We start from the raw sequence: 70,977 nt of genomic DNA, 5'->3' as shown, positions 1-70,977 counted from the left end.
TACTATATATATTCACAAAGCAGGATGAAGAAAATGAAAGGATTGAGTTACTTACAGCTTCGATCTGGAGGGACAAAAGTCAAGATTGAACGAGCGCCAGCAGGAACACAATCTTTGCAGGTGTTTTGAGTGTGAAAATGGAAGCTCAGAGGCACGAAGAGAAGGGGAAGATGAATAGTGGAATGTTTGATTTGGAAGAATAGGATTTTTTGTATAAAGCGTGAATTTGGACGGGACTGTTCAAATTTTGCGAGGTACGAAGGCGGCTATGGCAGCTGTATTCAACCAATGAGGGCTCGTCACATGTCCAAGAGAATCGTAAGCGATTCAGATGTGCAGCGACTGAAAAGACGTTTTTTGACCGGACAAATTGGTAGCCCGATAACGATTTAGCTCGGTTGAATGCTAACTTTAAGCTCGGCAGGTAACAAAAAATCCCAAATCATGTTGCGCAAATGGGATTAAGGGGCAATTGAGAAGGTAATTTATAAATAAATTGGGCCGAGCTAAAGGCTTCTTTGGAAACTGGGCCGCACATTGGACCGAGATATGAGCTGCTGTAGCTCGGTCTAAACACTAACGAGGCTTGGCCAGGAGTAGTTTGGGCCGAGCTATGGGCCGAGGTGTTTGGGCTTCACAAATTGGATCTCACCCTTGTTAGCTTGGTCGAGGCTGCTGCGGTTAGCTCGATCCAAACAGCCAAATCGAAGTATAAGGGAGTAGGGACCGAGCTAGGCGTTGTATATGAAAGCACCAGATTGAGTATGTTAAAGGGCCTAGTGTTAGCTCAGTCATACTGTTATTCAACCATGGTAAAACCATCTCACTTGGTTTAAGCAGTGAGGAGGGTGTTGAAGGATAAGTATTATCTTTCAGGAGTGTGATTCCTAAGAAGACTCTACATTGAGGAATAAAAGCCCTACTAGGATTGTGCCGGGCAAAAATTATAAAAGCTCACAACAGAACCTATGTACAGGTATCACAACTTTGATTCTCGAACACACAGAGCTTTTGTCTATTTGTCTATTTTGCTAACTTAGGCATCGAAGAGGTATTCGGCACACACCCGCCAGCTAGCTCACGTTTGTGTTTTCAGGGAGTAAAGCGACGACGTTTGGAGGAGCGCAAACTCGATCAACAGAATTATACGAAAAGATTATTTCATGCTCGTACAAGTATAAAAACTAAACATTAAATAAATACAATAAAAAAAATTATATTTAAATTTCTATTATGTTGTGAAGTCATATTTTAAAACATAATTTTTAACTTGAAGTCATGTCAGATGGATTAATTTTTAACTTGAAGTCGTGTTAGATGGATTCATTTTCCCCTTTCTTCTCACACAATAATATGTGATCAATTTCTATGTGTGATTATATATAATTTGTGTATGTGACCCACACACCACCCAACCTTCCCTCCCTTCCAACCACTGCCCTTCCTCTTGTGTGTGTGTGAGCCAACAACCTGCGTGAGGATCCTCTAGAGTGCCTTCTCTAGAGTGATCTCCTAGAGTGAACAATCGAAGGGCTGAGATTCTTCCTCTCCAAAACGACGTCATTTTGGCGTGTAATTTGTAAAAAAAAAAAAATTCAGATTTGTCTCTGTTCTCTTCTTTTTCTTTCCCCACTGAACTACTCACGGATTGAGTTCTTGGAGTTCGCGATGATCAACACAACGTTCCAAACTCTCTAATTGATCTCTTTGGAATTCTCTACAGCAACGTGGTGTTGTTCTATCTACATTCTGTCCCTCACTTTCTCTTCAATTTTCTGGAAAACCAATCACGAGTTGCTCATAGAATTTAGCTATAAAATCTCTAGGATCAATACCCTAAAAAACCCAAGAAGAAAGTGTAGCAGTGAACCTTTAGAAGCCTTAATTCATGGGTGGTTCAAAGGTCTCAGCAATGTTCTTCATATATTTGATTTTCATGTTAATGGAACATCGGCAGACATGGAGATCGGCGAAGGAGATTGTTCAGCTCGTCGACGGATCGAAGACGAAGGCAACGTCAGCAGACATGGAGATCGGCGAAGGAGATTGTTCAGATTGTTCAGCTCCTCTCATTTCCTCTCAGCCCTTCTCTCTCTCTTTCTCTTCTCTCAGCCCTTCTCTGTTTTGAAATCTGAGTTTTTTTTTTTTTTTTTTTTTCAAATTACACGCCAAAACGACGTCGTTTTGGAGAGAAAGAATCTCAGCCCTTCGATTGTTCACTCTAGGAGATCACTCTAGAGGGAAGGCACTCTAGAGGATCCTCACGCCAACAACCTTCCCTCTCCTTCCCTACCTAAAGACAGGTGTTGGTACGTGTTAATTTTATTATTTATATATATATTCGTTTGCAATTAACATAATTATTTTTAGAGAAGTGGCATTGCATTTTATTTTTATTTTCTAATATTTTAGCCTTTTAAATTGCCAATTTTGTTAGTTTGTTTTAAGGGGAAAAAAATAGCCAAATTCTACATCATCATCATCATCCAAAACAAAAGTAACAAGCTAGTTCCATAATCAAATTTGCAAGTTCTTGAAACCATTCTAAATTCAACAAACCTAACTAAAAAAACAGGTTATCTTGTCAACATATTTGCACTCCAAATATCCAAAGACCCTTTTTCTCTGCTCCGGTTGATTCAGCTTTCGTTGCTTCCTTGTCTTCCTCAATTTCCTTTGCATTCTTGCCACCCCCAATATTTTCCCACAGACGAAGTCCCAACGCCTCTTCCTCAGAACCCTCCTCATCCTCACGATGATCGATGATATCCTCAGCATTTTGGTCTGTATCCTCCACTTCACTAGCGTTGCTATCCACCCGATCATCGAAGGCTACATGAATCATACAGAACGTCCGAATCTGATTTGATCCCTCCCTACACTCACACATAGAGAAAATAACAATGTCCTTTTCCTTTAGCTCATTTTCCTTCACAAACCGATTCCAACCCCTAGTGAAGACAAAACTTTGGCTGCTCTTCCAATAGCAGTAGCGAAATTTCCACGACCTCATTAACCGATCATAGAATACTAGCTGCACATCCTCCACCCCACCATCACTTGGATTTTCTTTCCCATCTTCATGAATACGAGGAAAATACCTCAGAGCGTATTTCTTTGGAATGACAAGCCGGTTAAGCTGGCCCACATCACTCGGTGTAAGCTCCTTTTGGAAAAGTTGTCTACACAAAAATCCTCCATTGCCATTCTTGGGCACCAACTTCTCTTTTTTTCCCTCCGGGAATTGCATCCTAAGAAAATCGTCAAACTTTGATGGGTATGAACCGTCCTTGATCATGTTCAGCACTGCTTCTGTACTGAAATGACTCTGGAAGTACGGCTCTTGAAATGTGACATTTGTCCATGGTAAGTTTCTGTGGGAGTCACCACTTCGAAGTTTGATGGCTGCACTATCATATGCCATTGCCGCTTCACTTTCTGATTTAAATGTCCCGAGCCAAATGCGCTGGTGATTGGCGTAAATTTGTGCACCCCAGTTCCCATTCTGTTGACTCACAACTCCTTTGAATCTTGAAGCAGAGACACCAATATTGTGTCTAGGACGCTTGTTGTGATGCAATGAAGGAGCACTACTATTCAAGTCCAAAGCTTCCTTAGTTAAGGTTGTCGCAGCATTTAAAGCCATACTAGTTTCCTCTTCCATTGCAAATCTGAAGGAAAACAAGTTGCATCAAAAGGCCAAGGAGAAATAAGCAAACTTAAGAAGTGCTATATATAAATTCCCAAGCGAACTACTAAAAATGTATATACCAAGCAGAATTGTACCCAAAAAAAAAAATAGAACACAAGTACAAGTTGAACTTTAAAGAAAGCAAAGTGACAAACTCGTTAACAGTCCCTAAATTTCTTCATTCAGCATTGCGAAAGTGCAATCAGTTCATTTGTGATAAATAGAGAACATCTGGACTTCATTTCAAGGATAATTGCTAAGAAATTACTTTTTTTATTTTGAAGTAAAAACTCATCAGAGAAATAATCAATAAGCAAATTCACAATATTGACCATCAAGTATACTAACTATGTTGTTTCTTGCAAGTCCTCGTTTGCAAAGTCAGACTGATGTTAACTCCTTTAAGCAGATGAACACACACATCCAAAGTAGACAAACAATGAATCCGATATCAATCAATTTGCAACAAAAAATAAAAGTAAATAATAGACAACTTAATAAGAGCATCTCCACCCAAACTTCAAAATTTGATATTTCAAATCTTTTTTGAAGGCTTAGGTGGCATATGCTAACTTGACATGAAAGCTCTCCACCCGATATATCAAATCTATCATTATATTATTTTTAAAATTTACACTTTTATTTTACTAATTAAAATAAATTTATTTTTAAAATATTACCCAACTTCAAATTTATAGATAATAAAATAAAATTACTTTTTTTTTTTGTTTACAATGGTAATAAAGATTTTGTTAAAAAAAAGGGTAATAAAGACATACATGCTGCTTTTTTTATTAAAATAAAAAAAAAATATTACCATTTTCAAAGAATACTACTCTTGGTTTCAAAAAAAAGAAAAGTCATGACATGACGTCGGCTAATTGACAACCACAATCCGTCACAAATTGTGTCGTTGGATGCTTTAATTGAAGATGAAAGGAAAAAAAAAGACATCGAGGGGTCTTCATGTCAAAATTGACACGAGGGGGTGATGCCAAAAGTCGCATCAACTTTTGACTCACTAGGTGAAATTGATACTTGATGCGAAAATATGATTGTTGGAGTGCTATCAGATTTGAAGTATCGAGTGAAAGTGCTCTAACTACCCTTTAGTTCACACTGAAAATATATTAGCTATCCTGGCTTCATCAAACTGGACACAGATGGAAACCAAAGTGTATGCAATAGTGACCCTTGGCCCAATTAGGCAAATAAACATCGACTTGGTTGTCAAAAACCACAAGCTCCATCCTGATATTAATCCAACAAATAATAATAATCAATAAAGTTTTAAAACTCAAGCCTCAAAGCATGAACCTCAATTTGTAATTCTATGCCAACTATCAGTTACATCCACTCTTATTCTCTGCCCTCGATTGAGCTAATGGCTTGTCTCATGATCACTAAAATGAGATTATCGGGGCACTAATTGATGGTGACTCCACATGAACTCCAAGTAACGCATAACAAGACAGCAAACAACTATAGTTCTAACATCAAGGAGCAATTTATTGAGGTTTTCATATATAGTAGTATCCCAAGCTCTGGGTAACAACATGGAAGACAAAACTAAAAGAATATTCAACTGAAACATGTTAGGCCATTAGTAACAATTTGCTATTAAAAACCAACCAGGGCTAACCTAGTTGGTCAAAACTCTTGCGTTTCACTTGGAAGTTAAAGGTTGAAGTCTCGTAAAAAGTAATAATTTCCTCACCACCTATAGGTTATGGCCTCCCAGTGTTCACACACCAAAAAAAAAAAATGTTAACAGTAATATATTGAGTACATATACAAAGGTCCACTCAAAGCTACTTTTGTTACTAGCATACTAAATTGAATACCAATCTTCCAACTCGCATGGATTTTTCTTTTAATAAGTGGACATGGCTAAGCAGTTTCAATAGGCAAGTTTTCACTTAAATGTTAAAACCAACATAAAATATAATCAATAGTTAATTACTATCTGCGCAGAGAAGCTATATACAAATCTTGTGAAGGTCATAAAGGATGTAATATGATGCACCTACAAAACACCGACAATGCATATATTAATGAAATCTAAAAGTAGATAGCTATATAATTATGCACTAAACAACACAACTAGAAGCAAAAAAGTATGAACTTTTTTATTTTTTTTTTAATGCTGATACAGCTGCTTCATTATTTTTTGATAACTCAATCATATTCAAAATCCACAAATTAAATTAATCAAAAATCTGGAACCCTTTTAAACTGTCTGCGGAAAAAAATAAATGAAGCAACCAAAACATATAGAATAAAAAAACATAGGAAAAGCAGATACATGAGCAAACCATCATGATGATATGAAAGAAAATCGAGAATACCAGGACAATTAAGTGTATGCAAAAGAAGGGTTGTTTTGCTCCCCAACAGCACCGAGGCAACAATAACTGCTATGAAAAAGCAATCAATGAAAGCCCTTGGGGCTTGGCTAAGAAGAAAGAAAATTATTTAATGTAGAAATAGGCAATGCATACAACAAAATCGAAAAGAATATAGTAATTGAAGTAAGTTGATAACCTGTGATTAGGAAATTTTCTTCTTTGATCATGGCTCTGATTTGATAGGAATCTTGTACCCACAATTGGAAAAATCGAAATCTTTCCATAAGTGGTACCATTGAATTTGAAGGTTGTATATATTTCCAAATGGGTGTTTGATTACAAATTCAAAATTGCTTTTGATCACTCCTACTTACTTGGAGAAGAATAAATGAGAAAAGTGATTATTTTGAACTTTGTATTAATTCTTCAATCAAACAATGAAAAAGATGGATCCATTAATTAGAATCTTCCAAATGCAAGAAAATACTTATAGAAGTGAATTTGCTATCAATTTATTTATCAACAATGATTCATCCTCCCTTTTCCCCCCACCCCCTTTGACCCCCTCTCTCTCTCTCTCTCTCATTGGTTACATTTTCTTTTTCTTTTTCTTTTTTTTCCTGCTCCTCCAATCACCACCCGCCATGTGGCAAAGGGGGGGTGAGGGGGTGACCCCAAAAGGGGGTCCCAAGCATTATTCTTTATTTATAGAGATTTTTTTTTTTTTTGGGGGGTGGGGGGTGTGGAGATACGTATTAATTATTTTAAAATAAATAAATATGATGAAAAGTACGAGATATAATGCTAAAAAACCTTTTTAAATTAATTATTTCATGTTATTTCTTAAATTAAGATTAATAAATTTGAACAATTTCAACTATACAATTTTTTTTAATTTTTTACCTAATTTCAAAAAAAAATAATTTATTTTTGTACTTAAAAAAATAAAATCATATGAAAATAATGAATCCGAATGAATGATATTGATGATTTAAATTTATTTTTAAAATTAAAAGTTTCAAGGAATACAAACATAAGAAAAAAGAACGCTCCTTTAAAAGAAATTAAAAAATAAAAATAAAAATCAAAGATAGAATTAAAATTAAAATATCTTACACAAGATTGACTATATCGCAAGAAAAACTAAACAAATCAACAGTGCTAAAATGTCTCAGATTGATTTCTTTAAAAAAATAAAATCATATAAAAATAATGAATCCGAATGAATGATATTGATGATTTAAATTTATTTTTAAAATTAAAAGTTTCAAGGAATACAAACATAACAAAAAATAACCCTCCTTCAAAAGAAATAAAATAAATAAATAAAAATCAAAGATAGAATTAAAATTAAAAAAATCTTACACAACATCGCAAGAAAAACTAGGCTCCGTTTGGTAAATCTCTCAAATTATTGTTTCACCCATTGATTTGATTGTGGTGTTTGTTTTGAGCTTTCAAATCATAATTCTACACCAATTTCTCAAAACTCAATTCAAAACATAATCATTACTTTTCAAAACTCATAACCAAACACATAATTCAAAACTCTTTTCAAAACTCAATTCAAATCAATATTTTAATTTTTTAAATATTTAAATATTTTAAAAATATTTTAATTTTGTTAAGATTTTAAATATTTTGATATTTAAATATGTTACGATTTTTTTAATATTTTTAAATATTACGATTTTAATTTTTTAAATTTTAAAATGTTTTATAAAAATAAATTCAAACTCTATTTTATAAAAATATTTTTAAATATTTTAATTTTTTTGTTATGTATTTGGTTACGATTTAAGTGTAGAGTTGTGAAAGTAGTATGGAATTTCGAGTTATGTGTTTGGTTATGTGTTTTAAAAATAACTTCTTAATTGAGTTTTGTTTTATGTGTTTGATTACAATTTGAGTGTAGAGTTGTTTTTAAATTTAAAATATTAAATTATTAAATTATTTAAAATTTTTGAATATTTAAATTATTTAAATTTTTACGATTTAAATTTTTTGAATATTTATTTTAATTTTTCACTTATTAAATTTTTTAGATTATTTAAATTATTTAAATATTTATGATTTAAATTTTTTGAATATTTATTTTGAAAAAAAATTATTTCCTTTGTAGTATTTTCAATTAAAAATTTGATTAATATTATTTTCTGTTAATAACAAATTTTTTTAATTGAATTTTAAAAAGAGTATGGTTATGAGTGTTAATCAGAATTTTCAATAGTGTGAAAGTAGTGTGTTTTATTATGAGTTATAACAATTTAAATTAAGTTTTGAATTCCAAAACTTATAACCAAACAAATTTTCTTACTTCACATGTCAAATTAAACTTTCAAAACTTAATTTCAGACTAAATTCAACACTCTATTTAAAAATCATAACCAAACAAATTTTCTACACTCAAATCATAATTTCAAAATACACAATCTCAAAATACAAGTCATATTCTCAAATCATAATTGGAAAATCTTACCAAACGGAGACTAGATTTATCGCCTACAACTCTCAAAATAGTTGGGACTCCAAGCTGGAACATTAACCAAAACGATTCATCAAAAAAAATAAAAAAAATAACCACTCTCGAATGACCTGACTTAGCACATAATGAATGAAGACCCACCCCTGAATGAGTTGACTTGGCAAACAATAAATGAAGATCCACCCCCAAATGAGCTGCTTGACACATAATGAACGAAGATCCACGCTTTCTCTCCTCTGAGACTCCGCTCTCTCATACGCTCCTCTCTTCTCTCTCAAACCCTCCACTCCCTCTCTTGCCCTCGCCTCATACTGTCGATGCATGATCAATTGATCTTTCAATTCCAAACAACAACCAGTGAAAAATATTTTTTTATGTTTAGTGATGGTAGTGGTAGAACCAAAGTGAAAGTGGTGGCCTTGTACTGAGGTGACGATTGCGGTGATGGCAATGATAGAGGTGAGAGTGGTAGTGGTGATATTGATAAAATTTTAGTCTGCATAACATTTTTTCCCTTTTAAAAATAGAAAACATTTTTTACTTAAATAGGTTTGTTTTCTATCCAAATACCAGAAAATACGGAAAATATTTTTCAGAAAATATGTTTCGCCCGAACAAAATGGTGTAAAAGCATTCCACACCAATAACAAAAAACTGAAAGTCCATGAAGTGTACAACAGATTTGTAACTGTTTCCAATTCTTTGTTACAGAAAATACATAGGCTGCTCGTACAAATCAAGCATCTAGGTATTTCAGAGCAAAGTAACTCTAATTACAAATCAAGCAGCCATAGAAATCTCCGATGGGTTTAATTACAAATAAAGCAACTAAATCAAGAATGGATAGCAACAATGGAAATTGAAGAGCAACCCACTTTCTACAAGTTAAGCAAGAAATCTCAGATGGGTTTATGAGCAAGGGGTGAGTGAGTTCATATCAGAGCTTACCTGAGAGTCGTGCCGGAGAGTCACCGCTACAGAGGGAGAAATGCCGGAGAGGGCAAGAGGAGAGATGAAACAGAAGAGCGAGAGGAGAGGTGGTCGGTGCTGGTCGGTGGTTTGTTTGAAGAAAGTAGAGAGCCATTTGAGACAGAAGTTTTGGAAAGAATGGAGAGGGTGGGTTTAGGTTAGAGCGGGAAACAAATGCTAAACAAAGGTCAACTAGGATTTAGTTCCTGCCAAACAAAGCCGCGTCAGTCGCGTGCGCGGGGGGTGGGGTGGGGGAGATCTCGGTGGGAATGAATTTGTGTGGATGTAGCGGAATTGTAACATTAATATGTAAATGTTCATATTCGAAATTCATAAGTTTCCTAAGATTTTTGTACCATAGGGCATTGTTCTTCAAAATCCATTCCGCTGTGTCAAAAGTAATATATGTCTAGTTCATATCATTGTCTTCGAACATTAAAATTCACTTTTATATTGACTCCATCTACACAACTCATCCTCACTATCATAAGAATTCACAGGACTCTGAACTTGAGAAACTTCAGGCTCCATAGATTGTACTTCTCCTTCCTCTCCCTGCTCAGGTTTTGCTACTTCCTCCTCCTGTGCACCCTGCAATGACAAAATGAAATGACAAACAGGCCACAAAGAAAAAGTCTAAGAACACAAAAAACAATTATAGAACCGGACACAACAGAAGAGACATACGTTGATTTCGGGATTCGCCTCCTCCTCGTTGCCTGTCAAGCCAATTGAATCATCTCCATAGGAGTTTTGTTTTTCCTCAGCAGCAAGTTGTTGTAAGCGCTCAATCACCAGTTGATAATGGGAATGATCTGCAAGAAAGCTCAAATTATTCCACAATTTCCAAGTAGACAAACTCACCATATAAATAATTTAATATATATTCTGATTTAATTTGAGCATGAAATTTACTGCATGCATGCATTTTTTTACTAGTGTCAGCATCTTGGCCACATATGGCGAATCCAAAAAAGCCCTATCAAATTAGATGCATTTTTAACAAAATAAACTGGAACTAAAAATCTATCAGAAGACAGAATTTTTTTGGATGCAATATATATAACATTTGTTAATGGTTTATGCAGCCAGGCATCCAAATATAGGGATCTGACATGAAACTACAACGGCAATGACACCAACCACCATTGTAGAATTAAAATTAACTAAAAATAGAACTGAAGAATTTTTTTTTTTTAGGAGTGACCATTGGTTCAATAGTAAAACCTTGACCTAATAACCTTGAGATTATGGATTCAACTATCGGGGCAACCACTTTATACACTATACCAAGATTAGGTGTGTATCTAATCTTTTCCCTCCCAAACACACATTAATGTGTACTATTTGGGCGTTATTTCTTTTTTTTTTAATCTGGGGTATCAAGATGTGTGTGCACACACGCACATGTGTGTGCGCGTGTGAGAGAGAGAGAGAGAGAGAGAGAGAGAGAGAGAGAGAGAGGTAATATGGGTATCCTTTCATGGTTTTATTTCTTTCCCTTTATATTTACTTCCTCACAAAAAATAATAATAATAATAATTCATTTTGATACCCCTCAACCTTTAATTTTATTCAACAAATGTAGCAGACATGGAAGTGAGCTCCTATTATTAAAACAAGTAGTGACCAGGCACAAGAGGGTCAAACTTCATGGAGGTTATTGCAAAACTCCCAATTATAAATCATTAATTAAATAAACCTTTCCAGACTTCTGAAAGGATGCAAGAACAAAACAATCTTACAATGTGACAAAGACTCGTTCATACTTTTCAAAAGCAAAATACATTGTGATCAACAGATTCATAACACGATTAGTTAAAGGTTTGAGAGAGAGAGGACAGAACTCTACCTTCGGCACGATTAGTTAAAGCTTCTTGAAGCCTCAAGGGTTGCTGACGCTCTTCTTTCTTATATTTCAACTTAACTTGGTTACGTGTACGACCAGGAAAAAGTTGTTGAATCATTGATATATCTGTACCAAACTGCCGCACAGCCTAGAACACAAATTAAAATAGATAGCTTAAATACATCTTTTTTTTATCAGCAGCAGATAGCTAGAGACATCTTATAATCAAAAGGTGGTAACGGGAAAGCATGAGAGAGATAATTAAGCAAATGAATAATGAAAATCTGCTTTAAATGACACATTGATCAAGCGTTATCATGATAAGAAGTAAGATGATTTTTGCTAAAAAAAATTTCTCCTATAAACAGCTCGTGCTACAGTCTTGCCTGGTTTCGTGATACCTCATAAACAAAGTCTGAACTTTAACTTCAACTTCAGCTCTAGGATGCATGGATATACATAAGTTTTCATCTTTCCATATCAAATATCAAATTGAGATACAAAAAGAGGTTTCTCCAGTAATACTATAAATAAAATCTGAAATTACGGCAAGATCTACCTCATAGAACAATTCTGTGTCTTGTTTTGACCATCTTGACCTTGGTGTTTTCTTCATGTACGACTGATAATTAGGGTAATTAGAACTCTCTTGAACTACAGGATTTGCTGGATCATTACTGGAGCCTCCTCCTTGTTCAGACTCAAAGTTCTCATCTTCATTATAGTTGGTGAAAGGATTACCAAAACTGCACAGAAAAAATAATAACCAGAAATAGAAGTTAAAGAACATACATGCCTTCAGAAAATCAAAAACCAATTCCTAAGGGATTGTTTGATAATGTTGTTAGATAAAACAAGAAACCAAATAAAAACTTGTTTGGTGTAATTTGTTTTGAATACAAATGAAAACAAAAATAAAGAAACATGTTTGGTGATTTGCTGGTGGTGGCTGGGGGTGCGTTGGTCAAAGATGTGTACTGGAGTTGGTGGCCAGAGTGTTGCTGGAGGTTAAAAAAAGAAAAAGGAACACCAACTACTTATCTTGTTTGGACATTAAAATTAAAGGCCAAAAGGTAAGGAATGTTAGGGCTGATTTGAGCTTGGTGGTGCAGGGTTTAAGGAATAAAATGAGCATTGTTCAAGTGTTATGAGCAATTACTCCAGAACAGTAACTAAAACATGATTCCTTAAAGAATCAGACCAAAAATTTCTTGAGGATCACCCATCACACAATGCTGCAAAAGATTCTCACAACTTTCCAAATTTTAAAATACCTGTTTGGAGAACTTCCATACCTTTGATTGGTTGAAGGAGGTTCTGATGTTTTTCCCTCTTTGCTCTGAACAAGAGAACCAAACAGAACCAAGGCATTGAATTAGATATGCTAAAACAAACCAGACAAATTACACAGGTAGAGAAATGTGACACAACAAGAAAGAAAATGGTGATATTTCAATAACAAAGTATCAACAAAAACATAGATGCATAACATGTAATGATATCCACTCATCATGTCCATTAAAAGAAAGTAATCATAAATTAAAGCATAGTACATACCGACATCCGCTCCCGGTACTCTGCAAGCAAAATTATCTCTCTAATACTCAAACTTTGGAAGTCAATCTCTTCCTCTGGAGTTTCAAGCAAAACCTTGTCCACTATCAAAAAAGTAAAACCGAGTCAACACATGATTAAGAATATAGTTCGTGCCCATCATCAGTTACAATCCTGACACCCAAAAAGACCCAGTTACCTTGTCTTCTCTTTCGCCGAGTAGAGTGAGAAAACTTTTTGGGAGGCTCTCTAGTTGTCTGGTCTGGTACTTCCTTCACCTTCTTATGCTTCCGTACAGGTTTTTCTTTCTGAGATGCAGATTTATTGGACTTTCTTGGCACTCTTGTATTTCGCGTTTTTTTAGCATCTTGATTTATACCATCATCATTGTCATTTTCATCTATAAGAGAATCACTAGAACATTCATTGGTGTAGTTTTCATCATCACTAGCTTCATCCTCAGACTCATCAACAAGTCGACATGCATTTGTTCGCTTTCTCAGCTGCCGCATAGATCTACCAGCTTCATTCTCCTGACCAGATATGGAAGAGTTATGGTGCTCGAGAGAATCATCTAACACTGTAGGAGTTTTTTTTTTCCTACGATTCTGAGAAACCTAATTTACAAGTATAGAATCATAAATAAAAAATAAAAAATGCACCAGGCTAGGATCAGATTAACTCAATTAGATAGAATTATTTACTTGTGTCAAACAATAAATGTATGACATAGTAGAAGTAGGATGTGCTACGACCTTTTCTAGACTTCTAGGAACAACCTCTGGGTGCTTTCCAGGGATGAACTTATCCGGGTGAGAAGTCTTCGCATGATTTGTTGGTTCTTCATTCACTGGGAGTTCAGATGTAGAATCACCAAACCTCGATGATGAGAAATCAAGAATATCATTCGGTCGGAGTATGTATTCACCACTAGAAGGAATGGACGGAGCATCCTGAAAACAGGGAACGGACTCAACCCCATTTGCATGAGAGATGCTAGTGCCAGGTTTCTCTCTACCAATTTTAATCTTGGGCTTTGGTTGGAATTTGCAACTCCGCTGCTCTGAGGTCACAACATATTAAAGAACTATAACAGGAAAAATCAAAGAAAAAGAAATAGAGAAGATGCTGAATTTTGGAGATACCAGGCCGTGTGGTTAACTTATACAGATTATCCAAAGTTTCCAAGCAAGGAACAGCCTCTGCTTCCTGAAACTTACCAAAGCTCAAACCATATTAGACCCATTAACTACTATCAATGAGACAATCTCTTGGTTACAACTAAAAAGGAAAAAAGAAAAACTGTCTTCACCTCTATTTCCAACCTTCTATTATCCAAAATAAGAGCTCCCTTTTCGGCACTTCTAGTGTCAGAAACATGAACAGTGGGTATCTCTGGAGATGCAAGAGACCCTTCTGAATCATTATTACCAGGACATGCAATTATAAACTCATTCCGCAGTTGGATGCTCGGGTCTACGTTATCTGAAGGCCTACTTGCAGCACTCACTGCCAATATACACCAGTGCTCACCGCAATGAAGCAAGGAAAGCAAAATAACACAATCAGATAGACGGTTTTCATTACTCACCCGTTGCAGTTGTAGGTTGAGAATTAACATCATCAAAAGATTCCAATCCGAAAAAGATATCTGCACTCTGAAAATAGTAAAAATTACTGATGAGGAAAAAAAATTGTTCCAGTGACATGAAAGAGAATATTTACCTCCCCTGCTGATTTTCCAGTGGTAGAATTCCAATCTCCATTAATGTCAGGTATGGTAATGTCAGAATGCAAACCGACATTGTGGCCCAAAGTCTCTTCAATCACAAAATGTTCTAATGAGGGGCTCACTGACACAGATTTATCAGAGGAATGAACTCCAGAAACAGAATCTTCACTGTTTTCCAATGGCTTTTTGGTATTGACAGTCTCAGAACTAACTAAAGATGGACCAACCAGAGCAGTCAATTCATTCTCCGCAATATCAACAACCTGAACAGACTGTGTGGAAGGGATTGGTGCAGATGGTTCCTTTCTTGATGATGCTTTGGCCTTAGGTTGAAATTTGCCACCAGCCCTAGCTGCAAGAGAAAACAACAGCAAAAACATACAGCATGTTCACACAAAAATATAAATTTATAACAACAAATTAACAATGGTGAGGAAGCTTAACTAACCCTTATTTGCAATGCGCTCGGGAAAAATTTCATCCAAAGGGTCCAAATCAGTACCCATGGGGAGTGCCTACAACCAAAAAACAATTTGGGTAAGCAGAAGTGATATGGCATTTAGCAACACCAATACCACCTAAGAAATACATACACGGACATGGACAAACAACAAGGATACAATACAACATGAACACAGCCATGGCCACTGCAAAAACACAGGATACTCTACACGGGGACACAGAAAATATATTTTTACATATTATATATGTGAACATTTTATTCAAAGATAATTGAAAAGATACAACTTAGTGCTTGTTTGGCTTGTGCTAAAATAGCACATGCTATTTTAGCACATTGTCCTATTTGGGTCACAATCATCTTATTTGGGTCGTATCACCTCTCTACCACATCACTTCAAACCCAACCTATATTTCACATTTTTTTGTAAAAAGTTAAAAAATATACTATTCTAGCACTTCTCAAACAACCCCTTAAAACCAACTAATAAATAAAATTAAAAAAATCATATATTTCATCTACACCATCTATACTATATATTATGGAAAATTCTATTTACACCTTCAAACCTCTCAGTACCCACCATCTGGGAGCTTCTATTTACACATCCACCTTCCTCTCTTTGTACACACTTCATAAAAATTATTTTTATTATAATTTTTTTTTTCAAGTGAAATTACTATTATAGACATCAAATAAACACATTCGGAAGTTGAATGTCGAAAAAATAATAAAAATTCGGAAGTCTACTTCCGAACCAATTGTTTATTTTCGAAAAGCTACTTCCGAACCAATTACTTATTTTCAGAAATCTATTTCCGAACCAATTATTTATTGAAAAAGATGTGTAAAGAGGAGAATAGGTGTGTGTAAATAGAAGCTCCCCCACCATCTCCCTAATTTTTTTTTTAATTATAATTTTATCCTTTTAGTCAGTTACATTTTTAACCTTTACATAAATCAATCATCTCTCTCTCTCTCTCTCTCCCCTCTTCTTCTTCGCGTTTGTCTCTCTGCAACTTGACGCCGCAACTTGGGCCTTCGTTGTAGTGGAGGAGGGCTAGGTTGCGATGGAGGGAGTGGGGGAATGAATTGCAATGCAGGGTTGGTCACGACGGCGAGGTGGGGGATGAGGCCATTTGCGATGGCGAATGGGGAGCAGGGTTGTTCGCGGTGGTGGTGGAGTCACTGTGATCTGCAATGGTGGCTGGTGACAGCGGTTGGAGGTGGAGGTTGGCGGTGGTGAGGGAGGATGACAACGATGAGCAACGGGTTGGGAGAAGAGGGCGATGATGAAGAGCGGTGGTTGATGAAAGTGGCAAGAGAGGAAGGAGGCTGTGGAGGGGCAACAACCAGAGGCGAGGAGCTGCTACTACGGCGTCGGCGGCAGGTGGTGGTAGTGATTAGGGTTTGGGTTTGTTGAAGAAGAGGGTAGTTTGGTATTATTTAAAAAATAAGGGTGTGTAGTGAGATAAAATCAAACTTTTCAATTTAGGTGTGGTGTGAACTGAGCAAATAGGAGAATATGGCGTGAACTGCGAGGTTTAATGGTGTGTAAATAGAATGACCCATATATTATATAAAGCACACAACTTAGAACTTGAAGATTTGTCAGGTTTTAAGAATGTCAATAAAAACACTAGTACCTAACTGTTTGCTTTCCAAGAATGCCCAAAAAATTGCTAACTGCTAAAACTCCAGTAACTAACTGTTAAACGTTTTGCAAAATTTAATGTTTAGAGCATCCACATTGGGCTGACAAAGAAGCTGCCATTGCCAAATTTTGGCAACAGTTGGCAAAAACAGGTCTCCAGTGGCATGCTAGCTATATTGGCTGCCAAGTTATAGCAATGCCAATGCCAAATTTGATAGATCATCATCCCCAACTACTCTCCTTCCCTCATCCTTTCCCAGCAAAAACTCCCCCAAACAGAAAATAATATTTTTTTAACAAAATTCACCAAAAAAAAAAAAAAACAGACTAACAACAATAATCAAGCAATCTCAACTAATCTCAATCAATTTGAAGCAAATTTGAGGCAATTGTTCATCATAAGAAAGACGATTTCAGAAAAATAAATACCTGGATTTCAAGATGCGTGATGGATTTCCGCAATCTCAAGCTTTCGTCTTGTTCATCTGGTTGCTTCGTCTTAGGGTTTGTGTGTGGGGTCCAGGGGTTTCGGCTTCATCTGCTTCGTCTTAGGGTTTGTTTGCACTTGGTCTTCATCTTCGGAGTCGATTTCAAGGGTTTCGGGTTTCTCAGATGGATCGAAGATAGAGAGATCAAAGGGTTTAGGGTTTACAGAGATAGAGGATTTTTTTTTTTTTTTTGGGTGTCTTTTTTAGGACGATAACTGAAAGAGAAAGAGAGAGATCGAAAAGGAGGGAAGAGAGAGAGAGAGACAGATCTGAGGAGAGAACAACTGGCTATGGCCGTTACTCTATGACACAATCATGACACGGTGTAACCCACCGAATTAGGCTTCGCTACTTGCAATCTCTCCCTACCTACAGTGATAAAATATATTTTAAGATGATTCAACAGTTTAAATTAGACTATTTTAAAATTTGAGAGGGAGATTTATGATCTGGAATTGGGCCGAACGGGTTTGGGCCAAACAAGGGTTAGGCCGAGGTAATACGGTCCTGTCTTGAAGATCCTGCTCGGTTAATGCAAGGCGTGGTTCGACCGAGCTACATAGCTTCTTGGTATCGAAGCCTGTCAAATGGATTGTCCGGCGCCCGAAAAGATAAGGTTGGACCGAGCTACACGTGTTTGCTCGCCAGTAAGGCCCACGGCAACAAGCGTAGCTGTCCCGAGCTCGGCGATGCCGGGATATGCCGGAGCTCGATCGAAGTGGAGCGCGGCGAGCGGAGCGCTCTGGCCAACTATACAACACGGCCATCTACAGCCGAGATGATGCAGCCCGGCTGCCGAGCTCCCAGTAGAGTGGTCTGGCAGTCGGGTTAGGTGATGTTCAGTAAGATTTGTGTTGACAAATGGAATAGTAGCACCACGTGTTGAGAGACGAATGGGAGTGGATTTGGCACGCAGAAGGTATATAAGTAAGTCTGTGCCGCCCATGCTAAGGCAGATGAACATTTGGTGAGACATACACAAAACACAATTGAGTCATCTCTCTCTCTTTATCCTTGTGTGTGTACTTAACTTGATCGTCGGAGGGATTTTCCGGCCACATACCGCCGGGTAGCTCACCGCCGTTGTGCTCGCAGGTCGGTCGGACAGACAAGAGCTTGGAAGAAAAGAGTACGGGCTTGCCTGAATATTTGCTCCCCGCACAATTGGCGTCGCCTGTGGGAAATCGACAGACAAAATCTTGTCTTCCAGGCTTATCTGATCGCCATCCATGGCGAACATCGAGGAGATTCCACTGTCCGCCGTCGACGGAGTTACCCCAGAGTCGGGCAGACCGAGAAAAAGACATCCCACCATCATTCCTCCGATGGCGGACCTGGAGATTTCTCCAGGAGGACATTCGAGAGATGCGCGGGATAAGCGCAGAAGAAGTTATGGTCATTCACGAAGTCCAGACGGTCATCGGCGGCAAAGAGAATCACATACCAGACGTTTGGAACACAAGTTAAGGGACCAGGACACCGTCATCCGGCGAATGGCGGTTGAGATGGAGGAGCTAAAGCGGCACGTCAAAGGAAATAGTGTAGCTGGAGAGGAAGACCACAGTGCGCGCACCCAACCCCGCCGTTCAAGCAGTCAGAGCCAGCGGCATACACCGTCAATCTCAATCACCAGAAGTTACAAGGTTGGAGATTCCGACGTGCACGAAGAGAAATCCAGCGCGCAAGATAGTACCTACCGACCCTCATGTCCGGCGACGACGTCGAGGTATTCTTATTCTGCTCATTCAGAAGATTTGCGGGCAGTTTTGAAGAAACGGGCTCGCCGGCGGGAGGCTCAAAGGGTGCCAGCGTTCCAGCGGCTATCCTATGGGGTTCACGCCAGCGAGGAGGTCGGAATGCCTCTACCCCGTCCAGCCGCGCCTCTCCTTGTAGATACGGACTTGGCAAGGCTGAGTGCCACCCCATTCTCCGTGGATATTGAGACCGCACCGCTTCCGGCGGGCTTCCACCAGCCAAAGTTCGCACTCTATGACGGAAAAACCGACCCGTATATGCATGTAAGTCATTTCCGACAGGTCATGGTTGGACATAGGCGGAATGACGCTCTTATGTGCTTAATCTTCCCGTCGAGTTTGGGTGAGCTAGGTTTGAAATGGTTCGAGAGGTTACCGGAGAGGAGCATTGAAAGGTGGCAGCAGTTGGCCGGAACCTTTGTGACGCGCTTCAAAACCAATACCAAAACACCAAAGGAAGTTGATCACCTCCTCAGTGTCAAGATGGAACCGAGCGACACGTTGAAGGCATACAACTCCAGATATTGGGAGACCTTTAACGAGATTTTGGATTGCCCGACCAACCTTGCAATCACACAATACAAGCGAGGTCTCCCGGTCGGACATAGACTGCGGGACTCACTTACCATGCATCAGCCGACATCCATGGGCCAGCTAATGCAACGCATTAATGAGCACATCCGAGTGGAGGACGATGCGTCAGCATCTACCGTGAAGGCAACTCCGGTAGCAACAGACAAGCGGTCAGCTGGCAAAGTGCACGCGGTCGGGCAGGAGTCCGGCCGATCCAGCGACCGCGCTGAGGAATCGGACCGTGGCACTAATCGCAAAAACCGCTGTAGGGGACGTCGGAATGACCGGGATGACTATCCCCGGGATGACGTAGCCGATGCTAACAGAAGGTTGAAAGCAAGGACAGGCATCACCACGGTCTTTAAGATTCCAATCTATCACATACTTAGTGAAATCCGTGACGAGGAGTATGTCCGGTTTCCTACTAAGTTAGGCAACGGACAGAAGGGCTTCAATCCGCGGTACCGTTGCACGTTTCACCGGGAGCGAGGCCATCGGACAGAGGATTGTTTGCCTTTGAGGCAACACTTGGAAGAGTTAGTCGCAGCCGGGCACTTGGATCTTTACATTGATGGGGGCGTGAAAGCCAATCAAGCTCCGGTTGACCCGCGGGGACCGGATGACCGAGATGCGCCTCCACAAGGGGTGGTTAATGTCATCCACGACATAGTGGAACCGGCGCGTGTATGCGAGCTCCGAGGTATGATCAAGAAGGCAGAACACATGAGGGAAGCTTTGTCGGTTCAGCGTGCGATCAAAAGGGGGAAGACCGAAGAAAAAGACGTGATCAGTTTCTCCTCAAGAGACCTAGAGCGCATTCAGACACCGCACAACGATGCCCTAGTGGTAACACTCTGCGTCAAAGAATTCGATGTCAAACGGATCTTGATCGATCAGGGAAGCTCGGTCGAGATCATGTACTACGACGCTTTCAAACAGCTCAAGCTCCGGGATACAAATTTGGCCCCGGCAACTTCGCCACTGGTTGGCTTCAACTCACAACCGGAGTGGCCATTGGGAAAGATTATCCTGCCGATCAAAATGGAATCCGTTGTCAAACAAGTGGAGTTCTGGGTATTGCAAGTGTCATCCACTTATAATTTGATCCTTGGAAGAGGATGGTTTCACGCTATGCAAGCCGTAGCGTCGACCTATCACCAGGTGATGAGATTCCCCTCGGTTATGGGGGCAATCGAGGAGATTTGGGGCGATCAACTCATGTCGAAGCAGTGCTTCGTGGCGGTCAACGGGAGGCGAGCTGCCAAAGGCTTCGTTCAAATGATTGAGGGACCGGAAGACCAGGGAGTCCTCGACGATGTGGGCACCAAGGCCGAGGACAAAGCTGTCGAGGAATTTGTGGAAGTGCGCATTGATACCGAGCATCCAGACAAGTTCTTCTTGCTCGACTCAAGCCTTACAGCCCAAAAAAGAACCGACATGGTTGAGTTCTTGATGGCCAACATTGAAGTCTTCGCATGGACACCTTACGACATGCCAGGTGTCGATCCGAGCTTTATATGCCATCATCTCAATGTCTTCCCCGGGGCAAAGCCAGTCATTCAACGCACAAGGAGATCGGTGCTGCATCACGCCGAGGTAGTTGCAGAGGAAGTGAAGAACTTGCTTGAGGTGCGAGCAATTCAGGAAGTGCACTACCCGCGGTGGATTTCCAACACGGTCGTGGTGCCCAAGAAGAATGGGAAGTGGCGAGTTTGCGTTGACTACAAGACCGTCAACCGAGCTTGTCCCAAAGACAGCTTCCCCCTGCCCAGAATAGACCAGCTTGTAGACTTGATGGCTGGGCATAACAGGCTCAGTTTCTTGGACGCCTACCGCGGCTACTATCAGATTGCCATACATGGGCCCGACCGAGAGATCACCTCGTTTACTACACCAAGGGGACTCTTCTGCTACCGAGTCATGCCTTTTGGTTTGAAGAACGCCGGGGAAACTTTTCAAAGGATGGTGACCAAGATGTTCGCTCCGCTGTTAGGCCGGACAATGGAGGCTTATATTGATGATATGGTGGTTAAGAACCGGTATCAAGCAGATCATTTGTCTGATTTGGCAGAGATGTTCGCCATTTTCAAAAAACACAAGCTACGCTTGAATGCATCTAAGTGTGCCTTCGGCGTGGGATCCGAAAAATTTTTGGGTTTCTTAGTCACGAACCGAGGTATCGAAGTAGTCCCTACACAAATCCGAGCTGTGCAAGAGTTAGAACAGCCTAGCTTGGCTAAGGATGTGCAGCATCTGGCCGGAATGGCCGCCGCGCTTAACCGATTTATAAGCCGGTCATCAGATCGCTGCCGCCCTTTTTTTCAAGCCTTGAAGTCAAAGTTCTCATGGGATGAAGAGTGTGACCGGGCTTTGGCCGAGCTCAAGGACTATTTATCTTCCGCGCCGTTGTTGGTCACACCGAAACCAGGAGAAGAACTTTATCTTTATCTGGCCGTGTCGCAGCATGCAGTCAGTGCAGTGCTTGTCCGGTCGGAAGGAATCAAACATTTACCCATCTTTTACGTCAGCAAAACATTGCTACCGGCGGAGTCGAGGTACTTGCCGCTGGAAAAACCTGCGTTACCATTAATGATGGTTTCAAGGAAGTTGGCACACTATTTCCATGCCCATACCATCATCGTCTTGACCAAGTTCCCTCTCAAAGCTTTGTTTGAGCGGGCAGACTTCTCCAGTCGGATTCTTAAGTGGGCGGTCGAATTGGGACAGTTTAATATGAAGTTCCAGCCGCGCACAGCCATAAAAGCCTAGACTCTGGCCGATTTCATTGCTGAGTTCTCACCTGGAACTCATCCGGCGTGCCCGGTCGATATTGCCGTGGCAGATGAAGAAATGAATGCAAGCTCGATCGAAATACCACAGCTCGGCAGCATTGGCGACGCGGAGCTTGTGCGCCCGGTCGAAGCCCCTTCAGTTAATCCGGTACTACAACCCGGTGATACGATGGCCGAGTTGGCTGTCATCGACCACCCCGCTTTATCCGACACCACATCACCGAGGAGGATAGAAATGGCACCACTCAACATAGAGCCTGCGGCCAGCATAATATCGCAACCTGGCGATTCGCCTACGGACTTAAGCATTATAGAGCAACATGCCAAGTCTGGTGCCAAATCACCAAGGAGGGCTGAAGTGGAACCGCTCAGCACGGGACTGGAAGTCGAACAGCCGAGCAACTGTGATCCCATCAACCTTCAAGCTTCTCAGGACCCCTCAGAGTGTTGGAAGCTCTTTGTCGGCGAAATGTGGAAATTTTTTGTTGATGGCGCCTCGAACCATCACGATGCCGGGCTGGGTATAGTTCTGATTTCGCCAGACGGACTGACTATAGAACATTCTATCACCCTTGGCTTCCCAGCATCCAACAATGAGGCCGTGTACGAGGCGCTATTGGCCGGTCTCAAGAGCGTGCTTCAGATGCAAGCATCCGAACTAATGGTTTACAGTGACTCCCAGCTTGTGGTTAACCAAGTTTCTGGGGTTTACGAGGCAAAGGATGACAGAATGATGAAGTACCAAACTCTGGTCAGAGACCTCATCAAGCGATTTCAGGCGATCAGGGTCCAACAGATTGGCCGAGAAGACAACAGCCGAGCAGATGAGTTGGTCGGCCTTGCTTCTATGGTCGACAGCACATCTCCCAACCCTCTTCTGATTGAATTCCTTCCGAGGCCCAGCATTGAGCAAACCGAGCAGACAGATGTACTCTACGCCGAGCTAGGTCCTTCTTGGATAGATCCCATAATCCTCTTTCTCAGAGAACGGACCCTTCCAGCCGACAAGAATGAAGCACATAAAGTGCGGGTGAAGTCTGAGTGGTTTTGGCTCTCTCCATCCGGCGCTTTATACAAGAAGTCTTTCTCCGGTCCCTACCTGAAGTGTGTGCACCCGAGCAGTGTGGAAGCATTCCTTTACGAAATTCACGAAGGCATCTGTGGCAGTCATATAGGGGGCAGGTCCTTGGCCTACCGAACTATTTCGCAGGGTTATTGGTGGCCGTGCATGCAAGCCGACGCCTAGAAATATGTTCGCAAGTGTGAGAAATGCCAGAAGTTTGCCCACCAGATACACCAGCCGACCAGGGAACTTCTTCCCCTCACCAGCCCTTGGCCTTTCGCGATGTGGGGGCTAGATATAGTGGGGCCGCTACCAACCGCACCAGGCAACAGGAAGTTCTTCATCGCGGCCACGGACTACTTCACTAAATGGGTTGAAGCGGAGCCCTTGGCAACAATCAATGAGAAAGACGTGAAGCGGTTTGTCTGGCAGAATGTGGTCACGCGGTTTGGCGTCCCCAAAATTCTGATCTCTGATAACGGCACTCAATTTGACGGTCGCCTGTTTAGGGGCTTCTGTGAAGATCTAAAGATCGAATTCTACAACTCTACTCCGGCTTACCCACAGTCCAATGGACAAGCCGAGGCGTCGAACAAGATCATACTTGATGGGTTGAAGAAACGGCTGGAAAAAGCCAAGGGAAAGTGGGCTGAGGAGCTCCCCAGCGTCCTTTGGGTATATCGGACAACCCCGCGGCGATCTATCGGGGAAACTCTATTTGCTTTGGTTTATGGCATGGAAGCAGTCATACCTTTGGAAGTCGGCATGCCCACCCTCAAAGGTGAAGGTTTTGAACCCGAGCTGAACGCTGAAGCCATTGCTCTTGAACTAGATCTAGTGGAAGAGCGTCGGGAAAAGGCTTTCATCCATGTGGCTGCCTACCAACATGACCTCTCAAGAAAATACAATAAAATGATGCACCCCAGACCGTTTAAAGTAGGCGATTGGGTCTTGAGGAAGGTCATGGGCAATACCCTGGTGCCAGGTGAAAGCAAACTAGGGACAAATTGGGAAGGACCCTACAAGATCACCGGTCTGGCGGGCAAGGGGGCATATCACCTGGAGGACTTTGATGGTAGAAGAATACCCCGGCCGTGGAATGCAGCCAACCTCAAGCTGTATTATTTCTAGCTTTAGCTCTCTTTTTGTGAAAAGCTTTAGCTTTCTTTTTGAGCAAAGGAATTTTTTGCCTTACATGTAATATCCATTTGTGTCAAGTATATAGAACTCATCTTTATGTTAGCATTTTTTAATGTTGCTTTAAGTTTTGAGATTCTCAACCGAGATGGTTTACTTCGGTTGAAAGAGTTGATGGTTTGGTCAACTTAGTTATTCTCAACTGAGATGTTTATTCCGGTTGAAAGAGTTGTTGGTTTGTTCAACTCAGTTCTTCTCAACCAAGATGTTTACTCCGGTTGAAAGAGTTGATGGTCTGCTCAACTCAGTTATTCTCAACCGAGATGTTTACTCCGGTTGAAAGAGTTGATGGTTTGCTCAACTCCGTTATTCTCAACCGAGATGTTTATTCCGGTTGAAAGAGTTGATGGTTTGTTCAACTCAGTTCTTCTCAACCGAGATGTTTACTCCGGTTGAAAGAGTTGATGGTTTGCTCAACTCCGTTATTCTCAACAGAGATGTTTATTCCGGTTGAAAGAGTTGATGGTTTGTTCAACTCAGTTCTTCTCAACCGAAATGTTTACTCCGGTTGAAAGAGTTGATGGTTTGCTCAACTCCGTCATTCTCAACCGAGATGTTTATTCCGGTTGAAAGAGTTGATGGTTTGTTCAACTCAGTTCTTCTCAACCGAGATGTTTACTCCGGTTGAAAGAGTTGATGGTTTGCTCAACTCCGTTATTCTCAACCGAGATGTTTATTCCGGTTGAAAGAGTTGATGGTTTGTTCAACTCAGTTATTCTCAACCGAGATGTTTACTCCGGTTGAAAGAGTTGATGGTTTGCTCAACTCCGTTATTCTCAACCGAGATGTTTACTCCGGTTGAAAGTATTGATGGTTTGCTCAATTTAGTTATTCTCAACCGAGATATTTACTCCGGTTGAAAGAGTTGATGGTTTGTTCAACTCAGTTCTTCTCAACCGAGATGTTTACTCCGGTTGAAAGAGTTGATGGTCTGTTCAACTCAGTTCTTCTCAACCGAGACGTTTACTCCGGTTGAAAGAGTTGATGGTCTGCTCAACTCAGTTCTTCTCAACCGAGACGTTTACTCCGGTTGAAAGAGTTGATGGTCTGCTTAACTCAGTTCTTCTTAACCGAGATGTTTATTCCGGTTGAAAGAGTTGATGGTCTGCTCAACTCAGTTCTTCTCAACCGAGATGTTTATTTCGGTTAGATCAGTTAATTAAAGTGGTTTGCCCGCCGAGATATCTTGTTTGGCTGAAGTTATGAGGCTTAAAAACTGCACAAACACTTGATGAAATTAAAGTTTTTTCATTGATATAAAAACAGTACAAAAGGGAGGGCAGAGAGCCCGGTTACATTTGCAAAGCAAAAAATGAAATAAAACTACACAAGGGGGGAAAGACCGGAGAACTCGTCATCAGCTAGTTCCAAGTCGACCGTAGTTCGCTCTTGGACACCGGCCTCAGTTTCTCCGGGCTGCTCCTGGCAACTTCGCTCCTCGGCATTGACCTCGGTTTCTTTAGCAAGCTCTTCCTCGGCCTCAGCTTGCAACGCGCTGAAGATGTCGTTGGCATACGGCACGAGGTAGACCGGTAGAAAGGCAGCCGGGGGAGCAGCAAACACGTCAGTGTCGGGACCTTGACCGAGATGTTCGCAGGCTGACTTCCAGCCTGCTTTGAAATAAATATCTTAAGTTGCAAAGACCTGCTTCTTGTAGCTGTCCTCGGCTTCCTGGAAGCCGGCATTGTTGGCATCTTCGCAGTCCTTCTCCTTGGACGCCTTGAGTGCGTCCAGCTCGGCCTGGAGCTCCTCTCTCTTCTTCTCGGCCTCCTCGAGCTGGCCGAGCAACCTGTTGTTGTCAGCATTGGCCATTTGAAGTGAGGACTTTGCTCGGCCGAGCTCGGTCTGCAGACCCTGGACTTGGCCGGCAGTGTCATTCACCTTCTGCCGCAGCCGATGGATTCGCTCCATGACCAAGTGTTGCTTCTGGAAGGCTTGCAAAAAGAAAGTCTGATCAGGGGAGAGACCGTGCAAACACTTATAAAATTTCAGTAGAAGATTAAGATTCTTACCCTGGTCATGGACTTCACGGCTGATTTCACAAACCGGGTGTCGGGGACGTGGTCGCTGCCAACCACGTCGCTCGGCAACAGAAGGGCTTTTGAAAGATCGAAGGCGAGCAAGTGCTCCTTGTCACCCTTGACGGAAGCATTAGCCGGGATATCCTTGCCCCGGTGCTTCAGCTGCGGTCGCTACAAGGGTGTTGGGTCGACAGTGACAGTGGGTTGCTCGGTGGTTAGCTCGGCAACCAGCTTGGCGGATGGGTCTGCACGTGGCCTTTTGCCAGCCCAACGAGCTTCTGGTCTAGATTGCCCGGCACCTGGAGATGCCAAGGCGACCACGGGGCCGCTGGATTGTCCGGCAGCTTGGGAGTGTGTGGTGATGCTCGGTATCTCAGCTGAGGTGGCTGTTAGGAGGTTCTTGATACGGTTCCGTTTTGCCATCTCTTGTTCTTCGGTCAGTCGGATTAGTGGCCCGTCCGGTAAAGTTGGGTCTGGAGGAGGCGTTGGAGCACGGAGAAAGTCTGTAACTTTGCTCCGGCATGGAGCTAAGTATCTGTAGGTTGGTGTGTAGCCGAGCAACACGTTACAATCCCGGTGGCTGTAACGGAGCACGGTTCGGATGGCTTCAACGTTGGGATATTGGTAGTTGGATTGCAAGGCCTGAATTGCTGCAAAAAAAACAGGAAAAATTGTTAAGTACAGAATGTTGAAGGCAGGGTAGTAACCGAGCAAATTAGCATGGCTTACATGTGGAACCGAAGTTCTTGCTGATGAACCAGCCCGGTACGTCGGCTGTTTCACAATTGCCAGACACCCAGAAGAAGTCATCATCATGTAAGTCTTTGTCTGGGGTGCCGGTCACTATTTTCTCGTTGCCCGGTCTTATTTTTAAATAGTAGGCCAGGCCATCGCCGGTGTGCCCAAGTGTGTATTGTCTAAGTATCTCGGCTAAACCTAAGTTTGTTCCCAGCCGGTTGTTTAGCTCGTGCACGCAATTGATTATTCGGTAGGTATTGGTCGAAACCTGGGTGGGTGCTAGCCCGGTGCGGCGCAGAAATTCGGTCATCAGAGGGTTGACCGGGAAGCGGAGGCCTCCTTCAATTACTGACAGCACGGTGAAGGGGCATTGGTCAAGCCTGCCCCAAGGGGTTGTTTCCATCTCGGCGAGCTCTATGTGGACGTCTGCCGGGATGCCGTATTCTTCCATGAAGGCAGCCAAGGCAGTAGGCGTGTCCACAAGGAAGCGGAATTTCCTCATGTTTGACTAACTAATCTAGCTCGGCTGAGGTGGTTTGGCACAGGCTGGGAATTAATGGCTGCTCGGTCCTTGAGAGCCTCAGGATTGGTCTTTGGTCCCCTTGGACTCTTCAGGAAAACGGAGGGTAATTGTAAGTGGGAGCGCGGTTGCGCAAAACGAGCTGGACTTGAGCTCGGTCATGGATTGTGCCAAACCACCTCGGTCGTAAAAGCTAGCGAAGGAGCTCGGTCGCTCAAGCGAACCAGAGAATGGCCCGGTCGAACGGCCAAGTCCTTCTGCTACCCCGGTTTCTACGAAGGTTGAGGCAAACAAGCTATTTGTTCGGTCGGTGTGATTTTTCGGATCAAAAGAGGACCTAGAGCCCGGTCCGCCCCAGATCTTCAATGTTCATCAGAGAAAGTGAAGAACACCATGAACAGTTAAGGGTTTGGGACGATTTTGCGTACCTATGTCCTAAAAACTGCATGTTTAGTGCCCTAATGTGTGAAATTCTAAGTGAAACAACAGCAAAAGAGGAGTTAGGGGACATACCTTTGAAGGGTAGTGGCTGCTTCTTTGAGCACAAGCTGAGGAATGGCGAGGGAGGAATGGCACAAGCTCTGGGTCGTCGAAGAGAAATGAGAAGCAAGAGGAATGAAATGAAGGAAGCTGGGCAAGCAGATAAGGAACAAAAAATCGCCAAAAATTTGAATGCCAACAGACGGCTGGGTTAGCCGCTCGAGGACCAATGGGAGGTTGACACGTGTCCCCATTAATGGCAGCGTAAGAGTTGAACAGACAGGAAGGTCAGATGAGACGATGACCGAGCAAGTCAGTGTGTTGATGACAGGCATGTCAGCTAGCCCGGTCATCGACTGTTGAACCGAGGAGCGGGGAGAGGTAACCCCGGTCAGAACAGATAATCCCAGTCACGCTTGTGCGGACGGAATTAAGGGGCAATTGAGAGGGAGATTTATGATCTGGAATTGGGCCGAACGGGTTTGGACCGAACAAGGGTTGGGCCGAGGTAGTACGGTCTTGTCTTGAAAGATCCTGCTCGGTTAATGCAAGGCATGGTTCGACCGAGCTACATAGCTTCTTGGTATCGAAGCCTGTCAAATGGGTTGTCCAGCGCCCGAAAAGATAAGGTTGGACCGAGCTACACGTGTTTGCTCGGCAGTAAGGCCCACGGCAAACAAGCGTAGCTGTCCTGAGCTCGGCGATGCCGGGATATGCTGGAGCTCGGTCGAAACGGAGTGCGGCGAGCAGAGCGCTCTGGCCAGCTATACAACACGGCCATCTACAGCCGAGATAATGCAGCCTGGCTGCCGAGCTCCCAATAGAGTGGTCTGGCAGTCGGGTTAGGTGATGTTCAGCAAGATTTGTGCTGACAAATGGAATAGTAGCACCACGTGTCGAGAGACGAATGAGAGTGGATTTGGCGCGCAGAAGGTATATAAGTAAGTCTGCGCCCCCCATGCTAAGGCAGATTAACATTTGGTGAGACATACACTAAACACAATTGAGTCCTCTCTCTCTCTCTCTATCCTTGTGTGTGTATCTAACTTGATCGTCGGAGGGGTTTTCCGGCCACATACCGCCGGGTAGCTCACCGCTGTTGTGCTCGCAGGTCGGTCGGTCGGACAGACAGGAGCTTGGAGGAAAAGAGTGCGGACTTGCCTGAATATTTGCTCCCCGCACAAAATTAAAAATAATTATTTTTTGAAATAATCAGATCTAGACCGTTAGATCTTTCTAAAGTGCATTTCCACCATTGTAAATAGGAATACAAAAAGAGAGTGCAAGTAGAGGATCTGAACTCATAACCCGCCAATCAAAATTCAATAGTGATAAGATTAGTTGACATCTTTTCCTCTTTTTTTTTTTTTTTTTTGAGAGCTTGTAAAATAGATTATATCTACTCTCTACTATCTACTACTATTATAAAAGTGTGAAGAGTCTACCATATTTTTTACTTTTTTAAATCTCAATTTTACCTTCTCAAATTTTTTATATTTTTTAAAAGTCATGAAAAGTCCTATATAAATCAAACATCTCTTTATTTTTGAAGTTGAACACTAAAAAATGATATATCTGCTTCCAAGAGTCTTATATAAATATAAATAAACTATCTCCCTTCTTATCGTCTACTACTATTATATTATTATAATTATAATATAAATTATAAAATTTTGAAAAGCCTACCATGTTTTCTACTTTTTTTTAAATCTCAATTTTACATTCTCAAATCTATTATATTTTCTAAAAGTCATGAAAAGTCTCATATAAACCAAATATCTCTTTATTTTTGAAGTTAAACACTCAAAAATGATATATCTGCTTGCAAGAGTCTTATATGAATATAAATAAACCATCTCTATTCTTATCCACAAAAAAAAAAGTCTCTATTTTTTGCATTGATGATGATTGAATTGAAGAACAAAAATCAATTACTCTTTCTTATTTTTCTGTGTTTGCTTTTATACTGATATATATAATATTTACAATTGTCCATCGTATATCAAATAACTGTGAATAATTTTAATTGAATCTTAAAATTGTATGCATTCGTTCAAATCTAAACAAAGGAAAGCACATTCATTTTTAAAACAAAAATTTGTGTTGCATTTTAAAAATTAGTAGGTTATCTTCATACACTTTCTTTTTGTTTAAATTATATTTTATGAATTGTAATATTTTATATAGTACTTCAATAATTAAAGTATGATGTCAAACTTCTAACTTGTGTTGGTTTTTCAATTTTTTATTTTTCATATTTTCATATTTTCTCACTTTTCTCATATTTAAATTATATTTTTACATGAAAATCTAATATCTAATAATCTAAATAGAATTAAAAAGTAAAATATTAGTAAAAAAATTTACAAATTCAAACATGTACTATTTTTTATTATTATATATATTTTTTGTTATTGTTATTATTTAATATTAATAAATTGTTTTTTCAAAAAGAATGCACAATAAATTATTTTGTAAGTGTATTTAGATTAAGTGAATCTAAATCTAAAGGTAAAATTAAAAAATAAAAGAAGTATTAAATTAAGTGAATTTAAAAGAAAATAAAAGGGTTATTAAACAAAAAATCATGTCAAAGACAAAAAAAACATGAAAATCAAATGTTCAAAACAAAAGTTTAAAAAAACAAACCAAACTAACATTATAAACTTCTTTTTTAAAATATTTCTTTACTAATCTCTAATTTTATACAAATTATTCACAAATTTCTTTCAATTTTTATGTAAATTTAATATAAAATAATCTAATTAAAAACTTTTACATACACACAAAAATGTAACACTAAACATGTACATTATGCCTAATTATTTAATTATGAATAATTAACTTCTCATTGTTACCTGTATTATATTGTTGCAAAAGATTTCACATATTAATTTTGTGATATCTTATATATGTCAATGTCTACATATATAAATATATAAAAAATATAAATATAAATTTATATATGTTACTGTAATTTCTAATGCTATATTAGTATCAGATACTTTAATTTTCTAACATGCTCTCCAAGTAAAATTAGACGAGTTGAAGCAGAAATTATCTTATCTATCGTGAAGTTTAAGAAAAACAATATACCTCATGCACACATTTTAGTCAAATTACAAGAAAAAAATCAAATGATACCCAAATATTATCGCAACAACTCAATGATGAAAAAAATAAGTACATCAAATAAAAAGTTTCGATCAATTTTTTTTCAAATGTTGATTACTTACAGATGATACAATAAATTATGCAACTTGACAGTTTCATAACCTACAAACACTTATAAGTATGATCTATAAATATCATGAAAACAATTATGAAATTCATATATCGATCGAAATATTAAGTTATAATATCATTCAATTTTTTTCAAAAAATTATTCCACATTTTCTACATAAATAAATATATACTAATGACTAATATTATATTTTTCATCATGCAAAATATTCATGGCACAAGAAACAAGACTCAACAACTCTTAATATATAAAAATATATTACATATTGATATTAATGTATTCTTACACTAATACAATGCAAATAATATGTAATAGTAGGCTCAATGAATTTATATTATAAGATGGACTATTAAACAAAATTGTGTAATTATGCAATTAATTTCATACCTTCAATTGTATTACAGATACGGATTATGAAAAATTGAAGTGGGAGGTTGATAGAAAAAGATTTGTGTAATACTAAGAATATATGATTTGTTTGACCAATTTAGAGGGTCTCGTTGCTTCTCAAAAATAGATTTGAGGTCGGGGTACCATCAGTTGACAGTCTGGGAGGAGGACATTCAGAAGACGGCTTTTTGTACTCGTTATGGCCACTATGAATTCCTTGTAATGCTTTTTGGGTTGACCAATGCACCGGCTTCCTTTATGGATTTGATGAACATAATTTTTCAGGAATACTTGGACTGATTTGTGGTCGTCTTTGTGGATGACATCTTGATTTATTCAACCTCTGAAGAGAAACACGAGACTCACTTGTGGGTAGTGCTAGGTTTACTTAGTGAGCACCAATTGTATGCCAAATTTGAAAATTGTGAGTTTTGGTTGACAAATGTGAAGTTTTTGGGGTATGTAGTGTCTAGAGAGGAAGTGACTGTGGACTCCTCAAAGATAAATGTCGTACAGAATTGAGAACAACCCAAGAATATTTTGGAAATCCAGAGTTTCTAGGGATTTGCGGGGTATTATCGACGTTTTGTAAGGGACTTCTCTAGACTAACTGCACCTTTGCTAGGTTGACTAGAAAGGGTATCAAATTTGTGTGGAGTGAGGCTTGTGAAAAGTCATTCCAAGAGTTTAAGACTAGATTGACTACTGCATCGGTTTTGATAATTCCGGAAAGGGGTTTGAATTACACTGTCTATTGTGATACGTCCAGGGATAGACTTGGTTGTGTCTTGATACAAGAGGAAAAAATTGTGGCCTATGGTTCACGACAATTGAAAACACATGAGAAAAATTACCCCACACATGATCTAGAATTAGGAGTGGTGATTTTTGCTTTGAAAATTTGGAGGCATTACTTGTCCGGTGAGAAGTTTGAAGTCTTCTCCGATCATAAGAGTCTAAAGTATTTGTTTTCTCAAAAACGCTTGAATTTACGACAACGGAGGTGGATGGAATTTATGAAGGATTATGACTTTAAGTTACACTATCATCCAGGGAAGGCCAATGTGGCCGATGCTTTGAGTCGAAAATCTGTGAGTAGTTTGGCAAGTATGGCTATTCAGGAATGGAATATGCCAGATGTTATTGGCAAGTTTGATTTGCACTTGGCTGAGTCCGGAGAGAATACTACCTTGTTTACTTTGAATGCTCAACTTACCTTGGTTAGTAAGGTCATAGAAGCACAACGAGGAGACCTTGATATGGAATCAATCCGTGTTAAAATTTCCAATGGAAAGGAAGAGAAAGGTTTGAACGTTCACTTGGATCTGAGTGTACGTTACCTAGATCGTTTGTTTGTACCAGAATCTTGTAGAGAGGAAGTACTTTAGGTGTTCCATCACTCACGCCTTGCGGTACACCCGGGAGGCACTAAAATGTATCATGATCTTAGTCGTCAGTTTTGGTGGAGAGGTATGAAACGGGATGTCACTTTATTTGTATCGAAGTGCCTTACTTGTCAACAAGTGAAGGCCGAACACCAAAGACCAGCGGGTTTGTTACAACCTTTACCGATAGCCGAGTGAAAATGGGAGCGTGTTATCATGGATTTTGTAGTTGGGCTTCCTAGAACACAACGAGACAATGACGCCATTTGGGTGATTGTTGGTAGGTTGACTAAGTCTACCCATTTCATTCCAATGTGCACCAGCTATCACACCCCAAATCCGGGCATGACCAGCCGTGGCCCACAGGGACTTAGCCCAAGGCACACGTAAGCCTAAACATGAACCCAAAACCATAAAGAATAAATGTGATGATAGCCCAAAAATAAATAAATCAAAACTCAGTCCAATTACATGCCACAAGTGCAAAACAAGCCATAACCAACTTCCTAAAAATATATATATAAACTAAATGGGACACAAACCGCCCACAAAATAAAATAATTCTAAATAAAACACAACCACAATGTATGCACAAAACACGACATAACAACCTAAAACAAATTAAAATGAATGCCCTAGAGGTCCATGAAATTGAGTCTCCGTTACGTCATGAGTCCACTTTAAGTCCTTCTAGCACCTGGAAATGATAAACAACTAAGTCAGCTGATAGCTCAGTGAGTAGCAACATGGATAGTATATACAATTTTGAAAACAGGGATCAATTCCAAAATAAGATATATATCACAGAAACTAAATTGACATAAAGTTTAGCAAAGAGAATCTGTTTCAAAAAGAAGGTTCCACAATTCAACAGTTAAAATACTCATGTCTCTCGAGAACATGATAAATGACATTTTTCACTTAAAACAGATTACAACATGAATACCAATAATTTTCTGGGTACCAAGAAAATAACAAGTAATATGCCACACAATTCTCAAGGCTATAAGCCCCGTTGGATCCAATACCAAACTAAGAGTCATCCTCAGGGTGGCAACCTGGGCCTTTTCTCAAAGACGGTCCGATTGAAGGTCACCTAGCTTAACCTAGGTCTTTTCCTTACAATCGTTGAGCACTAGAGTCATCACGGCCTAACCCAGATCTGTTCCCTAGTGGCCAGAGTCACCACACACAGTGGAATAATTTCCCTAGACTAAATACACAGATGGTCCCAATAATCAATACACATCAATTACGCAAAACATGGTAGTTCATCATTATAAACACGAGACCAAAACAAATAGTTTACATTATGCCAAGTTCACACATGTTTCAAAAATAATTTGATTCCATTGATAATATAATAATTTATCAAAACAGTTTAGTCATGAAACAACAATTTAATTTTCTAATAGTTCAGGGTAGGAGAATATTTATAAAAATATATAGCATGAAACTACTCACCTAAAAATGAAATAATATAATCCTCGAATAAAGTATGAAAGTCCACCTAGTGCTCTGAACAAAGTATTAAAACTACACGTCACTACTAATTCAAACATACTAAAAGGAATAATAAACTAAGTAACCCCAAACTAAAGCGCACTAACACGGCTCAACCCAACTCACCGTTACTCTTAAATATTACCTAAGTTCATGTTCTTCAAGGTCTAAAATCACCCAAGACATGGGTTCAAATCGAAACTTAATTAAAAGTAACTTTAAGATAAAACGCAATTTTAAACTAGTTTTTCCAATCTATTCGCTAACTTTGAAAATTAAAAACCCACTCCACGTTGTTCGAAAAATTATAAAACCCTCCATATATCAACTAATATATCCTAAGTTTCAAACCCAAATGGTTTCACTTGATTTGCTTATCAAAATAATTATCTACAATTAATTATATCTAATAGGTCGTTTTCTGCAGCACTTTAAAGAAATTAATGGTTCTCTTAGTATACATGAGAAATCAACGCAAGGCCAAAAACTTACGAAACTAGACTTGTAACTGGTTCTAATGACACTAATTTGATAATTTTTGGATTTATACCCAAAGAGAATGACACTCCCGAATTTACTGTTTAAAACCAGTTTTCTGGACAGATTTGAACGCATGAGTTTATATGGATTTTGAATCCCAAAAATTATGAAAAAATTTAGATATGCAATTCAATATGTAATTAATCTATTGTAAAAATTTCAGTTCAAAATTCATTCGTTTGATATGGTTTCTTGATTTTTAAAGTTTGTGGTTCTGTGCAGAATTCTTATCTAATGACTTTAGCTCCTTAATTCGCTTTAAAATTTTGTATGATAATAATATACACAGAATACTAACCCAATCAGCCAATCCATTCGTTTTTCTTCCAATCAATACACCGAAACATCTATACACAATAATCATAGATATAATATATTATAGAAGAACAACACCTTAAAGTTGTAGAACCACAAGATGCTAGAAATTTCTCTCTATCACTCTCTATCCCCCTCACAATGACTCACGGCTGCTAAGAAACCTAAAGTGGCTGCTGTTGTGTTGTGAAAACAATAAGAGAGTTAGGGTTTTTCTTTTGTTTTTATTTTATACTAGTGGTTGGGTACACCTAAAGCATGTCTAGGTCAAATAAATAGATAAATATACAAAATATATGTATAAGTTATATGCAACTCAAATGGTAAGAGCCTTATTTATTAATTTTGTGGTCTAGAATTCAAGTCACACCATCTTTTCTATTTTTTATTTATTTATAATAAACCTTACCTCTAAATTAAAGGCTTTCACCATAAATTTATTTTAGGTTTTAAAATTAATTAAAAGACCTTCCAAATATTTAATTTACACTTTAGGATTCACCACCAAAATATTTGAGATTGTAATATTATTATTATTTAATTATTTACTTGATTTTTATATTCGGGTTCTCACACCAGCGACTTAGTTGAACGCTTGGTAGAGTTGTACATTAGAGAGATAGTTCGACTTCATGGAGTCCCTGTGACTATTGTGTCGGATAGGGATCCTCGTTTTACTGCCCGATTATGGCAAAGCCTTCAAGAAGCGTTGGGAACTAAGTTGACTCTTAACACCGCTTATCATCCTCAAACTGATGGACAGTCGGAACATACCATTCAGATTTTGGAGGACATGCTTAGAACTTATGTCCTTGATTTTAAAAGGCGTTGGGAAAAGCACTTTCCATTGATTGAGTTTGCTTACAACAATAGTTACCAAGCTAGTATTGGGATGGCACCGTTTGAGGTCTTGTATGGCCGACCACGTAGATCACTGATTTGTTGGGCCGAAATGGGTGATGCACCGTTATTGGGTCCGAAAATTGTTAGAGTGACAACTGAGAAAGTTGTTCTCATTCGGAAGAGGTTAGCTACGACCCAAGGCCGACAAAAGAGTTATGCCGATAAGAGGAGACGACCTTTATCTTTTGAAGTTGGTGACCATGTGTTTCTAAAAATCTTACCAAGGCAGAGTTTAATGAGATTTGGTAAGAGTGGTAAATTATCTCCAAGGTTCATTGAGCCTTTTGAGGTTTTAGAGCGAATTGGGGAAGTGGCATACCGATTAGCTTTACTGCCACAACTTTCAGGAGTTCACAACGTATTTCATGTAGCTATGCTTAGGAAGTATGAACTCAACCCTTCTCATGTGCTTGATTGGGCTGACTTGGAGGTAGATGAGGATGCCTCTTACGAAGAATGACCGGTTCAAATATTAGATACCCGAGAGCAAGTGCTACATAGCAAAACTATACCGTTGGTAAAGGTGTTGTGGAGACACCATGGGGTTGAAGAAGCGACGTTGGAACGGGAGGCGGAAGTCCGCTCCAAATATCTGAATTTGTTTGAAAATGCTTAAGTTGCTTTTCTTTGTAATATTCCCTAGTGTTGAAGGAAACGTATTTAAAGTTGTTAACCACATGTTGTTATGTGCGTTGTTGTTTTAAGCATAAGGTTGTTAAGAGTTGCCATTACTTTTTGGAAAATTTAATGTTTATGCATATTTGAGAGGTTGTTGTTAATGAGATAACCATGGTGGAAATGATGGAATTTGGTTGAGAGTTAGTATTGTGATTTGAAAATGAAATAGCGTGGTTTTGATCACTAGAAACCCCTTTGTTTGGGTAGTTTAATTTGAAATTTCGGGGACAAAATTCTTGAAGGGGGGAAGGTTGTAGCGATCCCAGTTTTGCTACTTCACTAAGTATGTCAGGGATCGAGCTGCCCAGTCAGCTCGCAAGGGTCCAGGGGGCAACGCCTCTTTGCGAGTCCTAGGGCAGCGCCCTGGCGGGGTTGAGGGGCAGTGCCCTCAAAACAAAAATGCAAAATGCATTAGAAGTTGCTTGTCCACTCAAGCGGCCGTTTATGCGCTCGAGCAAAGAATGTTTGGTTCTAGAAGTTTGACCTGTCTGTAAAAGTACTGGGAAAGTGTATTTGACGCTCAAGCGAGGCTTTTCACGCTCGAGTGGACCATGTTATATCAGTTCATGAATCTGATATTTCAGATCACTTTTGTGTATCTCTCTCTCTAAAAGCCCTTTCCTCTCCCTTCTCTCTACATTTCCCTACGCCAAATTGGATCAAAACCTCGATTTCTCAAGATCCATTAGAGTTCTGCCGTATGTTCTTCATCAATGTTGGTTAACTTCTCGAGGGCTTCATTGTGTACGGTGAAGATCGAGTTTCGACACCGTTGATTTTAAGGGTTTCATCTTATTTCTTCTTCAAAACTTGAGGTAGGGATTTTCTTAGAGTTATATATATATTTTTGCAAGATCTATATGATTTTCGAAATCATCTTTCGATAGCTTTGAAAATTGACTATTGATTCAAGAAGTTGAGCGATTTTGAAATTGGGTTTGTCTTTTGTTCTTTTAAAATGATCTTATGGGTTTTGATTTTCGTTGATTGAAGAAAAGATGATTTTGGAAAGTTTTCTTTCAAAAGATTTGAGTTGTATAGTTTTTGTGAGAAAATCTAGAATTTAGGAAATTTTTTTAAAGGAGACTGAAAATCCATGAATGATATTGTTATATTTATTTTGTGTGTCAAAATAAATAGATGTTTGAAAATTTTCTTATTTATATTTATATAAATGATGAATTTTAGGGAATATGAGAATTATTATTCATTTTGGAGATTATTGTTCAAAACGTTGAAATAGTCTTTAAATAGCTAATTGTTGAGGATACTTGAGAAGAGGGAATTGTGTTATTTCTTGGATGATGAATTGGAATAAAAGTATTTATATTCATCTTGTAAAATTGGCATATCAATTCATTTGATTACATTAAATTTTGAAAGTTGATTTGAAAACTTGCATTGAGAAAAGAATGTTGAGAAACAAGTTTTCATGAAATGGTTTTGGGGTAAATACATTAGTAAGTCTTGATAAGTAGTGTAAATATTGAATAAGTTGGCTTAAGAGCCTAGGGTGAAAGACCGAAAATTCGCCCGGATAGGTGTCTAGCCTTCTGGTTAATGTTGGTAAAAATGACAATTTGGTAGTACTTGTATGGTTTACTTGCAGATACCGACCTAGGGATTACCAGAGTCGTATTTACCGCCCTTGAAATAAATTATTAATTTTTGAACAATTGAAATTGCATGATATCATTGAGCATGATGGTTTTCAAAAGATGAAAATGTGATTTATCTTCAAAAAGGGCATAGCATGGCATGTGCTTTTTATCTCTTGAGACTTGTATAAAATGCATATATTTTGTTGAGAATTTCTTACTGGGCTTTATGCCCACCCCTATGGGATTTTTGTGCAGGAAAAGATGTAGTGATCCCACCCAACTTGGGGCGTAGAAGTATGTGTGTTGGGAGTACAATACTCTCATTTTGCTGTGACTCTGTGTGTAAGCCAAGGGCTGTATTTGTGTGGGTTTGAATAATCGTTTTGTGTAGCAGGCTCAAGCCTTGGAAATTTGTAAACCCTTGGGGGTATTTATTTGTTTATTTACTTATTGTTGGATTAATGTGTTGTTGCATGAAGAACTATTGTATCATATAATGTAAATTTGGAGATTTATATTCAGTTTTTCTTGAAAGAGTCATGATTGTTGTATTATCATTTGGGCTAGAAATTTGGAGCGTTACATTAAGCCTGTCCACTTTCGTTGTCCTCACATGTTGGCCAGTGGACACCTTACCACATTCCCACATTTGTTGCCCTCACACGAACCGGGTAGGTGGACACCTCAAACACAATCTCACATTCGTCGTCCTCACACGAACTAGTAAGTAGGCACCTCAAACACATTTCATAACATTTGTATTTTTCACACAATACCAACAATCATGAGGATTCTCCAATTTTACTTATCCATCATTCATTTCATCAATTTCATAAACAATCCCTTTAGAGTTCAAATGAAAATTTTGAATTTTCCCACACTAAGGTTTATTTTCCTTAATTCAAGTATTTCCTAATCCACCATCAATTTTACAAAAACACATCATCTACAAAGCTCATGCGTTTATATATATATATATATATATATGTATGTATCACATCTATCTCCATAGATTAACACCCTTTAAGATTTACACACATTCAAACCAAAATGAAGATATACAAGGGTAAAGACATTCCTACCTCAAAGTTGTGTGATGAAAAATGAAGGCCCACCTGACGAGCTTTTGGGATACCACGTTTTAATTGGTTCGAAGCGTAGCTCTTGGAGAGGAGAATGACTTTAATGAAAGAACTAAGATGGATTCTTGTTAAATGTAGATGAAATCTAGTGTTTTAGCCTTAGGGTTTTCAAAAAAAGGGAAAAGAAAGAGAGAAAAGATGAAAAAGTGAATCAAAAGTGTGTTTTGATCGTGTTTTAAATCTGCTGTCCTGACTTGATCGTTCAAGCGAAGCTTCCATCGCTTGAGCAAAGAACCAAAATGCAAAGGGATCGCTTGAGTGAACTTTCCACCGCTCGAGTGGTAAACGCAAGGTCTTAAAAGTTTTGCAGAGTTACAGTGAAAATACTAAGAGCTCATATTTTACGCTTGAGCAACAATTCCTTCGCTTGAGCGGTCGCGCATGTAAACCTACGAGATACTGGGAGCAACAATTTTTCGCTCGAGCGACAACACCTTCACTTAAGCGGTCACTTAAAGTTAGTTGTTACAATAAAATTTCTCATTTATTATTTAAATTCTTCAGCTTAGTATATATTAATTTATTGCTTAGTTGTATTTTAGATATAGATCAATTTACTCATACAAGTCTCTATACTTTGTATATGTATTTCATACCAATTTAATAAATACGCATAATTACAGTATTAATAGTTGGTGAAAAATTACGTATCACGTGTAATGCACGTGCCCAACCACTAATATTAATAAAAGGTACATAAAAACAATCACAAAATGCAAAGAACTAAGCCACTATCATAAAATCCTAATAGCATGAGAACAACCAATATCAAATATCAAAAGGAAGAATAGCAGACCCATTAGCAACACAACCAGTTAAGCACAAGTGGAACAAAGCATTAGGTTTCTTCTCTGTGAGATTCAAAAATGACTTGGCTTCTTGTAACCTATCCACGATAACAAGCCTCCTTTTGTACTTTTTCCACACACCATATAAATACACATGGTACATTATCATTGGTGGTTGAATTCTAAAATTTTAATTAATTTCTTGATTAAAATGGAAAAACTTTTTAATTTATATATTATTTATGGCTATGGCATCTATTATCAATGCTATATATATCCATTTTAAATTTAATTTTTTATATAGAAAGTCAAAAAAAGTTTTAGCCATACCAATACCTAACTTGAAATTTAAAAATCTTTTTTAAAAAATCCAAATATAATTTTACTCAAAAGTAATTCCAATATAATTTTGGTCTAAAATTTGAACATATTTACCTTATAATATTAATAAAAAATTCATCTCTTTTTTTAAAAATAAAATAAAATATACAAGTGACATAAAATACACCTAGCCATATCTAACTTTAAAAAAAAAAAATTAAAAATTAAAAAAAGAAAAGAAAAAAAGACTATGTTCAGAATTTCAAAACAAAAAATTTAACCATTCCAAAGCTACATCCAATTAATTCAAAAAGGGAAAATATGAATGAAATTTTAAGCATATATATTTTGAAAAGTTCTAAACCCTGAATGAACAATCAGCACCGAACATTGAGTAATTAAAAAATCTATACTCGATTTTATTTGTGATTAAATTAATATATATATATATATATATATATCAACCAATTATTATTAATAATTATTTGATATCAGTGCATGTGAACTCGTATCCCACAATTCCACTCTAGGATTAACAAGGCCAATTTTGACCATTGGAAAATATTCAATAGAGAGCCTTTTGCTGCTTGGAAAATGATGATTGTCCTTCAGCTGGTGAAGAAGCCGCTATCTATTCCCAAATTTTTTTTTTTTTTTTCACAAAATGAATATGCAGATACACTACTCTAACTCATCCATTAAAAAATATTATCCTTTAACACCTACAACATATTTACAGAGAACACCATCGCACCTACGTCAAGACTGAAACTTAGGCATTCTCCAAGCACTAAAGAATATATTTAACCCCAACTACGAGTTATAAAAACTCGAACCCAAACCTTGAGCCAGGAATTTAAAAGTCTTATCCATTCCCATTTATTACTACTCCCCCTCTCCGCCTTCTCATCGCGAGTAAATTCAAAGATTTCAAACCCCAGATAATAAAACAAGGGTAAAAAGAATGTAAATTGTCTTGTGAATGGTAAAAGCCATTGTCCTTGCATTTCTTGTCATATCATTTGCACACTGGTAATGCCCACCAATTTAACCCTTCCACAAATTCCATCACACCAACAACCTTTTCTTAACAATAAGTAAACATGAACAATCAGTCAAATTGCTTCCCACAACATCTGATAATCTGCTGCATGTAAATCCTCTTCCATCAGGAATGGAAATAATAGTAAGCTAGACCAAGCTCAGTTTTAACATTTATATATAATAATAATACTAAACGGGCCATTCCCCCCAGTCCTAGTCACTGGTACAGGAAGGTCCTACAGGGTACAAACCGAACTTTTATAGCATAGTAAATTGTTATGGATTCGTTCGATTTTTTATCAATCAAGTTAGAGCCAGTCAAACTTGGGATAATGTGGGAAGTCCAAAAGAAACAAACTGTCACTCAGCCATGTAGGTATAATCAAAGGCGGCGTAATTTCAATCCTCCATCAAACAGTAATCATGAAGATGTACTAACAATTTCTAGTGCCATCACAGAACCCATCTCTCCAAAAACTCAAATTTATCTTCATAAAGACAAAGGACAAGCAATTTCCAGATTCTTCATTCCAGCTGCAGCTAGTACCGATCATAACGCCTGAGAAAAGATAGGCAATTATTACAGATCAATCAAAATATATTGCAATATGCATAACAACATATGCAGATAAAGGACACAATAATGAAAATGTAAGTGATTGAAATTTATAGTAAATACCCAGAGGATGTCTACTTTCTCAATGCAAAATGTTGGAAAACAGGTGGTTCAATAAGGGAACCAAAACATAATGAAATAAACTACTTGAGCTCGGCTCAATTAAAATCTTGTTCGAGATCAGATTATTATGTAAACAAGCCAAGTTGGAACACATTTTAAAGCTCGTTATGTAAACAAGTCAAATTAGAACAACCTATTACTCAGCTCAATAAGCTTCTATGGATAACAAAAAAAATAAACTACTCGAGCTCGGCTCAATTAAAACTTGTTTAAGATGGAATCAAATGCTAAACAAGCCAAGCTTGAACATATTGTGACGCTTGTTAAATTTTTAAGCCAAGCTTGAAAAATATATTTCTTGACTCGGCTATTTTACAGCCCTAGATGCATCTAAATATCTAATAACAATTGATAAACAAGAAGTACCTGTGGCGATCATAGTCCCTGGAACGTTCTCTTGACCGTGAACGTGACCTCCGACGACTCCTTGAATCATAGTTGCGGGCCCGATCTCTTTCTCTATCTCGCTCTCGATCATACCCATGATCATGATCATAATACCTATCACGATCTCTGCTCCTACGATCATTGTCCCACCCCTCTTCACGGCTATCTCCATGGTCTCGATCCCTGCTCGCTTCCCTATCATGCTCTCGGCTTCGCTCTTTTGATCTGTACGATAACAAGAATTATATGACTTCACCAATAAAATTTCTGACTCTCAAACAAAGAATAGAATAATAATGACCCCACCCACCCGCACTACTCAGGGAAAAAGGTTTGAAAGCCTACACCATTTTAAAATACAGAAGAGGGGGGGGGGGGGGGGGGGGGGGGGGGGGGGAATGAACTAAGATTACCTTCTCTCATCTTCATGGGCCTTCCTTTTATTGTTTCTCTCTTCCTGACAAATTAATTAAGAAAGTACTATTGAAACATCTCTACAACAGTTTCCACTTCATCCAACTAGAGATATTATAAAGCAAAATAGATACCACAAAAATAGCACACTACCATAGACCATATGAGCTTGACATCAATAAGCATAGTCAATATGAGTATGTTCAACTCAAGGTTGTTAAGATCGGGATCTTACACAGGATTGTTTTGGGGGTCTGCCAGATCGAATGGAGGATCACAAGATCCTACTACAATGATAAAAAAACACTATAACTTTTGTATGACTTAAGTAATACTATCAAAATGTATATAGAATGAACCCCTCAAAAAAAGAAACATAGCAATTCAAAGTAGCATTCAAACCTTGTTTCAGCAAAGAATTGGTATAGAGTTGTGCTGAACAAAATTTGTGGTTCAAATTAAAATAATTTTTTTCCAACGAAGTTTAGGGAAAAAGAACCAAAGAAGAGCAGCAGCAGCAGCAAAGAACCAAGAAAAATGAAGAAAAAGGTAGGAAAAATGAAGAAACAGGAGAAAGAAAAAGTGATACTAAGTTCTTGTCAAATGTTTCAATCAAAGTTCTAGTTTTCATATGTTTGCTTTGATCAGGAACAAAAACAGAACAGACAAAAAAATAAAATAAAAAATATACAGAGAAGAATAGTCGAACTACAGAACAGAGATGAGAGAAGAGGAGGAACAAAGAAGTCAGGAGAAGAAAAATGGTGATTCAAACTACAGAGAAGAATCGTACACATAGAAGAAGAAGAAGAAGAAGAAGAAGAAGAAGAAGAAGAAGAAGAGCAGCGAAGAAAAAGAAGAGCAGCAGCGAAGAAGAAGAAGAAGAAACGAACAAGAAGACAAAAAAAAGCAAAAAAATAATACAAAGAAGGAAGATTCGAAGAAGGATACCTGGTTCCACAAAATCTGAAGCTTTGATGTCCAATTTCTCTTTCCCCAATTTGTATTGCCCTAATCGCAGCTAAGAGGGTCAATTTTTCTTCTTTTATCTCGATAAAGGGTTGTTTGCTTTAAAGTTGGCAAAAAAAAACCATATAAATCAGGATCGCATGGAATCGCGATCCCGATACGATCCTACCAATCCTAATATGATCCTACCACAATCCTGACATGGGCCCGATCCAAAATATGAGTTGGATCGAATGCTATATATATTGGATCGTAGGATCGTACAATCCTACAATCCGGATCGTGATCTTAACAACCTCGGTTCAACTCCCTTCCAAGAACCACTCCAATGATGTCCATGTAATAAGCACAAATGTAAATAACAAAAGTCACAAGTTAATTGAGTTTCCTTTGTTTTCCACCTTTTTTATAATTTATCCACAAAAAATAGATCCAAGGTTACAATAGTGAAGTCCTCAGATTTTATGGTGTTGAATGGACCAATCTAACTCCACAGGAAAAAAATAATAATAATTCCCATGTTACACAACGCTAGTGAGGCTGGAATATCAAGATTAAAAATCCAACAGTAACTGTATTTTTATCTACCAATACCTTTAAATAACATGATACAGGTGCATGTCTCATGCATGCATCTAAAATCCCTAAAAATAGAAGATAGACAAAAACCTCCTTAGATTTCAGGAAGCTGAGGAAAATGAATCAAGACAAGTCCAATGAAGATGGAATGAGATTAGGTACACCTTTAAATGTCAAAACAGAAAGTCAAAAAATTGATACCATAGCTAGTTTGAGCACAGGGAATAAGAGAAGTAAGAAAATTGACCACCAGAATAAGACATATAAATAATCAAGGACACTTATTGACTAATGAAACTTTCATTCAATAAGAAACTTCAAAAGTTATATGCTAATACAAAACCCTGACATGACCTGCAATCTGGAGTTGTTCACCTAAGTAGTAGTTAAAATTCTCTGGAGCTAGATAAATTTGGTTTTTTATTTTTATTTTTCCTTCTCATGGTAAATAAACAATAGCAGTTTAAATATTTTCAAAAATCGCAAATTGCACTAACAGTTCCTATAGTTTGGGGGTTGTGTCACTTTGGTCCTTGAATTTTTAATTGAGACACATTTGACCTTGAATTTTGAATCTTGTTCTAAATAAAGACAATTGAAGATGTCATTGCTTAATTTCAATGGCAAAATCGTCAATTTGATAAAATATAAACTAATTTGAAAAATAAATATCAAAAAAATATTTTTTAATTTTTAAAAATTATTTTACCCACTAAAGATAAAATATGTAAAATTGATAAATCTTTTAAACATTTTTTTTTTTTTACCAAATTAATTTTTATTATGTGTTTGAATGATGATCATATAATGGGTGATTGTTTTCATTTTCATTAAATTAGTTTCTATTTTTTCAAAAGTCAAATATGGCGACAATTTTGATATCATTATTAAATCAATCCATTAAATCAAAAAAATTCAAAACTAAAAACATTTCATATATTAAATATACCGATTACACATTAAAATCTTAACAATCACCCATTACATATTCATCATTTAAACACATAATAAAAATTAATTTAGTAAAAATAAATAAATAAATAAATGTCTAAAAGATTTATCAATTTTTCTAATTTTATCTTTGGTAGGTAGACATAATTTTTAAAAATTCAAAAATATTTTTTGATATTTATTTTTGTCAAATTAGTTTATATTTTATCAAATTGACGATTTTGCCCTTAAAATTAAGTAATGGTACCTTCAATTGTCATTGTTTGAAACTAGATTCAAAATTCAAGGTCAAATGTATTACAATTGAAAAGTCAGGACCAAAGTGACACAAGTCCCAAATTATAGGGGACTATTAATGTAATTTCACCCTTTCCAAAAATAAAATAAAATAAAATAAAAACAAGTTGTAAGCTACAAGGCACTACCGTCTACCAGCATAACTCAACTAACATTCACAGGTTTATATGTTCTTTCAATTAGGTCAACAAATATCAACAGGAACCAGATGATTGACAATTAACACAATTCTGACAATAGCATTCTTGATCATAATTAGGGACAATTACAGCACAGTGGGTCAGACAAAAAATTATAAAAACACGTGGGGTGCAGCAAGTCATTCTGTGATGGGGGTGCAAGTGAAAAGCTATGAGGTGCAAGTGTGACTTGCACCCCTCAATGTTTGTGTAAAAAACAATTTTCTATCCCACTGGGATGTAATTCCCCCTAATAATTATAACAAGAAATTTTTTAAAACAAAAAAAGCTCACAAGGCCTCGAGAGTAGGGAACGCAAACAAGCAGGTTCAAGGTGAGTATATGGTTGTTCAAGTTCACTCAGTAAAAAGTATGGTGACATCCGAGTTCTGTTGCATGTTACAAGCCTACTCTGGCTTTGTTGCCAAATGCAAGTGGCTAGTCTGTTTACACCTTTCCTTAAACACAAGCCAGAATGAGCAGATTTTGCCCATTCATAAGAACTCCAATACGAAGTACTGGTTCTTTTCAACCGTTTTTCAAGTCTATGCCATTGAAATTCAATTAACAGACAAATACAGCAGGACTTCACCCTTTCCCCTTTTTAGGTGAACCCCAATATAAATCTGTATGAATATAAAGATAGTTAAGATATGAAAGCACTCTTCTCCAAGTTAAGAAAAACTCACAGATGCATAAACTGAGAATCTCTACAGAAGAAAGTGAAACATTTATACCAGCACCTGAATCAACATATTCAGAGTACCAACTTGAGTATATACCAAATGTACAATAGGTAAAATAAACATATAAAACCTCCTTAGTAGCACAGCATTACTTTTAAAAACTACATTGATGCCTACTGCCTATTGTGCAAGAAACATGAATTCTGCATTCGAGGAAATAGAAAAACTGCAAAGGCAATGACGAAGCCAAAAAAAAAAAAAAAAGAAAGAAAGAAAAAGAAAAATTGTAAAAGGTTCCAAATAACTTGTTTGCAATTCCAGCTTGTAACCCTTTTCTAATAGAATAAAAACAGTCAATAACCCCAAGGAATTGGCTCAAAAAAAATGCGAAAATAGATAATCTTTACCTGTAGCTCCGCTAACTTCTCACGGATTTGTATATAGCCCAAGTGAAGCTTTCCTCCAAAATGATCTGCTAAACGACGGTCACTGGAAAACCACATAAAACATCAGAACAGCAATATATATTCAGATCCTCCAAAAGATAACAGATATATAACACAGCTGCCCCATAAGTTTCTAGCTAACAACAGTATGATCTACAAGCATAAAACAGAAAAAGACGCACATTCTTTAGCTGCAAAAGTTTATCCTCGAAAAACCGGCCCAAAAGCCTGCTGGTGACAAGGAGGTATAATCGCCAGGTCAAAAGCTGAAGTATTCACAACCCCAAAACCTAGTTCTTTGTCATCCTTAAAAAATCTACAGATCACATTTGTGATTCTGTAGAACAAGGAAGAGAAGAATACCTGTCATAAACACTCAAAAATGCCCCACAAATGTCACAGACACGTAGCTTCTGATCAGTCTGTACAAATATCATAATTTCTAAATGAGAATTGATGCTTAGATCATATATGGTCAAGAGTGAAATTTTCATGTTCAAACAACTTTTATCCCAAGTAGCAACCTAATCAAACAACTAACTAAAGATATTTCTATAAAATGAAAAGAGAATCGGTTTTTAAGCCACTTTATCAGTTTTTAATCAAAAATGACACAACAGATAAAAGCAAATGAATAGTGAAGCTTAATATTGTAAAATATTAAGACTTTCTCCGTCCTCCAACAAAGGCAAGAAGATTGGAAGAAAAACAACATAAAGGACTCACAATGCGGACATCAGCAGCAGTGTACTTGGAGGCATCCAAAACAGGGTCCTGTCTGGGAGCCAGCTGGAAAAATAACACACGTGTGAGCAAACACATCAAGGAATAGAAATTTCTTCTAATACATTTAAACAAACAAACAAGACGGGAAAACATTAAGATTTAGGACATTATCCTAGATACAAGGAACAAAATATTCACAATTGCTCCTTTTTTTAGGGATCAACGCAACAAATAAATCATTCAGACTCACAATTTGTGGTTGTCCACGGCTGGCCAAGCCTCGAATTTGGGGTGTGACAATCAGTACCTCCAAAAACAAGCGAGACCCCTCACCAATAAGCAAAGTAAAATCATGGGCAGAAGATACAAGAAAAGCTCCCAAATAATCCAACAGGAACCAAAAAGAAATCACCAACTAGATGAATCAGACATCATCCAACCCTAAAACATAAAGCACTAAAAACAAAGGAATAGGAATTTGGACCACCAATCCTAAAACAAGATGAAACACCATAAAAGCAAGAAGTGGAGCATCAAAAAAGAGGGACTTGGGCTTTCTCGAAGGCAAAGGATGAAACTATGAAACCAGGCCTTTTGCTCAATGGTATGCCATGAGAGAACCTCTCAAATCTAGAGGGAGCAAAACCTTTCTAAAAGCCTAAACTACATGAACATTTCACTATCGCAGGCCGACCTTAAATACCAAAGAACACTTGCATACAACTATCCTCCACCTATTTAAACAAACAAGATCTTCAAAACAATTCAAATTCACTATTTTATCCCACATCACAAGCACCCATCCTGCTAAACCTTTTGCTTCTGAGATTAACAAGTGAAGAACATATTTAAGATTCATTTTCCGCTTCAAGTATATAACACATGGATTGACATACTGCAATAAATTTCAATTTTGTGGTCTATGGCTAGGCAATGTCAATAGAAACACAAATCTAAATTATTCTTATGGAGATTATTCTTGAGAAAAAAAAATGAAAACCTTCTTAAGTGCTTCAGCCTCTTCCAATGCTTTTTGTGCTTCATCAATCATTCCTTGCTCACCTGAAAATGTAATTGAAAACTATACAATTAGCCCATGACAAGACATCAAGGCAAAAAAAGGCATAAAAATGAAAAAGTACCACTTTTCATACGCCAACTTTACTAAAACTTGCAATATAAGAAGCACAAAAACGGGACACAACAATTTTACAAAAATTAAGATACAGACAATACAGGGATCTAAGAAGCACAGACACAGATACATAACATGACACGAACTTGCCAATATTGAAATTTTAAAAAGTGTAGGACACGATACATAAAAGACATGCACACAATTTATAGTTTTACATATTTTTTATATGTCATGCATATGAATATCTAATTCAAGGATAATAAACAAATACAATGTAGCACTAATTTCTGAAGTCCTAGCAAGAAGAATACATATAAATTTATGTTGTTTTACTTTTATCAATGGATTGCAAGTTATTTTATTCAAACTTATAACGTGTTTCATGTGTGTCTAAACGCTAGACATATGTTTGAATGTGTATCCAATAGGTGTCAAGAAGTTTCTGATGGGTGTCATGTTGTGTCGGTGTCCAACACAACACACCACCTTCTTAGAACTGTTTGTACCAGATGGCATCTTACTAAGACTATCTATTGAAATTTCAGAAGAAGATCAGCGAAGAATCAAATATATATATCCAACAAGAAAGGAGTTCATTATTGTTACTAGTTGCCGGTGGGGACATTGTTGGTGAAAAGCAATTTTTGAGTGCTTTATCCTTAAAGCTAGTCATCTTTAAATGACATTTTCTGTTGTAAATTCATGTTGTTAGGCATTGAGAGGGACAGCTATTCTTTTTCAGAGATGGGATGTGAAGGAAAATAGGGCACCATGATCAGTAGTGGGTAGATTTTGCCTTTGATAGCAGAATTATTTGAGCTTATGGAATGTGTTCATGGTCCAATACAGATTGTATGGGGAGCTTGAACACATTTAAGGAATCAAAATCTGTTTTGGAGTATGAGTTTAGTCTGCCTATCTGTGTTAAAATTCTAAGTTATTTAATTGTTTGGTATATCTTTATCCATCCAGTTAATAGCTTTGGATTTTCCAAATTCTATATTTATCTTGGTTTTTTTAGTTGAAGCTGTTTTTTGTCTCAGCTTGTTCTCTGTTTGGCATGCCTTTTTAGGCTGTTTTTAGGCTGGTTGTTCTTGCTTGTATAGTTGGGGTTAGGGCTTGGGGCATGCCCCTTGTATTTGTGTATATTTTCTGTTTTTAATTTATGACTTATTAACCCCCCCAAAAAAAAACTTCTTGAAGCAATTCTAGCACTGGACACTGGTCGCATTTTCACCTACAGTCTGAATCCCTTCAGAAAGGATGATTTAACTTAAAAGATGCTTTTCAAAATCCTTTAGCCATAAGTGGCAGAAACTAGAATACCATAGGACAAGCAATAAATAAAAATCTTGGAAAAAATAGCCCATAGGACAAGCAATAATAAAAATCTAAAATTGATCACAATGAAAAAATAGCTAGCGAAACATTTAGACATTAAAAATGATCACATAATAAAAACCCAAAATTGATGAAATACAATTTGTTGAGATTTTTTAAGCAGCCCAAGGACAATAATCATTTTGACATAACGTGAGCTATCTGGTATAAGGCCTTAGCACCCGCCATAGCCCATAGGACAAGCAATTAATAAATTAGACTAAATCAGATGCTGGATTGGATCAAACTTTATTTTGGTCAGAAATAAGAATGCAGAGATATCAAGGGCACAACAAAAATAATGGTGGTCATCAAGAGAGCACATTGCACACATGCACAAAAGTGGAAGAGAAAGAAAAAAGAATAGGCACACACCAGACGCCATAACCCATTTCAGGGCTTTCTTTAAGGATTTCTGGGGGAAGAGCTTCTTCCACTAAAAAGTTGCTGAATATAAAAGTACATAAATAATGCAACAACTTAAAAACAGAAAACACTGGCATATAAAGAGATTCTATGAATTTGCAAATGCCAAAGAACATGCCAGCCCTTGATAACATTGCTGACTCACATACCAAGATCTTCTGCTTTTTTGAGCTTCTCATTTATCATTTCTTGTGTACGAGCATCGGGAGCAACGACAGGCAAGGGTGCCAACGGTGGAGGATTTGGAAGGGGCTGAGGTAAGGAAGCTCGATCTTTGTTGAAGGCATCCAAAAGAAGCATAGACTGCCAGAGAAGAAATATAACCATTCACAAAAGTTTAAAAAATAAGAAAAGTTCTAGAGAGGAAAGTAATTACATATAGATAGCAACTTCATAATAAACCAATACTGACAAGTTACATGTCCAGAAAGCATTTCAATGATAATCCAAACGTGAAATTCATATATGTTGACAAGCTTTTTCACCTGTTTGTCAGCTCTTTTTGTTCTGAGTTCTTCCACTATTTCCAAAGCTTGAATTTTCATATCTGTCTTGCCTTCAAGATCTGCAAAATTCAAATTGTTTATAAGCCTCTACAAGTCTATATCAGCTATCTTATAATGAAGCATTGAAAGCCCTGCTGCCTCCACATTAGATGCTGAATAAGGAAAACAACATACCATGTCAGACCAGAAAAATGTTCTAAAAAAGGCAAAAATTTAGTGTGAAAAAAAAAGTGCATATAAATTATCAGAAAATCCATTCCAAATGATTTCTGTATCCCAGTGTTTAATGCATCTTTTACATAGTTAATCAGATTATCTGTATCACAGCCAAAACATTTGTGTCATCTTTCGTCAGGAATGAGATTAATATGGACCTATTCCTTCTTTCTGCTGCTTCCTTTACTTGTATGTCCTTGATGATCTCGCATTCACAATTTCCTAACAGTTATAGAAAATAGATACAATAGGAACAAAAATTCCTTTTGCAAAGGGCGTTGAAATTGAACAAATTTGTAGCCAGAAGCCAGTAAATCTTTTTGCCATCATGACAATCACCCTAATAACTGCCAAAATTCCATTATTGAATAAAGCAAAATCCAATCATGCCAAATGAGCAAGCAATAACTCCCCGCTTAAAAAAAATAAAAAAAATAAAATAAAATAATTGATCTACTACCCACATTTCCATAAAATAACCATTTCAATGTTCCAACATCACAAGACTTTCCCACCATGTAAAGCATGCAATATGATAGCAAAGACCTCTTGGCATCTGAAGAATAACCCAGCACTCATAAAATTTATTTATAACGCATTTACAAGCAGTGTAATTTGAACCAAAAGGAACGAACAACACAATCATAAGAGTAGCATTACAACAAATATCCTCTCTCTCTCTCTCTCAATAGCAAAACCCTTGAAGAACAAGGGTAGCAGACAAGGTATAGTAATCCCAAGTCACTTACCATATTGATCGACTTCCTTTAACTTCTCCTTGATCTGTTTCGATAACTCCAGAACCTCAGGTGTCTGCAATTCAAAAGAATCAATAAACCACCACATGGAGAGAGAGAGAGAGAGCATGAAATGGCAAAAAAAGATTGCTAAAATAATGTATACTTGACCATCACCTGTGTAACCTCAGACACAGAAATTGCAATAGCAGCTTTAGCATCCTCATCCTCGAGACGTTTGAGAGCTCTAGTAATTTTCCTATCACACTCAACAATAAGCCTATCTATAACATCCTCCAAATCCCTATCATAGTTATCGATACCCTTGGCTTTGGCGTCCTCATATCTGGACAGAGTTAAAGTCGCATATTCAAATCTTTCATACCAATGTACAATTTCAGATTCCTTATCAAGAAAGAAATAAAGACAGTATTTGACAATAGAGGCTTAGCACTAATCCAAAGCCCAACCCGAAAAGATAATCGAGACTTAAAAATTAGCCCATCCCTGCCCCTAAAAACTAATCCCAAGCCCTACAATAATTTGGTTGAGCAGACCATTGGGTTGATAGCCACCCCTACAATAAACCAACCAATATGAGATTCTTAATGATGGTTGCATTCAATGATATTCGCAATAACAGCTACCTACCTCTGGAAGATTATAATGATAAAGAATGACATATAAATAGAACTTGGCTAGCATACTCTCAAATATTTCATAATGGGATAGCATTCCAGTTCTGTCTAACAATATAACCTAAGGGGGAAAGGAAGGGGAAAAAAAAGTGGAAATAAATGGTTTCACACCATCAGAAAAAAAGATACTCTTTCCTCAGCTGCAGTGAGTGCACCTTTGGACATGGTCCCATATCCATTTTCTAGAGAGAAGAAAAAAGTAAATAACAAAAAAGAGTTAAAAACAATAAAGATTAAGATAGGAGTAATGTTATACAAACAAAAAATTCATATATAATTTTCATACATAATTATGTGACTTATTGTGAACCTTTCACTTCAAAACAAAATACCAGTGAAGATAAGTTTATTTACAATAATGGCATTGCCACATTATTCATGTGGAGCTTTTGTAAGAAAGGAATTTTCCTTATGATAGTGATACAGTGCATACGCAATGACAAATATAAATAACAATGAAACAGAGATTTGAAAAATAAAATCAGTTAGTTGGTTGACATTATAGGAATCCAGGGCTCTGTTTGGTTGAGTTTTTATAATTTTTTTTATGAAAATTTTTCAAAACTAGTTTGATGAAAAAAATAAAAACACTAATTATTTTCATATGTTTTCTCTTTTATGGGGTTGGAAATAATTTTTTTAAATCCACAAATATCTTTCTTGGTGTTTATTTTTTTCAAACTAGTATAATTTAAAAAATAAAAAATAAATAAAAAAACAGAAAACACATTTTGAAAACTTAACCAAACAAAACCCAAGTTCCTTAAACTCAGGAAATAGTACAGAATGTATTAAGAAACATGATAAGTACCATCCTCCTCAGTACTAAATTTCTAGTAACACCGCACTTTTATTACTTCTCAAGTGCCTCATCAAGACTCTGGTTATGAAGCACACTTGACCAACACTGGAAACAATTCCTACCAATTTCTATATAAAGCTAGCTATATTTCATCAACATTTCACTCCAATAAATCCAATTATTATTTAAACTTGAAAAGCACTTAATCAACCAATAATCTCCCAAAATCTAGTTTTCTTTTTCAACAGTCAACATAATTAGACCCAGTGTGGCCACCAATAAAGCAGTGGAAAATGTTCAAACAATAACAAAGTTACAGTTAAATTCACAAAAAACAGTTTCCAAAAAAAAAAAACTCAACTCTAACAAACAGTCGTAGAATACTAAATTGAATTATAATTGCTGTCAGATTAACAAACCCAAAAAAAGAAAAGAAAAGAAATTAACAGTTTGAGATTCCATCCTTTTATTCTACTACGGTTACTCTCTAATCAAATAGAATTCCAGGGAAGTGAACTTAAAAAATAAAAATAAAAACAGTTTATCTCCTAGTTGGAATTATTATTTTTATTTTTTGGTTAGGTGGTGTTATTTCAAAATAAACTAGGGTCATTGTGTTCAGAATAAGCAATTTTAAAGATAATATTTGATCATTAAAAAAGTACTTATTCATAGCGAATTAACCAAACACTCGTAAAAGCGCATGAAAACAATTGTATTTTTTTCAACAACACATTCCGTATATATATTCATAATGCATACATGTGTGTGTGTGTGCGCGCGCGCGTGTATATATATATATATATATAGAGAGAGAGAGAGAGATGATGGTACAGACGGTTAATTGGAAGAGTTCGTGAGGGCAGAGGCCGACCAAGAAGAGACGGCAGACATCGCGATCGTAGTACTTTCGATTTACTTCCCTCACGTCTCCGTTCCGATTCGCTCCCATCAGCACGTCCAGCTGCTTCCTTATCGCATCCATCTCTCTCTCTCTCTCTCTTCTAATAAAACTCTCTTCTCTGTAATCTACTCTCTCTCTCTCTCTCTCTCTCTCTAGGGTTTTTATGTGTAATTAAAGTGAATTCTATTTTTGCTGTTGAGCGCATCAGAGAATGGAGGAAAAGGCTTCAGAGTTAATGTAAATTGCGTCAGAAGCCCCTCAATTTTGTATTTTTCTTTATTATTATGCCCTTAAGTTAAAATTTTCATTTTATTAAACCATTTAACTTTCCCAAATGTAAACTTCAACCACTGCCGTTTCATTTTGGCCGTTAAGTACGGGAACCACTTTAGATGTAATTCTCTAAAATTTTACTTTATAAAACCAAATCCCCATTTTTTGCCCCTTTTTTCTTTTATACAAAAAAAAAAAAAAACAGTAAAACTTAAAATAATCAACTATTTTTTATAATTATTTTCTTTCTACTCAATTTTAAAAAAAAAAATTTACTAAAACCTAAAAAATAAATAAAAGAATAAATTATAAATACATTTCTTGAAATTAGATTAAAATATAAAATACCTTTTATAAATTATTTGCATTGTCAAGATTTGTCATTTTACAGAGTTAACAAAAAAAATAAATTTTTTAATTATATAATAATAAAATCATTAGAATTATTAATTAAAATATATTAATAATATTATTAAAGTTAAAAAAATAATTAATATTTTACACAAATTATAAAATATATTTGTAAAATGACAAATTTTGTAATTTGTCAATAAAACTAGTTAAAAGAAAAAGGAATTTACGTATAAATCTTAATAGGTAAACTTATTATCTAATAAGTTTTATGATAATTAATGACATTTTTCATCAAACACTATTAAAAAATTACTAATTGTTAATTTTTAACGACAATTTAAAAAAAAATTATCACAATAAATATCACTAATTATAAATTTTAACAAAAATTTAAAAAATTTGTCACAAAAAAAAAGTCATTAATTATAAATATTAGAGATAATTTATAAAAATTATGACAAAAAATCATTAGTTATTAAATTTTAGCAATATATAAATATATATATGAAAAATTATTTATAATAATATTTTATTAAAATTTATTTTAAATAAAACTAGATAGGAATTAACTTCAATTAGGATGTAGTTTAGCCACAAGAAAAGCCAATCCATTATACTCTTTTGTTTGATCAGTCCGTCCGATCGATCCGATCATACTCCAAAGGAACAAAAGGCAACGCAACGCAACCTAACCTCTGTTTCTTTTCTCTTTTTTGGTCCTGGAAAGATGGGACGACAATTGTGGTTGGTGGTGTTAGTGTGTTTGGGTGTCTTGGTTTCATCGTCGTTGGGTGCTGTTCAATCGGACGAGCTCTTAGTGGACGACGAAGAGTACGGACTCGAAGGGGGCCGATCTCCTTCTGATCTCCTCACTACTAGTACTAGTCCAAGTCCAAGTCCATTTGCTGTTCCGATAAGTAGTAGAAGGAGGAGGTCTTCAGATCTCGATTCCGACTCCAAGGTCCAGTTCCCCCTCGAGCACGCCTTCGGTGACTCCCACTTCTCCCTCGCCGGCACCTTCACCGCTCGCCTCAAGACCTCTTCTCATGGCTCCAAGGTTCTTCTTCTTCTTTCTCCCTCCCTCCCTCCCTCCCTCCCTGTTTGCTTGTTCACAAAACTCACGGAAACAAACAAACTTGTATATATTCGAATTCATTATCTCATGCTTTTGCTCTATTACTTGTATTGTGGGAATGATTTTTGAGATTGATTTTGCTCTCTTCTCTTCTCTTCTGTTCTCTGTGTCTACTGTTTGGTTGCTGCCAAAACTAAGGGAAAATATATAGGAACCAAACAAACTTGGAAATATTATATTTTGTTTTTCGATTTGGTTCATCAGGTGAGTTTTTTATTTTTATTTATTACATCTTCTTGGATTGATTTTACTTTGATTGTTTTTGGTTTGCTCATGGAAACTGAGAGAGACACAGAAATTTGGAATATTATTTTCAGTAACTATGAGGGTTACTTACAGTGACAACTACTGAGCAGAACAAAAGGAATCTGAATTCTCAATCTTATGTATGATGTTGCATTGCATTGCATTGCTTATTCAAACTTTACGAAAATAATAAAGCAAACTCAACTAGTTGTCCTTGTCTAATTACTCTTACCTCAACTTTAATTTTTATTTTTCAAACTGTCTTCTCTTCGGTTAACACAATGGCACATCATGACTTTTAATTCCTGGTTTCAAATTTTTATCTTTGGGACATCACATCTTGGATTATTTAAATATATGTACGTATTTGGTCTTCAAATGCTATACATAATTCTTAGTTATGCAACGACATTTATTAAGCATGCTTGAATGTTTCAATTACATTCCTTTTGTTAGTTTAACATTATAAGTTGCTTGTAACAGACTCTCACCAAACTTCGGTTTTCAAGGGAGGCTTTTACTGAAACAGACAAGGAAGAGTTCAAGGTAATTCACTATCCACATTTGTCTGGTTTCAATATTTTTATTTTTGTTGTGTGTTTGATTAGAGAGCAAGATAATTGGAGAAATTTTAAAATAAGAGGAAAAAGATGGAATTAGAAAGTACATTTATATTTCTCATTGTCCATTTGAAAAAGGGAGTGCATAGAAAATTTAAGGAAGGAAAACAGCTACATCTTATTTAAGCAGTTGTAACTTGTTCTTGATTTGTTGTACCAAATAATTTTTTTCCCAAATTTTGTCCCATTTGTGGCAAGTGCAGGACAAAAGTTTTTCATAAATCGTTCACTTTATTTACTTCTTGAACGTCACATTGAAATCGGGGAAACTAAGTATTTTCCCTCCATAAAAGTGTGTGGTTCTATTCCTTTTTCCCTCCATCAAGAGTCATTTATTTTATTTTTTAAATGAGCAACTAAGCATTGTGCAATGTTGATGCAATGATCTTGCAGAAGCTATTGGAAGGTGATGACTTCTACAGGATAAGAGTACCATCCAATGTATTGAGCCCTCCTGGAAGGGAGTATATTATTTCGTCAGTGAAAGTGGCAAGTCTTCTATAAACCATGTTGAATGCATTAGTGTATATACATATGTATTTGCTATTTGGTTTTTGCTTTTGGCTATGGAAGTTTAGAAAAATTGAGTTAGTGGCTTAATGGCTTATGTTCTAAAATGTAATTTCACTATAGACAAGTAGAGAAATCAAACTTTTTATCCAATTAGTTGAATCATCATATTTGATTTTATTTTGGGTTAATTAAAAGGACACCTCCTCAACTTATCATTGAATATCACTTAACTCACTCAACTATAACATTGTATTACTTATTTTCACCCCTACCAAAAAGGAGTGGGAGGGCTATTTGTACAGGTAATTTATAGTTGAGGGGTCCAAATGTACAAGTTTATAGTTATGGGGGTTAAGTAATATTCAACATCAATGGTTAGTAATCATAATGGCACCTTTGTGTTTATGATTCAACCTCTCTCTCTCTCTCTCTCTCTCTCTCTCTCTCTATATATATATATATATATGCAACAAATAATGGATTTCAGCTGTAGTGATTTTTCTATTTTTTCATCTATCTACATAGGGTAAGTAGCTGACTGTTGTTTTTCTTTAACACCAGAGATGTCTTCCGCGGGATCGTTTGGATGAGCATTTTGTTATACATATGGTAAGTCATCAGTTGATGTCTTGATATCTTGTGTTCTTATGAGAATGATGATCGATCTTTTGCTCTCAGCACCAAGCTAACATTTTGATGACCTTTAGAATGAGAAGTTGAGGGTTAGACAGGAATAAAGAGAAGAGAACATGAGAAAGCTTTAGCAATTGCACCTAGATTCTTTAAGTATTTCTCCCAAGGAAGGATGCATCACACATCCGCAAGTAATATGCTTTGAAAATTTTCTACAATAATATTATGGTTTTACACATAATTTTATGGTTAACTCGAATTATGAAATATGTTTGCTAGGGGAATCTCTGACTACACATGTCAGACACTCATGACATATCCTGTAGCCTTTCCCAAGTGTTGAGTGCCCTACATGGGTACATATATTTAGAAGAATCCATGTAACATTGCCTAAGCCGTAGCTTTCTACCTCAGATCAATTGAGCTAGATGAGTTGGGAAAGTTTGTTGGAGATTGATCTCCTTGAGCTATAAGAAAATACAGGGTTTCACAGCCCGATGAAGAAGAAAACAATGAGTTGGGAACAGTTTTGGTTGTTGACACCATTATAAAAGGTGTGAGCATGGGAAGACATGATTGGTTTTATGAAATGGACCATCTAAGCATTATAACTTTTATTAAGTGAATTGACTATCTTTCTTATTATCTTATCTTTATGTTTCTATAGTTTTATTTCCTATTGATGTCATTCTATTGTTTGTAATGTTTTATTGTCAATTGTTTATTGTTCAATATTTTTCTGCATTTTTTTACTGTCTGACAGGTACAAACTCTGACATAAATTCTTTTTTGCTTATCTTTATCCTTTTTCAATGTGTCTTGTTACAGGACGGTGTTAATATCTTGACTATTAATTATGGTTCTCCTGGGGCATGTCCATATCCTCGGCAATTGAAACTTGTAAGTTTGGGTCTGGGTCTGCAGTTTCTATTTACCATCTCTCTCTCTCTCTCTCTCTCTCTCTCTCATCCATTCCTGCTACTTCTATTCAATGCGTTTGTTATAAAAAAAAAAATGCAGAGCTAGATAACATGTCTTCTTTTGATCACTCTTTAAGCTTCTGCAATTAGAACTCCTGCAACAGAAAAGAAACTGACAATTTATGACAAGCCCGAGTGTTTACAATCCTATGCTTTTCTGGGTTGAATTTGGCTAGCTGGTGTCTGGGCTGCCTTACTGGGGCTGTTGTCTTGGTACTGATAGCTCATTAGTTTAAACTTGTTCTTATAAAGTATGTCGTCTAAACAATTCTTAAAGTTGAAATGATTATTGCTTTTAGTTTTTCATGTGATTCCAAAGTATTGTAGCACAACACAATGTTTTAATTTTGTTATGGATTCAATTATTTTAAATATGTGAAACAGAAAATTCGTAATCTTTCAGCTCAAATGCTTCTGTTAACATTTCAGTTGAAAACAATTGGATAAAATGTGACCGTTGACTCAACAATGATGACAAACAAAAGTAAACTTAGGTTTTGACTCAATTCTCTTTCTTAGGTTCAACCTTGGATGGAGGAGCGGTAGGTTGACTAGTTGAGGGACTAGAGACCTCACCCTTGGTTTAACAAAAACAGTCTGGAATTGTTTTCCAATTAAATGCTCATATCCTAAACCACTCATGTCAAAGGGATGCTTGCTTATGTCTATAAGATGGTTAATTGATTCAGTCTCACTTGTCATTTTTACTATGGACACCTTAGACACTCAATTCTTGTTCCAATTCAACTATCCCACTGATCTGCGATTTATTGCCTCTATTTCAGCCCTCAAAGTGGTCATTCAACTCACACACTGTCTTAAAGTACAGCGAGCAGGCACCAAGGTAAATACCTCATGCATTGCCTTAATCTTTCCATATTTTAAAATAAAAGTTTTATAAAGGATTTGATTAAATTTGTGTTGGACCTCAGAGGTTAAGCTTTTAGAAATCAAGTTTTGATTTTGAGAGAAGTATATGTGACTATGAGTCAGTCTAATGAATTTGGTGTTCTCCTTGTATAATATATGTGACATTGTAATCCACCTGCATGTTCAAAATATCCACAGCCCACCATATCCGATGAACTTGTAATCCTACTGCATTTTCATCTAATGCCCAACTACATTTCTCATTTGACCATGAAGATAATTATCATATTTTGTCTTTCCATTTGCATTCTCAAGTTAGTTAATACAATTCTTGAAACAGAACTCCAGCATTTGCAGAAGAGATACTTGGTGGTGAGAATGGAGAGGGTGAAGGTTTAAAGCCACCAGAAAGGTCCTTTTTGACTAAATATGTAAGTATTTAATGAAGGAAATCTTTTTCTTAGTACTTCTTGATTTGGTCTCTCTACATCATAACAGCACGTTAGTTTCTAAATACCTTACCTTCGTGTTTTGTCTATGTTTCAGTGGATGTATTTGGTCCCTCTTGGACTAATTGTCATGAATGCTATCACCCAAGCCGCGAACATGCCTGAGGAACAGGCTTCTGGGCAATCAGCCTCTCAAACTAGGCCAGCAGCACCGCCACCGATCCAACATGGGCAAAGTGCTGCTTTGAGAGGAAGATGACAAGTCCCCTGCCTTCTCTTTTGTTGTTGTGGTGTGGTTCAGGGTTGGTTCACATGAAGTAGAATCTATTGCATTCTTTGAATGCATATGAAAGACAAGCACATTATTGCCTGTTCTTTTAGGAAATACTTATATTTATTCTGCAGTAGCAACTCATGTTATCATTTGGGAGACTGCAATTTGTGCTTAATGAGCATCCAGAGAGCCCAGCTGTCACCAAGAATTACATGTTATTGATGATCCTTGTTCGATCACTCTCTCTCTCTCTCTCTCTTTCTCTCTCTCTCTCTCTCTCTCTCTCTCTAAAGAATTTTTGGAATCATTTGTCATGATATCACTACAGGTGTTAAAAGTTCAACTGTTGAGTATTTGGACTTTTTGGAAAGTCTTGCATGTTATGGAATTATAGGGTAAAAATCACCAACACTAGATATTTGGCAAATAATAAACGGACATTTCTTGACATTATCATAAAAAGAAATAGAGATCTTGACATTTGAAGGTTGAATTAATTGAGCCCCAAAGTCTCACTTACAGTACAGTCACGATTCTAGTTGATATAAACCAAGACAAACCTGAGAGATAAACAACATAGATGACAATCACCTCCAATATAATGAACTGCATTCTTCAAATCTATTGAGGCAGACAAGTACATAGGACTGTGACCAAAATTGAGTAATGAATTTATATACACACATATAAAGCCAAAATGTCCCAGTTTTTTTTGTTTTTTCAAAATACCCCAATAACAATTCTATGGGCAATTGTTCTCTAAATTAATTTTTTTTCCCAAATCTCTGACTTTTTTATTTTCATATTTTGAATTCAATCATATACTTCACAATCTTATTTTATTGAAACAAAATCATTATATACACACGGATTGGTATGCTACCACTTCTAGAATATATATGTATATAATATATATATATATATATTTCAAGGAGTTCTTAATGGTGAAAGAAAGCATATTTAGTTTGCACATTCAAAACATAATTTCTAATATATAAAATTGAGAAGGAATAGGATGCTAGCTAGCCACCCCATTAAAAGCCTTGTAGATGTTACAAGGAGAGACACAACAAACAACATACATGGTTCAACGATTACCATAATACTAAGTCCTAGCAGTTAAGTCTTTTAAACCAACCAAACTTCCAAACAAGTTCTCTTTCACAAGAGACAATAACAAGACCGCTTGAGCATTAGCAACTCAACTGACCACTTTTATTCCACACAAAGACACCCAAATCCACTTTATTTCTCCTCCTCCTCAATCTTCATTTGTAGCCGTTACTTGGACGCAGAAGGCTTTGCACCCTTGGTCTGCTCAACTGCTTCCTTTGACCCTATCAATGTAAAGAAGTACATATATTTAGTAATTGTTTGAGAAAGACACATTATTGTTGAGAGTGAAACAAAGAGAGCTAGAGATTGGGGAGGGAAGGTACAACAAATTGCATGCATGTTAGTAGTATAGCAATTTTCCTACATGTCATGTCCTATAGAGATTAGGGAAGGAGGGACGTTCCAATTAGTCTTACAGCCACACAAAAAGAAAAAAGAAAAAACATATAGAATTTGGACTTTCCACTGTTAACATATTAGACTAGTTGTGATAATCTTATACAAAACCTACTAACAATTGACCATGCCATGTAGAAGATAAAAAAACTTCCTTAAAATAGTACTTCATAAACTTTTTCAAAATAGCGTTATTCCTTAGATGTATCATGGGCTCAATACACAATCAATCCTTAGAGAACAAAGATTGTGGATGTAGTCTGTACAAAAAGCACACCCACAAGTTCATGGATTCGATACTTGAGACTTATGAAGCACAAACACCTCTCTGGAGGTGACTTACAGGTGTCCAACACGTGTGGGATATGAACTTGAACCGGACATGCTCTGGACAAGTGTCGGACATGCTAGGACACGTTGCAGACACACTGTAGACACATTGGGGACACGTTAAAGACACGCTGATGACCATTTTTTTCAAAAAAATTAAAAATTTAATTTTGCTTACTATAATAGCATACCTAAGGCCAAACCCATTTGATGGGACTTAATGCTTGGTTAGGTTTAATAGTATACCTAAGGTTAATAAATTTGATAAAATTAAATATTTGACATAAAATAAATATTAAATATTTAAAAATATGACACATAATAAATATATAAAATTATATATTTTGCAAGTATCCCCAACATTTTTTGAAAATTCGCATGTCCGTGTCGTTTGCGTGTCGATGTCGTGTCACATATCCGTACTTCTTAGCTTGAGGCACATGGATTTGGCTAGGGTTATGTTGTAAGCTGTAACTTGTATTTTGTTCTTGCCAAAGTGGATTGATTGGCTAGACTATGATCTCATGGGTTTTCCCATTTGGATTTTCCACATAAAAAAATCAAGAGTCTCTTTATGTGTTTTACTACTTTATTTTATGCTTGTGATTTATAATTGTAAGACTAATTAATTAAACTTGATTAATAGGCAAACCGATATATCCATACCTATCACAAATTTCATCACATAACTAGTCTATATATAATGCCAAAGAGATGGATATATATTATATATATATAAGGAATGTCCTCACCTTCCTGCTTGCCTTCGTTGTGCTCCATAATTTCAAGATAGACTTTGAGTGCACAGTTTTGCATTTCCAGCTCTTTTGTTTCTTGCTGCCATGCCCCGCAAATTCCAATATCAGATCATAAAATATTAATTTTAAAACCATATATATATACACTTCAAATTAATGACCAATTAAGCAATAACATATATACATATATATTAAAATTTAAAACCTATAAATAGGGATATTAATTAATTGATTATGTACCTGAAGTTGGTTCAATTCAGCTCTCTTGGTCGATACAATCCTGTTCAACTTCCAAACTCTCTCCAAAAGGACTAACATATAGTTATCCCCCTCCTCCAACATATCGTCAAATGACCTGTTTAATTGCAAAAGTAGTTTTGACATAATTAATTAAAATACTACCTAACATGGGTGGATAAGCATTGTCCCACCCATAGAGTTTTCTGCTACATCATTTGTTGAGAGCATCAGGTGGATAATGCCACATGATACACCAGGACTATTACCCTTAATAATATAGAGCCAGTCCTTCCTATGTATCGAAAATGCACGTCATCTAGGAACATTATATATATAATATATATAACTTGTAACCCATTGAAGCCTATCTTAAATAGGTGTGTCATGACCAATGAGGCAAAAAAACATGCATGCTCAGAAGTATATATACATGTATTTTTATGTATGTAGATATCAATTAGAGACAGCTTTTACCATTTCTCCATGTTGATATAATGTGCTGAAATTAGCACTGTTTCCAAACAGCCCACCTAACTCTTGTTAGGTTTATGATGTGTATTGTGCTAATTAGAGTTAGTTTATGTGGAAGACAACTAGTACAAGTGTTGTGTGATTATGTGGCTATTGTATAAAAATACATGTAAAAGAAGCTGAAAATGTGAATGAAAAAATCTGGCAGGTTGCTGCCCTGTTTGCCTCCTCTTCCCTGTTTTTTTCTGCAGAAAATTCAGATATTTTTTTGGTGTGTTTTAGTTTTGTTTTCTTCATGCACAAAGAAAACACAACCAAAATACCCAACACTCCAAGAAATAGACTAGAAATGTTATCTCAAGCTAGCATCCAAACACACGAGATCAATAGGATTTGAACAGAAAAATAATATCCAAAAAAAACTCTCAATGTTGGCATCATTGCTATTAAACTGTTTGATACAGTGTTTTGTAAATTGTGAATTATTTAGACACAAGGGTAAGTAAAGAGATACATTCACAGGCTAACCATTATTAGTTCTATATTTTTTTTAGATATGCAACCCTCCCTACTTGCAAAATATATGTCCCTGCACACAACTAAGTGCTATGAAGCACGGACACCTCTCTGGAGGTCACGTACAGGTGTCCAACACGTGTTAGACACATGTTGGACACGGACACAGACACGCGCTGGACACGGTTCGGACACGTTAGAAAGAGTTGGACATGCTTGAACACTTTGGACACGCTAATGACTAGTTTTTTTAATTTTTTACTAAAATAACATACTTAAAGTTGATAAAATTAAATATTTGACATAAAATACATATTAAATATTTAAAAATATAACATATAATAAATATATAAAATTATATGTTTTGCACGTTTCCCCAACGTATCGTGTCTTGCATGTTTTGAAAAATTACATGCCCGCGTATCTATGTCATGTCACATATCCGTGTCTGTGTCTGTGCTTCTTAGACTAAAGTGCCTATTTGTAACTAAATTAGTAGTACCAAAAACTTTCAAGTACTAAAACTTTAAGATTAAAGATAGATAACATTTTTTTTCTCTAAGATTTAAGGGTGTAATAACAATTCATTAATAGTATATTCAGTGATAAATCAAGTCTCTCTCATTCAAGATTGAGTCCTCTTCTTTAAGTAAATCTTCAGCTTTAAGTGGTAATTGCTTCTACATTATCAAACACGCTTAATAAAAGATCCACTTAAAATATTCAAATCAAACACTTAATAGAGTTACCAAACAAACCAAAACAAAGAATGTTTCCTGGTTTTCATTAATCTTTCATTTGTCCCTCTTTTCTCATGTATACCGTAGACCGTATTACATGTATACCGTATTACGATATTTAATGTCTTGACGAATCGATTAACAATTTTGAAGTATTTTGTATAGTAATAAGCAACTTTGTTAACACAGCTTTTTCATAACTTCATGATAAAATCGCTTACCTAGAAATAGAAAAAAGTTATGATAAATCATAATCGATAAACAAATTTCATTATCAAATGTACAAGTTCTATAACAAAAAGGATGAAACATTTAACACAACCATTGATATTTGTTTTCATAATATGTGTTTGATATTTTCTTTGCAATCTTAGCTCTATATTGCTTAGAAAAACTAATAAATGAGGATTTTGCATTGTGCATAGATAGATCTAATGCCATTTCTCATGCCTATACAAATCTCAACTCAAGATTGGAGAAATTTTTGTGGAAGTGTGGTTCCACTATCGGGATCTATCATGCATGATGATAGATCAATCAACAAATTGGGTACAAGTATTTTGGTAAGAGTAAACAAATCACAAATAATCATTGAAAAAAAAAAATACACATATTAGTGAAATACAAAATTTATCGATATAGAGTGAGCGAAAAAATGCGAGGAACTCACCTTTTCCTAGCCATCGCAAATGGTATAGCTGAAAGAAGGAACCCTAGGAAAGGTTTTTGGCAACCCTAAATGATTCCTATAATATTTCCTAATCCAACAGGAGAACATTCTTATACCCCTAAACATTTAGATGAAATTACCTATAAATCCCTAAGGCAACATCGGGTAAACCACTCTCATGCCACGTATAGTCAAAATGTTAATTGAACCTTATCAATTGTGACTAATAGTCAATTTTGTTGGAGGGATGATAAATAGGTCGACATTAAGAGCATCTCCAATCATTCATCAATTTTTTCATCAAATTTAAGTAAGAAAATTTGGACCAAAAACTTGATTATAGCTCACTCCGATGGTGAGAATCATTTTTTTTATTTATTTATTTTTAAATTGAGAAAACCTACCTTTACCACTACCTCCCTTTGCAACCAAATCACCACCACTCTCTACAGCACAACGATGCACTCTCTTTGTTCAGTCAATCAACAACATTTCAAACACAATCCAGCACAGTCAAGCCACTGTGGTTGGCCACGTACACCATGTGTGACCACTACGAGTGCCACCATGCCTAACAGGTGCTAGCCATCATGAACCACCACCACAACCAATCACCGCCACGTGGCTGCCGAGTTATCTGCTACACGGGAACATTAAAAGGCATTCAATTTGTACAATAAAACAGTTAGAGATTTGATAAATGGTTCAGTATTAACTCAATTTGATGAAAATTTTGAGTCTCCCTTGATTTGACATAGGTTTGTTGAAGGGGGTTGGAGATGCAAAATGGTTTTTAAATCAAATTTGAATTTGATGAAACAAGGGTTGAAGATTTGTCTTAGGAAGATAAAGCCATCAAAACAATTTAATTCTAAATCACTTCTTGAAAGGCAACATCGACAGAAAGCAACAAGACACCTCAACATGGGTCACTAGATGGTGATTGATTTCATATCAAATTCATGAAAATTAGACCATGAAACTAAAGCAAAATAAAAAAAAAATACATGTCCATGACCAATATAGCTCAAGAGAAATACAAAGATTGAAATGAACAAACTGTAATGGTTACCTCCGTGAATAAGACTAGATATGGCCAGAAGATGATCATTCTCAAAGCAAACTTGTGTCCACCAAATCTTCAAAGAAGCAATTGAGAGGACAAAGAACACTATGCGATAAACCCTCTTATTCAAAACTACAAGATGAGATTAATCTCATCATCGGATTTTCACGGAATCAACCCCGAGATCTGATCAGAGCAACCATATGCGACATATGAATGAATAGCCCCGAGACACAATCTTCAGTGAAATAAGATACATGTTGCGACTTGCTCATATTGTGTTTGGAAAGAAAGAAACAAACCGAATGACAGTTGAAGAAAAAAGAACAACCAGATGTTCAAGATAAAAAAAAAATAATAATTTTATTTTAATCAAACTGCTCGTTTGAACAAAAAATATTTTTCATATATTTTGGTGTTTGGTATAATATAAAATGAAAATTAATTAAAAATATTTTTTATGATCAACAGGAAATAAATCTATATGAGGAGAAAATGTTTTCTACTTTTAATAGGTAAAACATGAATTAAATTTTTACTGATATCATTAATCTTCTATCACTATTCTCACCTCCATCGTCATCGCCATTGCCACCATCACCGTCGCTATCACTGCCGCCACCACCCTACCGCTATGCCACCACCTCCACTTTTGTTTCGCTGCCACCACCACCAAACATAAAAGAATGTTTTATAGAGAAAGTATTTTCCGTCCAAACAAACGGATCTCTTATTTTTATAATCTTTCATATATATATTTTTCTCTTTTGAATTTGACTATTAATTTACTTTTAATGTTTTTTTATATTTTATTAAAATTTCTATTTACACACCACACTTTTTCACAGCTCATTTTATTATTTAGCCACACAATTTAATTTCTACTGCATTCACACCATTTTATTATCAAAATACTTTCACCAACCGTCAATTTTGAAACCCTAACTTCTCCGCTCATCGTGACTATCACCACAACCAACACTATCCCATTCTAACTCCCTCCCCTTCCCAATTGCCTCACTCACCTATACTCTTCATTTCGTGCCACCTCCTATTAAGCCCTAACCTTACAAAATGATGTAAATTTATAAAAATAATACTGTGTAAATAAATTTTTTTATTTTTTATTACAACCACAAGGACAAATGCAAAATCAACAAGTAAAACTAAAATCACTTAAAAAATCAAGGTGAAGATGTTCCAATAATACACATTTCCAACTGAAGATCAACTTGTTCTTTTAATGATGTTATTGATCACACTGGAGACCATATTTTTATAATCGGTGGCGCTACATACACCAATTAGTGTACCAACACTGATTATGATATTATTATTGACTCCACTCATTAATCACATTACTAATATCAAAAACCTCTTAAATACACTAATTAGTAGACTAATTAGTATATATAACATTATTCTTTTACGATAAATCCACTGCAAAAAGACAAACACCTATGAGAATTTTAGTTCTTCTACTTCTTCCCCTGCAATTCACAAATTCCAATAGTAGTTTGACATTTGAAATAGCTTTTGCAAATGGCTCTCCGGTAACAAGACCGGGCAAACAGATAATGTCAATCTCACCCCATGCAGTAAGCATCCCCATTCAACATAAAAAAGGCCTAGGGCTTTGGGAGATCTTTTTTGCACAAAATAATATTTTTGGTATGGTTTTCATTTTATAGAAAACATAGAAAACTTGTTTAGTGAATTATTTTTAAAAACTATTTCAAAAAATTCTTCTAAAAAGTACCCACTTTGAGCAAACACCAAAAAAATGTTCTTGCACAAAAATGTAAATGATATGAAAAAATAGGTATTCGTAAAATTTCATAGTTTTTATTTTCAAAAACGAAATAACAATGACAACGAATACAATACCAAACAGGCTTGTCATTCCAAATCCCCAACTTCTGCTGTAACCATCCAGGTGTGAGACCTAGAAGAGATGGTGCTTCCACTTGTGAAGTATTTCCAACTCGAAATTAAACTAGACCTAACTAACTCCAAAGCATGAAAGCTGCAACAAGTTAAAACAAACTCAATTTTCCATTGATTTGTAATGTAAAGGCTAAAATGGACCTTGTCCAATGAGGAAACAATACACAAAGTTCTTTAGAAGCCGCATACAATGCCAGGAAATACTTCTACAACTTCAGTTACAAGAAGAAATTTTACAACATTTGAAAATAACCGTTATTTTCAAGGAACAGATTAAAGCACGATTAATTGGAGCAGTGTGGAACTCATGCGAAACAGAGACGCAGAAGATTCCATCAGAGTTCATCCTGCAACGCCACAAATAGAAAATATCACCGAACTGAATGAAAATTCAACAATGTCATGAACAAAACAAATAAAAGAATACTGAAGTAACTTGTAAATTTTTGTAAATAATTTGGGAAATTGTCACATGAATATTGCCCTTGATGTGGGTCCACTACACGCTAAGAGCATAAGATATTTAAAAGCATAAATGATTTTTTTTTTTGGGCATAATTCTTGGAAATAATTTTAAAACTTGTCACATGATTAATGTCACTGATTATCCTAAGAAAGATTCGGAAGTAAAGCAGACATTCATGCTTACATGATAATCATCCATGTAGTCGCGACGACGATCATGCTGCAAAAATAAACTTAAACTTGTTAGAAATTACATTCCTGTATATCATTTTGTACTAACCGTATGCAGATTGCATATAAATACTTAGCTCACTAGAAATATCCAAATAGACAGTAACTTTTGATCATGAGAAATGCATACCCTTCTATATCTGTCTCTGTAACGCTCCCTATCTCGATATCTTCGATCATAGCCCCTCTCCTTTCTCCTCCTTTCACCTTCCTCTCTCGCTCTTTGAGCTTCCTGCATACACACAAGGGCTCAACTGACTCAGCAAACCTTTATGTAAGAT

The 70,977-nt window shown here is 36.8% G+C and overlaps 5 protein-coding genes and 1 long non-coding RNA gene across 26 annotated transcripts in view; 1 reads left to right on the top strand and 5 right to left on the bottom strand.

Annotated features, from left to right (window-relative positions):
• Positions 1-2,520: 2,520 nt before the first annotated feature.
• LOC114300747 (AP2/ERF and B3 domain-containing transcription factor At1g51120-like) lies at positions 2,521-3,657 on the bottom strand. The gene has a single exon (XM_028245609.2). The coding sequence runs from the start codon at positions 3,644-3,646 to the stop codon at positions 2,585-2,587; it is 1,062 nt and encodes a 353-aa protein (XP_028101410.2). The 5' UTR covers positions 3,647-3,657; the 3' UTR covers positions 2,521-2,584.
• Positions 3,658-9,194: 5,537 nt separating this feature from the next.
• Positions 9,195-17,595, bottom strand: LOC114300763 (uncharacterized). Of its 11 annotated transcripts, none has more exons than XR_014330444.1 (15): positions 17,172-17,578; positions 15,077-15,143; positions 14,622-14,980; positions 14,488-14,554; positions 14,209-14,405; positions 14,042-14,111; positions 13,652-13,959; positions 13,096-13,513; positions 12,900-13,000; positions 12,617-12,681; positions 11,902-12,088; positions 11,729-11,782; positions 11,346-11,490; positions 10,181-10,308; positions 9,841-10,084 (listed from the first exon to the last, which is right to left on the bottom strand). XR_014330444.1 is itself a non-coding variant. In XM_028245626.2 (14 exons), the coding sequence occupies exons 2-14, from the start codon at positions 15,132-15,134 to the stop codon at positions 9,929-9,931; spliced, it is 2,232 nt and encodes a 743-aa protein (XP_028101427.2). In that variant the 5' UTR covers positions 15,135-15,143; positions 17,172-17,595; the 3' UTR covers positions 9,195-9,928. The 11 variants fall into 11 exon arrangements, 8 of the variants coding, with proteins under 8 accessions (XP_028101427.2, XP_082726448.1, XP_082726459.1 ...); XR_014330447.1 differs by having other exon boundaries at positions 12,638-12,681; XR_014330449.1 differs by having other exon boundaries at positions 12,638-12,681; positions 14,042-14,105.
• Positions 17,596-42,371: 24,776 nt separating this feature from the next.
• LOC114274537 (U1 snRNP-associated protein usp106) lies at positions 42,372-55,659 on the bottom strand. 10 transcript variants are annotated; one of them, XR_014330418.1, is made up of 15 exons: positions 55,546-55,659; positions 55,338-55,502; positions 53,827-53,879; positions 53,177-53,345; positions 53,012-53,075; positions 52,026-52,105; positions 51,690-51,843; positions 49,597-49,658; positions 48,597-48,659; positions 48,234-48,292; positions 47,832-47,913; positions 47,428-47,481; positions 44,715-44,774; positions 43,763-43,806; positions 43,427-43,574 (listed from the first exon to the last, which is right to left on the bottom strand). XR_014330418.1 is itself a non-coding variant. In XM_082870291.1 (14 exons), exons 2-14 carry the CDS (start codon positions 55,482-55,484, stop codon positions 42,764-42,766), a joined length of 1,242 nt encoding a protein of 413 aa, XP_082726417.1. In that variant the 5' UTR covers positions 55,485-55,502; positions 55,548-55,601; the 3' UTR covers positions 42,372-42,763. The 10 variants fall into 10 exon arrangements, 4 of the variants coding, with proteins under 4 accessions (XP_082726417.1, XP_082726418.1, XP_082726416.1 ...); XR_014330413.1 differs by lacking the exons at positions 44,715-44,774; positions 47,428-47,481; positions 48,234-48,292 and adding exons at positions 42,372-42,782; positions 48,053-48,233 and having other exon boundaries at positions 43,329-43,574; XM_082870291.1 differs by lacking the exons at positions 44,715-44,774; positions 47,428-47,481 and adding an exon at positions 42,372-42,782 and having other exon boundaries at positions 43,329-43,574; positions 55,548-55,601.
• An 891-nt stretch (positions 55,660-56,550) lies between these two features.
• On the top strand, positions 56,551-61,989 carry LOC114274540 (uncharacterized). Its single transcript, XM_028216502.2, has 8 exons — positions 56,551-57,087; positions 57,895-57,957; positions 58,425-58,520; positions 59,106-59,153; positions 60,006-60,077; positions 60,943-61,001; positions 61,368-61,458; positions 61,574-61,989. The coding sequence occupies exons 1-8, from the start codon at positions 56,758-56,760 to the stop codon at positions 61,733-61,735; spliced, it is 921 nt and encodes a 306-aa protein (XP_028072303.2). The 5' UTR covers positions 56,551-56,757; the 3' UTR covers positions 61,736-61,989.
• Positions 61,990-62,714: 725 nt separating this feature from the next.
• LOC145790958 (uncharacterized) lies at positions 62,715-69,063 on the bottom strand. 2 transcript variants are annotated; one of them, XR_014330427.1, is made up of 6 exons: positions 68,625-69,063; positions 68,060-68,239; positions 67,392-67,624; positions 64,591-64,705; positions 64,345-64,429; positions 62,715-63,087 (listed from the first exon to the last, which is right to left on the bottom strand). It is a non-coding gene; the product is annotated as an uncharacterized LOC145790958 (long non-coding RNA). The 2 variants fall into 2 exon arrangements; XR_014330426.1 differs by lacking the exon at positions 68,625-69,063 and having other exon boundaries at positions 68,060-68,393.
• Positions 69,064-70,089: 1,026 nt separating this feature from the next.
• LOC114274539 (calreticulin-3) overlaps positions 70,090-70,977 on the bottom strand; it is a 5,446-nt gene continuing 4,558 nt past the window's right edge. The window contains exons 12-14 of the mRNA XM_028216501.2: positions 70,827-70,928; positions 70,650-70,685; positions 70,090-70,347 (exon numbers count right to left, since the gene is read on the bottom strand). Of these exons, the coding sequence (XP_028072302.2) occupies positions 70,336-70,347; positions 70,650-70,685; positions 70,827-70,928 (150 nt within the window). The 3' untranslated portion in view covers positions 70,090-70,335. The remainder of the gene's footprint in view (positions 70,348-70,649; positions 70,686-70,826; positions 70,929-70,977) is intronic.

Source organism: Camellia sinensis, chromosome 1 (assembly GCF_055761805.1).
Source record: "Camellia sinensis isolate YWXY chromosome 1, ASM5576180v1, whole genome shotgun sequence".
In the NCBI taxonomy this organism is placed as follows: Eukaryota; Viridiplantae; Streptophyta; class Magnoliopsida; order Ericales; family Theaceae; genus Camellia; species Camellia sinensis.
The sequence above is the reverse complement of the archived record's forward strand: the minus strand, read 5'-3'. Positions and strand labels throughout refer to the sequence as shown.

What these genes read in the sequence shown, in the direction of transcription:
- LOC114300747 (XM_028245609.2), bottom strand. Translation starts at nt 3,646, where the DNA reads ATGGCTTTAAATGCTGCGACAACCTTAACTAAGGAAGCTTTGGACTTG.
- LOC114300763 (XM_082870322.1), bottom strand. Translation starts at nt 15,134, where the DNA reads ATGGGTACTGATTTGGACCCTTTGGATGAAATTTTTCCCGAGCGCATT. An exon ending in TAAGTTAACCACACGGCCTG is followed by an intron (nt 13,960 to 14,041) that starts GTATCTCCAAAA and finishes TTGTGACCTCAG; the next exon opens with AGCAGCGGAGTTGCAAATTC. An exon ending in TTCCTAGAAGTCTAGAAAAG is followed by an intron (nt 13,514 to 13,651) that starts GTCGTAGCACAT and finishes CTTGTAAATTAG; the next exon opens with GTTTCTCAGAATCGTAGGAA.
- LOC114274537 (XM_082870291.1), bottom strand. Translation starts at nt 55,484, where the DNA reads ATGGATGCGATAAGGAAGCAGCTGGACGTGCTGATGGGAGCGAATCGG. An exon ending in CTGTGTCTGAGGTTACACAG is followed by an intron (nt 53,076 to 53,176) that starts GTGATGGTCAAG and finishes TTTGAATTGCAG; the next exon opens with ACACCTGAGGTTCTGGAGTT. An exon ending in CTGCTGCTGATGTCCGCATT is followed by an intron (nt 48,293 to 48,596) that starts GTGAGTCCTTTA and finishes ATATTTGTACAG; the next exon opens with ACTGATCAGAAGCTACGTGT.
- LOC114274540 (XM_028216502.2), top strand. Translation starts at nt 56,758, where the DNA reads ATGGGACGACAATTGTGGTTGGTGGTGTTAGTGTGTTTGGGTGTCTTG. An exon ending in TACAGCGAGCAGGCACCAAG is followed by an intron (nt 61,002 to 61,367) that starts GTAAATACCTCA and finishes TTCTTGAAACAG; the next exon opens with AACTCCAGCATTTGCAGAAG. An exon ending in GGTCCTTTTTGACTAAATAT is followed by an intron (nt 61,459 to 61,573) that starts GTAAGTATTTAA and finishes TCTATGTTTCAG; the next exon opens with TGGATGTATTTGGTCCCTCT.